Source organism: Miscanthus floridulus, chromosome 13, assembly GCF_019320115.1.
Source record: "Miscanthus floridulus cultivar M001 chromosome 13, ASM1932011v1, whole genome shotgun sequence".
NCBI lineage: Eukaryota > Viridiplantae > Streptophyta > Magnoliopsida > Poales > Poaceae > Miscanthus > Miscanthus floridulus.
Window position 1 is genome coordinate 68,641,696 of NC_089592.1, and position 70,588 is coordinate 68,712,283.

General features: G+C 50.3%; 2 protein-coding genes, 1 long non-coding RNA gene and 1 pseudogene across 8 annotated transcripts; 2 read left to right on the forward strand and 2 right to left on the reverse strand.

Annotated features, from left to right (window-relative positions):
- Positions 1 to 7,920: 7,920 nt before the first annotated feature.
- On the reverse strand, positions 7,921 to 12,530 carry LOC136501366 (uncharacterized). 5 transcript variants are annotated; one of them, XR_010770240.1, is made up of 6 exons: positions 12,033 to 12,530; positions 11,292 to 11,383; positions 9,403 to 9,555; positions 8,921 to 9,138; positions 8,648 to 8,731; positions 7,921 to 8,495 (listed from the first exon to the last, which is right to left on the reverse strand). It is a non-coding gene; the product is annotated as an uncharacterized lncRNA (long non-coding RNA). The 5 variants fall into 5 exon arrangements; XR_010770242.1 differs by adding an exon at positions 10,660 to 10,698 and having other exon boundaries at positions 8,648 to 9,138; XR_010770243.1 differs by adding an exon at positions 10,660 to 10,899 and having other exon boundaries at positions 8,648 to 9,138.
- A 1,462-nt stretch (positions 12,531 to 13,992) lies between these two features.
- On the reverse strand, positions 13,993 to 17,584 carry LOC136500683 (stem-specific protein TSJT1-like). The gene is made up of 5 exons (XM_066496096.1): positions 17,254 to 17,584; positions 14,994 to 15,234; positions 14,796 to 14,916; positions 14,462 to 14,571; positions 13,993 to 14,297 (listed from the first exon to the last, which is right to left on the reverse strand). The coding sequence occupies exons 1-5, from the start codon at positions 17,454 to 17,456 to the stop codon at positions 14,265 to 14,267; spliced, it is 708 nt and encodes a 235-aa protein (XP_066352193.1). The 5' UTR covers positions 17,457 to 17,584; the 3' UTR covers positions 13,993 to 14,264.
- An 8,812-nt stretch (positions 17,585 to 26,396) lies between these two features.
- Positions 26,397 to 30,613, forward strand: LOC136499966 (protein trichome birefringence-like 10; annotated as a pseudogene).
- Positions 30,614 to 30,751: 138 nt separating this feature from the next.
- On the forward strand, positions 30,752 to 34,346 carry LOC136501337 (peptidyl-prolyl cis-trans isomerase FKBP42-like). Of its 2 annotated transcripts, XM_066496845.1 has the most exons (8): positions 30,779 to 30,907; positions 31,073 to 31,155; positions 31,260 to 31,439; positions 32,229 to 32,318; positions 32,716 to 32,900; positions 33,049 to 33,171; positions 33,256 to 33,408; positions 33,785 to 34,346. In XM_066496845.1, exons 2-8 carry the CDS (start codon positions 31,101 to 31,103, stop codon positions 34,109 to 34,111), a joined length of 1,113 nt encoding a protein of 370 aa, XP_066352942.1. In that variant the 5' UTR covers positions 30,779 to 30,907; positions 31,073 to 31,100; the 3' UTR covers positions 34,112 to 34,346. The 2 variants fall into 2 exon arrangements, with proteins under 2 accessions (XP_066352943.1, XP_066352942.1); XM_066496846.1 differs by lacking the exon at positions 31,073 to 31,155 and having other exon boundaries at positions 30,752 to 30,907.
- The last annotated feature ends 36,242 nt before the right edge of the window (positions 34,347 to 70,588 follow it).

Here is a 70,588-nt window from a genome sequence, read left to right on the forward strand (position 1 = left end):
GTTAGGCCGAAAACTTTGCAGCCTATTCGTTTCGGCCGAAACGATCATGGATTATTACTGCTGGCTAGTTTAGTGTAGAAGAAAAATATTATTCTGACTTATAATCCACGATCGTTTACAACCGAGCAAACAGCTGCCATCATGAGCTCCGAAGGAAATGTGCAAGGCTGCTCCTTTTATAATGCTCTCTGAGTCTTGTCCAAGCAGAGATTGCTTTCTCCAAAGCCATTCAGAAGCCTAAAGTGGGGCAAGTGATGGCGAAAGCAAAACCATAGCTAGCTAGGTCGAAAGAAAACAAGCTCGATCGGGGCCATTGTTGCACTGAATGAATCATTTGCAGAGGCAGGGTTGTTGTTGATTGCTTCAAAGCCATGTTTAGGCCTCTAGGTAGTGTGGCTATCTGAATGGAAATATGGAATGGAGTTGCTGGGAGGATGGTGGTCGGCCCGTTTGGATCCATGGGAAGAATGAATGGATGGTGGGGCAACTGCTGCGACTATTCTGAGCCGAGGTTGTCAATTGTCTTGATGTGCATGCATGCATTCCTGATTAAGACCTTGTTTAGTTCCACTCAAAATCTAAAAAGTTGCTACAGTACCTGTCACATCGAATGTTTGCGGCTCGTGCATGGAGCATTAAATGTAGACGAAAAGAAAAACTAATTGCACAGTTTGGTGGGAAATTGCGAGACGAACGTTTTAAGCCTAATTAGTCAATGTTTGGACACTACTTGTCAAATAAAAACGAAGGTGCTACAGTAGTCCCAAAATCCAAATTTCGTGAACTAAACCAGGGCTAAGGAAACGATCGGTATAACGATGTGCATGCATGTATTCCTCTTTGGGACTCCTCGGCTTCAGAAAAAATAGCTCCACTCCACCAACTCTATATTTCTTCAGCTCTCTCCACCAAATCCACGAAAACATGGAGCCGGGAGTGCTCAGATTAGAAAGAAAAGGCTGTACTCCCTCTATCCCAGTTTATGTGCAATTGTAGGATTAAAAAAAAATCTCAAATTAAACGCACAATAGCAAAGTACTCCCGTGCTTATCCGTCCAACGTTCAATCTGGAGTCCACCTGTGCACGTGGGCCCATTTGCAAAAAAAAAAAAATCTGAAGCACTCAGCAGGTCAGCCATCCTCCGCAATCTGAAACGTTCTCAGTCCTTCCAGACTGTACCAATGCAATGATTACTCTATTTCCATCTGTTACGCGGGTAGTAATGTCTTTTGCTATGGTCTTGTTTTCTTCTCTTATAATCTATTTTTTTTAACTTGTTCTTTCAGTTAAAATAGTATTTTTCTCTTAATAAAAATTAGTTAGCATGTTTTTTTTTCAGGGGAACCGCTTTCGAGGCTTTGAAAAGAAAGAAAAGGCGAGGGAGACAAACGATAGCAGCGAGGCCGAAGAATATGGCGGTGGGTGGCCCTTTTTTGACCTCCGGACGGACGGACGCCCCTCGATCCCGGCGCCGGTTGGCCAGGCCGCCGGCGCCGGGGAGTGCTGTGCTGTGCTGCCAAAAGGATAGGATAGGAAAGGAAGAGCACGTCAATCAAGTGCAGATGCGGCCTTGCTTTGCTTGTGTGGGTGTTTGGGCCTTGACTTCTTGCCATGCCATTTCCTAGCTCCCACCGAAACAAGCGCGCAGGTATTCTTGTAGGAGATGCAGGAATATGTTTATTTATATTTATAAAAAAAACGAATGCTTTTCGGATCAGAGTACTGCACATAATTTGACATGAAACGCTTGCTTACAAAGGGACTCATCAGATGTCCAAATGGTGAGAGAGAGAGGGAGAACATCAAAGAGTAAATTCCCTCAGTGCCATTGAAAGCTATAACTATCCCCTATTTGCCATTCAAAAATATAGTTTTCCTTCATTATCATTGATATAGATTTCTCTTCCCTTATGTGCCATTACTGCTATTTTTGGGAGAGTCAACAGCTAACGCTGTTAAAACTCCGTTCGATAGCACCTGCTCTGATCCTTTCTTTTACCCCTAGCGCTGCTGTCTGTTAGGCATAGCACCCATTCCTTGGGTCTGTGTCTGACGCATCAGCCATCAGGGCATCAATTGACGTTGGACCCACACCGCATCAACCAGTCCAGTAGCTGGATAAAGAGTGGGGACCACGCAGGCATGCAGCCATGCAGACCTAGATGGAACTCAGGTCCGCTCCTCGCCGCTCTTCAACCTTGTTGCTGTCTGCTTCTCAGGGCCTGGCCAATATCAGGGACGCCCGCACCATCTGCGCCATGGACGAACTCGGGTCACGGGCTATGCAACAGCTTCTCGCCGTCTGCATGCAGCATGTCCTCGCCCATCTGCGAGTGGAGCCTCTACCCCAAGCACGGTGTGTGTGGCCTACTGGCCTTCAATGTCTGTAGAGTGCAGATCAGTTTCCCTCGTCGTCTGTGGTCTGCTTGTCGAGACAAAAGTAACTCCCGCTTTAGCGCCCGGCGGGCACGTGCTCCACACAAACCCGGCCAGCGGCTTGAACGTGGTGCACGCGCGGCCCTCCAGCGCCTCGTACGTACCTAGGCTGCAAGTAGCGGCATCTCGACAATGCCTGCCATGGCGCAGTCCACGCCAGCCTTCACGAACACGGCGCCCGTGCAGTCCATGACTAGCTTCCCCTCGCCTGAGATCGCCAGCCGCTCGGCGAGCGGGTAGTAGTGGACGAACACCTTTGCCAGCGACTCCCTCAGCACGTCGCAGGCGCTGATTCCGTCGCCGCCACCGTCGGTCGCCCTGAAGCAGTACACGGTCTGCACGATGACAGTGATGTTCTGGTCCAGGTTAGAGAGGTAGTAGAGGCCGCTGGGCGTCTCCTCCGACGGCGGCACCAACGACGGCTCCCTGCGTGCGTGCGTGCGTGCATCCATCCATGCAGGAAAACGTAGACGAGCAGGAGAACTGGATGAACGAACATTTCCATTGTTGGAGTCAGATCAGCAGCGAGCAGCAACGGATTGGATCTAGACGACGTAGACCTAGTTCGTGCCACAGTTCGCTCGCTGGCGTGGGCGTGGGCTTGCCTGCTTCGCGCTGGCCTACCAGCCGTGCGCACGAGCAGGCCTGCCGCGGCCATACGAGCCACCGCTGCGAGCACCCTGGCGAGCCGCTGCCGCGGCCACACGGGCGCGCGAGCAGGCAACGACGCCTAGGAGCCCTAGGCGCGCCTCGAGTGCTGCCACAAGCGCGGCGGCAACGACGCGTCCGATAGCCTGGGAGAGGATGCATCGCAGCTTGAAGATGAGGTAGAGGATGAGGACGAGGATGCCGAACCTGACGGCTACGGTGGCGTGCAGCCAGGATCACGACGGTGGAGACTGCCGGCGGGGGTGGCTGGGTGCTCGCGCGCTCGCTTGGCTGCGGCGGCGTCGTCTTGATGCGCTGCGGCTGGCCGTTGCGCCCGAGCCAGAGCGTCCCGGAGAAGTTGAGCGACTTGAAGCTAGGGAGGCAGTACGAGAAGGTGGCTGGTACATGTCCCTGGTCTGCGACAGGAACGACAGCGGGCCACGGCCGAGCCCCAGCAGCCCCTGCGGCGTCGTTGCTGGTGTCGACGGCCAGGAGCAGCTGCGGCGGCGGCGTGCCGAGGCGGGTGCGCACCACGTACGTGGGCGTCTGCAGCAGCTGCCGCCCCGAAGCGATTGGCGCGTACGCACGGGCGCAGCCACGCGCCTCCAGCGAGTCTAGGTACATCAGCCGCGACGCGTCACGCGACGCCTGGTCTGCCAGAACCCCGCCCACGACGGCGCCGCCGTCCCGGGCCCAGCGGCGAGCAGGGACCGAACGCGTGCGACACCTGCAGCGTGTTCCCGGCGTCCGGCGGCATCGCGGGGCACGACGAGCTCGAGCTCGAGCTCGAGCTTGAGTGCGACGCGGCCGCCCCGTCCGCGACCACCAGCAGCAAAGGGAAGTAGGCAAAATTACTTCATCGCATCTAGAGAGCAAATTTGTCTTTTCAGTGTCATGCGACAGCAATGGCACATAGGGAATGCAAAATTTAAACTAATGGCAACGAAGGAAACTTATATTTTTTTAATGGCATATAAGGGATTGATATAGATTTTGATGGCATTCAAGGGATTTTCTCAACATCAAATGATTCAGATGGCCTACGTAGCGACTGGATACGTCACATCAGTGCCGGCTGATGGATGGACCGGAAGAATCTCCCTGCACCACCAGTAGTACTCCGTACTCGTACTTAAAAAGTGGTAGCACGTTCAAGATGCTGACACATACAGTGATATTCATATTCTCTGGTGGCCGTGGTGGTACTACTTGCACAAATCAAGGCTTCGTATTTGCGCCCGCAAGTTATTAGGGCCCGTTTCGAAGCCACTGGATTATAGGAATCCGGCTTCCAGAATCTGGGTGGAATCCAAACGCACCGGATCCAGGAGCTGGATTATGCTAGATTATGGTGGTCAAATGATCGAAATACCTTTCAGATTTCGTTGAATTTACCTCTATTACCATCGCCTCCACCCACTCCTCTCCTTCCCTGCCGCCGGAACCTCTCTCTCATCATCGCTGGTCGTGACCGCTTCCACCTCGCTGAATCCGGCCCGCCGGCCATAGCAGTCCCCCTCCACCTTGCCCACTGGAGTTGCCCGTCGGCCGCAGTGCCCTGCCTCCACCGCGCCGGAGACAGCCCGCCGACCGTAGCGCCAACTCGTCAGAGCCGGCCCATCGGCTGCAGCACCACCTCGCTAGAGCCGGCCCGCCAGTCACGGCGCCCGCCTCTACCTCGTCGAAAGGAATGGCCGATGGGCACATGGGAAAAGGGAGAAAATGAGAGAGGAGAATCTGCTTCTCCAAACAGCCATGACAAATTCTACCCGAAACTTAATCCAAAATCTAGCTTTTGAGAATCTATAACCGGATCCAAACAGGCCTTTAGTGACACGTTTCTACTTTCTACAACCCGCGTCACTAATTCGGCATGTAACAAAACAAGGAATAGACAACAAGCATTTGTGACGTGGGTAGAGAGAAGCTACATCACTGGTATATATGGGCATATTAGTGACACGAGTAAAGAAAACATGTCATTGATGAGGGAACACATTGGTGACATGTATCAACAAGAACCGTCACTAAGGATTTATCACATGTCATTAGTGATGTGACTCAACGAGAGCCGTCACTAATACTTCAATGCACTTGCTTAGACGAAGATATCAGAGACGTGGTTAAAACAATCTACGTCACTAAGGCCACACTAGTAACGTGTTTTTATTTTTTGTCACTAAGTTGAGTGTGACTTATAAGTTGGATTCTTACATAGTGAGTACTCCAGAGTAAGCTAGTCGCAATTACCCTGTTCATAGTGTCACGAGACATTCTAAGCATGTTCATGTACCTGCTCTTACTAATGGACTAGTATGTTAGACATGCTCGTACTCCTAAGTATATGATAGCTTCCTGAATTATATTGATTACTAGGATCGTGCCCATGCGTTGCTACGGGCAAAACAAATTTCGTCTATAAGCATTAAACATTATCATGTGAAATATTTACTTCGAAATGCCCCCAATGTGAAACAAAAAATGACTTTGCAATGAGTAATAACATAAGTATAAGTACGCTTGATGCTCTTTATCTCAAGTTGCAAAAGAATAATCATGTGACCAATTCTCAAACAATATATGGCAGTTAACCACCTTTACATCTTGTCGGTGCGGATTTTGGCCGACAATCAATTATATGTAGTTTTGCCGCGCGTTAATCAGATATGGCCTAGCACACAATGACACAAGATCTATACTGGTTCAGGCAACGTGCCCTACCTCCAGTTAGGGGGTCGGTCGTCGACTTTATTCCTGAGCCCAGGTGCTCAAAGTTTGCAGTGGGGGTACAAATGAGAGGAGGAAGATGAGGGATGCTTGAGCCCTGGCTTTGGCCCAGTCGCCGTGGAGGAGGAAGGCAGGAGTCCAGGTGTATGCTAAGTGTTGGGAGTGTGAGCTAGAGAGTGCGAGAGAGTGTCTCGTGTGTGTCCAGAGGGAGCCTAAGAGAGCTTGCTTGCTCGCCTTAGAGAGAGATAGAGGTCCCGCCCCCTTTTATAGTTCAAGGGCACGACCTTACAGGTAGGGAGAAGATAAAAGAAAAGGTGTGCGGGTGCTACCTAGTCTTATCGAATCCTTTACCGGTGGATACGGTATGACCTCCGTCCTCGGTCCCTGTTCTCCTCGTCAGGTCATCATACCATAGCGTCATGCCATCAAGCTGTAGCATCAGGCCATCACGCCGTAGCGGGTAGGTTTACGGCGCCACTGTGCAGACGTGCCCGAGGCGTGGCGTGGTACGACTCTACGTACGGCCGGCTGACCCGGGGGTCACCTCGTTTTCCATCCCACCTGCTCCCTGGGCCAACACTGGGTGGGCGTCCCTAGTCGGGAGGTCAGCGCAGGCGGTATGGTGGGGACCTGGTCGGGAGCCCCCAGTCGGGAGAAGCTGGTCGGGACTACCCTATCCGAGGTCGGACTGTTGTCCCACTCCTGACAGGCCTCTTCTGGTCGGAGCGTCGGTCCATCCTCCTGTCGAAGGACTGGTCGGTGACTGGGCCGTGCCCTCGGCCTGGCTGTGCGCAGCTGGGCCGGCCCAGGTACTTGCTGTCGAGATGCTGTCGGGTGTCGTTCGTTTTTGTCTCGTTTGAGAAGCGGTCGGGCCGCATAGAGGGGTCTGGCCCCGTATCCGAGATGATAAGGACGGACCACGCGTGGGAGCTGTACCGGCGGCGCCTCGTGACCTGGTACTTTCCCCGCGATCCTCTGGCGTATGGCAGCTGAACCGTCATATCAAGGCGCGGCGCCTGGGCGCTGAATCGCCACCTCGATGTCAGGCACCTTTACCGCACGTCCACGGATGCGAGTCGTAACCGTCCCGGATTGAGGCCGCTCGCCCGGCTATAAATCCCATGGCTCGAGTTGTAGATCCGGTAGGCTTCAGGCTCCTCCTTTTCGCCATGGGCAGCGGTGGCCGCGTTCCATGATGCTAGAAGATCTCTCGTAAAAGGCGTTCCACATTCCCACCACAGTCTCCCGTAGCGTGTCCGGCAACCGTGTTGAGAGAAGAACTCTCGTAACATGGCTCCGGCACCTAACGCGGAGACTTGAACAACCTTCAACATTGGATTCAGCAGGACAATAATCATGTGGAACAAGTACGAATACAAGCCGTCCAAAGGCCACCCCCATCTATCCTATTTCTTTGCCTGTGATGCGCCAAAAAAAAAATGTTTCACAATGCCCGGTAGTCTTGTCCTCCAGGCATTCGCTTCGTGCGTCAGAAGATCGATGAAGAAGGTTGCGCCGCATCGTAATTAGCATCCTGTACGTAAGATGAGTGCTTACTTCAAGTTAAGCTCTCGTGTGATGGGATTTATCGTATATTGTAAAATCACAAAGGAACGTACAACAAAGTATATTTACTCACTTTTTCGATCTGCACGTTTCGAGGACTATCCCACCATGCCATGTACTGTAGAATAAGCCATCCATCTGAAAATCTGTGGTACGATGAATCGTCAGCTATATAAATATACAAACATATATTTTAAGAAATAAAGGATATTGACACCCTAAAATGCCGGTGTGTCAGAGCTGGTCTTACCCATCAGTGTCTTCCACAATCCCTTTCGCAGCGTTCAAATTCCCATTTGTGAACATCCTCCCATGAATCAGGTTTAAACTGTCTAAATGCGGACATAAATTTTAGGCGAAACCCTACAATCTGTATCGCATAATGTTTATATGGCACATCCGTGGCATATTTTGGAATGGGTTTAGTGTCAATCACAAAAGTTTCTTCCGCTTAATGTCGAGTACATAAAGCAGGTAGGTATTGACGTGCTTCCATGACAAGAGAAACTGCAAAGCACTCAGAATTAGGACCACAAAGGATATGTAATGATCAAATAACAGCATGAAAAGAACTTACATATCTGCCATTTTCATCCAGTACCCAGACTATCTTTTAATATAGATCAACAATGGGCTACAACACCAAATACAGCTTCTAGCTACTCTTTCGGTTTGCTTAATTATGTTGGCAAATCAAGACTGAAAACTCATTATAAAGTGGTCTACAAAACCATCATCACAGCCCATCAAATGTGTATCAATCCTCTTGGGTGCCTCAACCAATGCCTCTAAAGCATCTGCCTCTGCATAACCAAGCCCACCTCGAGATGTTGTGGTGCCAACATATGCAGCAGCCTCGGCAGCAGCATCAGCCCAGCAACTATCATCACAGCATACTCTAAGAAAGTTGATTGCCTTGCCAGTCCTAAGAATTCGTTGTGCCAGCACTGGAGAAATTAAAGCTGGAAGCATATTGGACCGACTAAGGTAGCCCTCCCACCACAAAGATTCTGCTTTCACTGGCTGCCCAACAATGAAGGACTCTGAAAATACATCCTCCAATTCCCCTTCTGTTCCTTTATTCTAGTTAACACACGCAAAACGGCTTAGTGTACACCTGCAAGTTGTAATCAAATGGTCAATTTTACTCAGTATTCTCTAAAGTTAAAGGAAAGCATAGAGGAAACTTTTATAATACAAAACTGGTGAACTTGCTCAAGCAGTACAAGTGTAGTGCAGAGTATTGAATTTTGAATGCAATAAGCATACCTCCAGGGCAATCCTGAATTGACATCAATGTCTTTCTTGTCTCCTCACTACTGTCATTTGATGTCTTACAGCTTCACATGGACACTGTTAGAAATCATTAGTGAATTTAGAAAATCAAACGACGGCAGAACACATATTCATAACAGTCAACTGATAGCAATGTTCCATATGACATCCTTTTCTGTTCTACACACTAGCACCAGCATTTTATTGTATATATAATAAAAAAGAAGAATAAAACTAATTTAGGCAATGCCCATACAGCTTACATACCGAGCATATGTCTATTTCTCCTAATCTCATGATTTGACATGTGTTTTCATGGATGCAGGAAATCTTAAGTAAATGTTATAGATGCGAAGACAATGTCTGCTGATCCACTTGCTGTGGTTGAGCTTCCTAACAGACTTCCTTATGGATTCCATGCCTTCTTTGTAACTGAGGTAACGATCATCTTTGGCGCTTGTGTTGAGTTGCAACAAATCTTCTTTCTGAGATCATCAGGTACAGAAGATCACCAAATTAAGAAATTTCAGGATAAATAAAGTTTACATGACTCAATTATCAGCTAGTTAAGAAAGCATTATATTTATAATTTCCTCTAACAGGGTAATAAAAACGTCATGGTACATGGTCACTGTCTTAAAAGTTCATATAAGAAAAATCCTCGAAAAAGAAAGTTCAGATAGAAAATAACTACAGTCATGAAAAAATAAGGATGCAGAAGTGGAGTGAAACGAATAACACAATAGTACCTTGGTTATGGTTTGGAATATGTTGAATGGCACCTTGTTCACTTTTTCTCCTCATACGCCTCTCACGGCGTGTCTTGTTATATTCACTCCTCTTCTCATCAGACATTGTTGCCTCCAGAAATCTCTTACGCTCTCTATCACGTTCCTTAGGATCTACATGATGTGGGGTATAAATAAGAAATTAAGAAATTTCTTCTGAAATTGGGGTATAAATAATCTATCCAGTTAATTGCACAATGACTATTCACTTTGACCTGTAACATACAAAACATGCAAATCCCAACGTACAATGTATGCAGTTATGCACTTGCTTCATCTCTTGCCATTTTCCAAAAGGTTCCTTCAGTATGTATTGCTCAAGTCTCAGACTTGCATATGAACTCTATAGGACAATAGGAATATTTATTGTTCACTGTTCAAAATACCCAAAACCTCAACCGAAATCAGTACATCTACTTAACTAACCCTTCGCTTCTAGTCAATGTATTTCCTTTTTATACTATAGATTTGAGAGGTTTCAAAGGTTTCATATCCATTTTCATGACAAGACGGTTAACTAAGCACATCGGAAATCTGGGCTTCTAATGTACTCAATGTAACAATGAACCAAACTCACCTTGCATCGGAATAAATTTAGCAAATATTAGAAAAGATATCTCAGAATAGATGCTTCTTACACATAATTTGCACTTTCATGCAGTTCACTCTATCAACCATACATATAACAGGTGAATACCGTGCAAGCAAGCTGCCGTAACACCTTTTACAATCCTACCACACTACAAAATAACTCGAAATATTTAAGGCAAAATAAACTAACAACCATTGTCAAAGGAACCATTTTTGCTATTTCATATTATTCCAGCAATTTCAATAAACTTATTTTGCAGCCTTTAGTAAAGTTTTGAATCACATTAAATCTCTTGCAGAACTCGGTGCTATAAAATTAGAAATATCAAAGACTGATCAGGACTATAAGGACCCTCAACATTTCGTAACAATAGAGGAATTGCATCCTGACACTAAGAAGGCATCACGTGAGGCAGTTTAAAGAAACACACAACGTTTCTGGTGGGAAATATGAAAGGATTGTTTCTGTTCCTTTCATGCAATCTGTTACCAAAGCTGCCCTACATATTTAAAATCATAATAAATTAAAACAATGTAAATCAAGAACATAGGTTCATCAGACTACCAAATTTAACCACCTACATTTAGAAACTTCAAGAGCAAAGCGGAAATTTACCAGGAATTTACCAGGAAAAGGTCAAAAAGTGTCTAGCTGCTTCTTGCAAACTTTGTGAAAAGAAACCACCAGGACCAGCATGCAAGAAAGATCACAACACCATCTTAGCAAACTTATGCTAGAACTTGAAGTGAGGTAATTGATAAAAATTAAAGATAACTGCTCTGAATATCTAATGTTGAAAATACAGAAGATGCAAATTTTGGAGAAAAGGGGATTTTCCACTGGTCTATTCTATGTTTGATGCATACCTTCAGAGACAAAAAAAAATTGTTAACCATAGAAACAAAGGGGATTTGTTAGGTGCACAAATTGAACACAAAGTTTCATGAAAATCACAATGAACTCTATAAAAAAGCAAGAAAAAACTTATAATTTTATCAAATACTACTCTACATTGTTACACTGAACACTCTTACGGCTCATGGCAGCAATCAACTTAAAAGTTACAAAGCTAACCCAAAGTGAATGAAATGGCCAAGAAGTGAAACCCTGCAATCACATCAAAAGAATGCACATATACAAGCAAGTATACAAATACAAATTTAACTATTGTATGGGCAGGGGTATCAATGAAGGATGGAATCACAATATACAACAGAAAAAAGCTAGTAAGTCACGAATGAATCATCATTTATGTTACCTTGAAAAATCTGGAATTGATCCCACTAACTCCAATAAATGACACCTATAGGGGCAGATCGATCTAATGGAGATGCTTGTTACTGAAGCAAACTGAAATTAGAAGAAGAGGTTCAGAATGAGTATGACATCGAATGCAGTCCTTTTTTCAGTACCCCATTATAGTCCCAATTGATATCATCTATTTGCGGAGGGGTGCAAAGATCTTAAGGTTAAAGGCACAGTGACAATGTATTTCCAAAAGGAGCCAACAAGCACGATCAATGGCAATAAGCAGAAAGCAGGCTACCATTGTCATGAAAGCAGAAAGCAAGAACAATGTATGCACAGTGTAACTTGAATGAATGAGATACGAGACACATTTTTAGATAAATGCTTCCCAATTGTACCACTGATAATGATATATCTTTTATTGATATATAAATGGCAACTTCTTGCAACAGTAGTTCCATAAGACATAAAGGGTACAAACAACACAGCCTGTTAAATGCCAACAATGCTTCCTAAACAAATCATTGCGCATTATTCCGGAGATCATAGCATTCCAGGAAACCACACTGGGATCCCTCAAATCACCGATAACGTCCAGGCATTAATGGGGCACCCACATTTCGCATATGCATCGACCAGTGCAGTTGCAACAAAAAGAATGGATCCCAGCCGGCCCACATGGATGCGCTCGGCAAGCAGTGCCCCAAGCAACACACCGACCAAGGTGAACAAGTTTGGGTGCATCCCCTACCTCATCATGTCAACAAACAGCCCAACTGACTGGTGGAACGACCCACTCCATGCATACCGGTAGATCGCCGCCGAGCAGGCGACCACGTACCTAACAGGCATTTCGTCGAGCACCTACCCCGCGCCCCATCTGAACTCTAAACGAACCCGAAACCTCAAACGCAGAATCTGAACTCTAAGTAATCTGTTCCGTACCTTCAGGTGATGGTGCCGAATGAGGAGAAGGCGTCCATGAGGGAGCGCTCGCCCAGCGAGCGAGGAGAGCGGGTGGCCGTTGTGGAGGAGGGATAGCTCGGAGGGCGGCGGATCCGGGCGAGCGACGAGAGCGGGCGGCGGCGGCGCACGGGGAGCGTGGGGAGGAGAGGAGTAGGGCGCACGGGGAGCGTCGGGAGGCCAGTCGTGGGATCGGACGGAGAGCGCGGAAGGAGGCGGCACAGGTTGCGCGAGGCGGAGTGACGAGCGTGCGAGGAGAGCGCGCGCGCGATCGGACGGAGGAAAACTCTCGGAGCGAGGGCCACTGAGCGAAAGAAGAATCACGAAAAAAAAAGTCTCTTTTTACTTTTTTTTAGGGGATTGCTATTATACAGGCGCCTGTTTTTTCGCAAACAATCAGGCGACGTGGGTACCATCGGTCATGCTTCTCGTGTTGCTTACGTCAGCTCAGCAGCAAAAAGCGGCAGACAGCGCACGAACTCAACGCCTGAAATCTCAGGCGACTGAATTCTAGCAAATGTGTTTTTTTTAAGTAGTAGAGATTAGACCGCGGTTAGAGTAGCTCAGGGCATTCCCAATGCAGAAACCACTATAGTTTCTATGGATATTAATTGTACTGTCACCTAAGCGTTTTGCTGATGTGGCAAGGTAGTTATTGAAGAGAGAGAACAAAAATCATAGAAACTGGGTCTAAGTTAGAAACCATGTCTACACGAGAACCAAGACATGAAGGAATGTGATTGGTAGAGAATGAAGAGAGAGTGTATGTGATTGGATAAAAAGTTGTTCTGTAGAAACTATTCATTGGAACCATAGTTTCTATATATAGTGTCTATGAAAATTAATAGGTATAGAAACTATACGTAGTTTCTAGCATTGGGACTGCCCTCCGTATGTGTATTAGTAAAAGGGCATGCTACTTTTAAACTGTGTGTGCATCGATGGGATTGCCTCGATGTGGAAGAAAAGCCAAGAGATGAGCGGATGGGATTACGGTGGAGTGAAAACGAAACGCGTTTACCTTTACCGCGACTCGCGAGGCAGGCGGACGGGACGGCCGGCCTTGCTGTTGGTGCTCGTGGGAAAGCAAGGAATTCTTGGCTGGCTGCTGCGGGAATTTGAGGAAGGGAGGACAAGGGTCACATGGCATCTGCTCTCATCGGAATGGGATGCACGCAGTGCTGCCTCGGGTGCCGCGGTGCGCCCATACCCTAACCCTATCAGGCTACCAGGCAGCCTGCTGCATGCCTGCACTGCACTGCACAAGAATACAAGCAGTCAACCAAGCACACAACTCTCTTCCGTACATGTGCGCTTGGTGTCAATTGTCCACGTCTCCCACGCATATTTTTCAAAAAAAAAAAAAACGTCTACAGCACCAAGCTGCAGGAACAAGAACAGCACAAAGTTGATCTTTCAAAAAGGATATAGGATGGATTCAGAGTTTCAGACGTGGAGTACAAGGCCGTCGCTGCGACTCAGGATTCTGTAATCTCAAAATCACAAGCTGCTCCCCCCACAACCACCACTAGCCCAGCCCAGCGTGGAGTACAAGGCGGCCCGGTCCGCTTAACTGGGCTGTTCATGGGCCAAGTGACCACGGATATGTTATTAGGCCGGCTCTGTTTCCGTCCCCAAAATCCTAGAGACAGAACACGGCTGTTGGGTGACAACATGTTGGTCCAATAGTCCTAGTCTTTTTTCCTGCAGAAGATGGATTAATGCGTAGCTAACGATGACAATGAAGATGGACAAGTAAAAGCTTCATTATTTGCTGCAGATACACAACTTCACCCATGCAACACTGATCGATTAGCAGCACCTGGTCTCAACTCTCAGGTTCCATGCAAGTTGAACAACTAGAGATACAGCACATACACACACAACCAACAACACTGATGAACATGAAGTTCTTGCCACGTTGGCAGCACTTCTCTTCTTTACGGGAGCCATTATGTTACACCAACCATGTACAGAGTTTTGCAATGCCCCGCATCCACACCAACATCTCCACCAAAAATTACAGTGCTGTGAGGACTGCAGAGCCTTCCACCTGCAGAGAGGTTCATGTGGGTTAATAGAGCATCATCCGGAGAAAATTGTTACCAGAGTTTCAGATAAAAAAAACTGAAAGGAAAACAACTGACTGATGCAGCTCTGACGAACTACATGAAACTGAATTCTTCTTCCAGGCATAACAAACCATTTTATTTTTACCTTGAAAGTTGCACCACAGATTTCCTCTTCGTTTGCAGGAACAGCAGTCACCTTGTTCTTGGGGTTCTCATAGCACTTCAAGCCTCCAAGAGCGTTAGAGTAGAAGCAACCTGCAGACAGCATGATGGGATTAGTGAAAATGACTAATTACGAAGACTCTTTGAATGTTGTACAGAGAGCTTATAATCTTCAGAATGTATTCAGCAGTGGTTGAAACATTTTCAGAGATTCTTTTTTCTTTTAAGAAAGAAACAAAATAATTAATTGACTGGGTGGTTGGCAGCACATTAGCAGTGAGGACATGATCTGACATCGCTTGATGGGCTCGCATTACCTTGTGGGAAAGGTGCAAGTGACTTGCCACATGATCCTTTGAGCATGTCAATGTCGTCAGAGAAGGCGACGCAGCCATCTGCAGTGATCCCCCAGAAGAGCGGCACCTTGCCCTCGGGATCCTGAGAGCAGAGAACCAAGTCACCATTGACGGATAGAAATTAGAAACAGCAGCTAGGACTATGAGTAGGCAACATACGGATGCGACGAGAACGGAGTTGGTGGACTTGTCGAAGAGAACGAAGGCATAGCTGCCGGTGAGCTGGGACAGCATGAAGCTGGCCGGGTATGGTGCCCGGTCCCGGAGCGTCTTGTAGGCCTCGATGACGAGGACCACCTCGTTGGCGCCCTTGGACAGCCCGTACTGCTGGCTCAGCCGCCCCAGGTTGTCCAGCACCCCCTCGAACAGGCAGAAGATGTCGTCCTTTGCCGCGAACGACCTGACCAATACAAGTTTACTTGTTAGCAACCACTGGAAGAGTGGAAGGTGAATGCATCTAACTATCTAAGCATCTTCATTGTACTACACTGCTGCTATGGCCAAAACAATGAAAATTAGGACCAAAGAGAGTCAGAAAAGTTTAACTATATTCTTTGAATGGCTGAAGGACATGATCCTTCAGACCTTCAGAGTTCAGATTAATTAGGTGCACCTAACATCGAGAATTTGGAACACTTAAGCTTGTTCTCAACAAAAGGAAAAACATGGATAATGCTTATAAGAAAAATAGCTTAGTAATGATTGAAAGCAAAGGCCAAACAGAATAAAGGAGTGGAATTCCTTGGATGCTACTTCTTCAGTGAGTGCGCCTAGTACTGAAAGGATAAGAGCACAGGGCAATCAGGCCCCACAAATCATAGCCCTGACAGACCATCTGGGGGTGCATCTTTACTTTCTTCAGATCTGTGGGCAGCAAAGCCGGATTACCATTAGACTGCCAAGTGCCTCTGCCTCTATTATGAACTGAACCATGTGAACATTTAGCTCTGCACAACTAAAATAAAGGGAACAAATCATACTTGCTCCATACTGTCACAGCTCATGAGTCCTATTTTTTTTTAAAAAAAAGTTTAACCACTAGATTACAAAGGCTTGTCGCTTTCATTAAACGATAATTGGGTCATTGATCTTTCAGTAGCCGCCTATCGGAGAATATGAGGCTCCATCGTTTGCTGAAAGGTCAGCTGATGACACCTTTGTCTGTGGAAGGTGGCATGACGTTGACGTCCAAATTGTGCACACCCTATGTGTGGGAAGTGAAGGTTTTTTTTTTTTTGGAAAACAAGGTCTCCTTTTTTATAAATAAATATAAATGATATTTACACGTCCACGTCAAAACATATACATCCAGATGCAACTTCTTGTCGTTTCTTCTTTCTTATGTGATCATCACCAACCGTTTGACGTTGGTACCCTTAGAAATGGACTCATGCTCAATGCTACTATTGCCCATGTTTATTTGCTACTCCCTCTGTTCCAATGCACAGGTCGTTTTAGTTTTTCTGGGTGCATAGTTTTATATATGTTTATGTCTACATACAAAGTAAATATTATGAATTTAGAAAAGCTAAAATGATCTATAATTTGAAACGGAGGAAGTAGCCTACATGGTTTTTTTAATTCGTGACAGAAAGAAATGCCTCCGCGTACGTTAGTCTACTTGTTTTTTAAATTTTTTTTTGAAAGAAACATAAATTAAGGGGAAAAACGAACTAGGAGGAACAAACAAGAAATAGGCATGTAAATTTACATTACTGATGACAACTCATTGGACGTACATCTACACTGCAGACCAACTTAGCTATTGTCAGTTTCTGAACAAACTATATATATAAAACACGGATAACAGCCTGAAAATCCCACTGGCTTAATGGGCAGCCGCAAATCTCTGTGCCCTGTCATTTCCTGGCTAATTTTTTTGTGGCTGACGATTATGGATTCAGAAGACGATGAACCAAGGAGGGTTGGTAGGTTGGTCCTACATCTACACAAATGGATCAGGAAACAGTATTAATTATTGCCCACTTTCTTTCAGAAAAGCAGCATGTCTCCGACATGAAGAAAAAAAACTTTCGAATTATTGACACACAAGATGGGTCCTAGATAATACAGATTCGAATTATTGAGCTGCCTAATTAGTTTGCCAAGCTCGCTCTGCGTGTGATATCATGTCACCAGCACTAGTGCCGTTCAGACTTGAGTAACTGAAAAACAGAACAGAGCAACTGACCCTGTTTGTTCTAGGAAGAACTACAAGCTGATCTACGCAAATCACCTTGAATGAATAAGTGAATCCATCCTAGGATCTTGCGAAACACAGGAGGAAAAGGATACTACTTTTCAGTCTGTCAGCTGATGGAGCTTCCTAGAAGGAAAAAAAACAGAGAAGAGAATCCCCCATCCATGTCCATGTCCATGTCCATGACACTAGGCTACCACTACCAGAGCATGTATGTACCTTGGGCGGAGGAGGGCCTGGTTGGTGTGGGAGTAGGCGAGGTGCCCGAGGTCGGCCAGCTGCATGGACACGGCCGGCTCCGAGCTCCCCAGGAAGCGGCTGACGAGCTCCGACGCCCTGGTCTTGGGCGACGGCGTCCGGCTGCCGGCCGCTACCAGCTCCGCCGGCACCTCCACAACCTCGCCGCTGAACACCGCCAACATCTTCACCTAATCAACCTAGCTACCAAAAAGAACCTACGGATCCTACTAATACTACTCTCCCTTGCTAATTGATCAAGGTAGCATAAGCTTCCTGCTTCCACACTCCTTGAACGGAGAAAGGATGGAGCGATGGAGGGGGAAGGCGAGGTGGCTTATATAGCCGCGGATCCAAAGTAGGCAGGCAGGCCGAAATTTTTATTTTTTTAAGCCCTTTTTTAAAAGTTTTTCATAAATATACCCCGGGAAAGATTTCGGAATTTAGACCTTAGCTCGACGCCATCGATGCTGGCGCCGAGCTAACACGTCTCGGCGTCAGCGTCTCTGATGCTAAGCTCTTAGGCTCGACGCTGACTTGACGCTTATTTGGCAGGCATCTCGGCGCCGTCGACTCTGGCGCTGAACTTGACGTCAGGATGTATGGCGCCGAGCGTGGGGTGAGCGCTGACAGTGGCAGGACGCTGCGGAGCGCTCGAGGCAGGCACTACGGTGACCACTAAGGGAGCTAGCAGTAGCAGGGACAGAGACATGACGCGAGCCCTGGACAACCTCTCAGTCTGTTGCGGCTCGCGCTGTCAAGTTCGTACGGCCCTGGCCATTGGAGTATCAACTATCAAGTTTGTATGACCCTGGCCTGCACTTCGCCCAATCTTCATCCTAGCTCATCGATCATGCATGCATATCCCCTCCCGTCAGTCACACACCGAAGTGTCCGTATATACGACCATGATGCATGCATCGTGTCAACAGGCAGTTGTCAGTGACAGTGAGCGGTGCACTCAGTGCTGCTACGGACGCATAGAGCCAGTCTAGACGTGTCCGGCGGACGGGCCATGCCTTGGGGTGACAGCGACGCACATCGGCGGGCACAGGCCGCACCACAGCGTTCGCACGGAAGCTCCCTCGTCACTTCCATCATTAGATCGTCGTCCAGAACTAGTAGAACTAAGAGTTTGTTTATCTAACACTCGGGTGTTTTAGCATCTGGGAACACACGAATTTTTTCCCTATGGATACTGTTTATCTTCCTCCTCTCTCCTCTTTTTCCTTGGCATAAATCATAAAATCATAAGTCACAGATCACAAATCACAAGTAATAATTTTTTTCTACGAAAGGACAAAGAGAAAATTTGATGACGGCGCCGGAGTTGGGGAAGAAGAAGCTCGCCGGAGTTGGAGAAGATGCCGGGCGCGGCAGCGACGGTGCGGGGACGGGCAGGCGCAGGCACGGCAGCGTAGGCACGGTAAAAAACCCGTGTGCCACCAGGTGATAAAACACCCGGTTGGTGTATAGCATTTCTGTAGAACTAAACGTGTCTCATCGATTCACCGCGCATGAATGGCCAGCGGTGCAGGCGACGGGGGCAGGTGTGCGTGCGTGTGATGGATCAGCGTGCGCGATCCGGCCCAGATGGACGTCAACGTCGCCCGTGGCTCATGTCCCACGTCCCACAAGAGCAGAGCGCGTGCAGGGCGGTAGCCGGCAGGGCATGGCCGTGTCGACTCGTCGTGTCACCTGGCTCGCAGCAAGCGACGAATACGGCAGGTCTATAGAGGAAGAGAAACGTTCATTGCATAAGTACAGAGGAAGAGAAACGGAAGTGGGGTGAGTACGTAGGGCAACCGGCCGGCTGCCGGCAAAACAGGAGCAACAAGGAGTGGTGCGCAGCCGAACAGGACTACTATAGCCAACATAGGAGGTCACAATCATCCACGACACAACGGCTTGCAGGGCGGACCGTACATGTGAGCAGTTTCGGGGCGCATGCATGCATGGACGCAGAAGGAGTACAGCTACAGCGCGAGCTGCAACAGACTGAGAGGCGCAACAGACTGAGAGACTGTCCGGGGCTCGCGCCATGTCTCTGTCCCTGCTACTGCTATCTCCCTGAGCGGTCGCCGTCGTGCCTGCCTTGAGCGCTCCGCAGCGTCCTGCCACTGCCAGCGCTCACGCCATGCTCGGCGCCATACGTCCTGGCACCAAGCTCGGCGCCAGAGTCGACGACGCCCAACTCGGCACCAGAGTCGACGGCGCTGAGATGCCTGTCAAATCAACGCCACGTCAGCGTCGAGCCCAAGAGCAGGGACGCTGACGCCGAGACGTGTTAGCTCAGCGTCAATATCAATGACACCGAGCTAAGGGTCCAGATTCTGAAATCTTTGTTCCAGGTACGTATTTATGAAAAAACTTTTAAAAAAAAAAGCTAAGAAATAAAAAATTCGGGAAGGCAGGTAGCCGAGCAGGGCCGCTGCCTCGGTTCGGATAATGACCGTGACGTGGAGACCCCACCTGGCATCCAGTGTTTGCTAGCTACTGGTGTTACCAACTCTCTGTTATGCGGCTCCTTTTCTGCACCTTGCTTCGAACATCTCGTGAGCGTCGACGTGGCAGCGCCCGTCTTTACAGGGTGCTCGTAGTATTAATCGTGTCTTACCATCTAACCCCATCATCAGGAGGCATCAGGATTTTCAGAGCTTCCTGTACATACTTTTTTTTTTCTGAAAAAAAGGGGGGACTTTTATCGATGCGTGCCAGTATGGGAGATTGGACAGCGAGACATGCGAGATGGATCAAGGAAGAAGAAGACGCATGGCAAGGAAGAAGAGTCTGGAACGCGAATCTAGACGCTGATGTGTGCTCGCGCGGCGATCGATCATCTGTTGGCTTGGCTCGGCTCTCCACGCGGGGACGAAACGCCACCACGAACGGCCGCCGGCGGCATCTCGGCCACTTCCCTCTCCCGCAGATATTGCCGGGGGCACACATGATACTGCGGCAGGAAAAAATGGTAATGGGTGAGTGCGTGTGTGTACTCATGGAATCTTTTTCCCAACTGGAGGCCATCAACGCTTTTACTGACGATCGTGTTACGTACTTATCATTGAGGTTTTATGACATTTCTAACTTTATGTTATGTATGAATGAAAATATGTTGAGAAATGACCTATATCCCAATCCGACCGAGCAGAGTTGAGAGACTCCAACCGGCAAAGTTGAGTGTAAGTTGTGCATTGGCGTGGTATGGCACAGTTTGATGTTCTAATCCAACCGGCCGGTGTTGTTTTCTTTTTTGTTTGTTTAGTCTGAGCTTAATCTTCTTTTTTAATATATTCGGTAGCTCTTCGTTTAAAAAAAATATATGTTGCTAACCCCTTGCTATCTTGTATGGAAAATACCCACACCACACACAAACCCGGCCACAGGTTTTGTGGACAGAATATATGAAGCACTCAGAAGATCTGACTGACGTAGCGCTCCAGGCTCCTCCAGTCCACTAGACACTCCTTTTTTTCACTCTTGTAATGCTGTGCCACAAATTAATACTAGTTTCCCACTAAAACGACAGCTGCACGTAACTATGTGCATGTAAAGATTAGCAAAAGAATTCTTAGTGAACCACAGCTGGGAATCAGGATTCAGGACCAATTAAGTTGCTTTTGGTACGATTAGGGGTGGTAAAAGCCTTCTAATTTAGCCTAACAAATTTAAGGATCGGGCTCAATACGGGCCAGGCCATAATATTATATGATTTTGAACTAAAAATATATAGAGCTGAGTTAGATTGTGAGCAGGCATGAGAGCCATGATCCATTACCACCCGTACGATATAGAAGAAACCAATTAAGAAACAAATAGCAAGCAGGTCACTGTTGGCTACGGGCCCATACCAACAGAGGAATCAGTTACCGTTAGTCAGCTAAATTACTGTCAGGATTACCTGACCAGATTCCGTAAATACGTGTGGCTCATATGTTTATTTGCTCAAACAAGTCTATTTCAGTGCCACGAATATGATAAGTAGTTAATTAATCTGGTTTGTTGATGGGCATGATATGGGAGCTTACTCCGTGTAGCGGATAAGAGCCAGTTTGGCAGGACTCCAGCTCCGACTTCTCCTGCGGCTCTAGTTGAAGCCCTACCAAACAGTTTTGTAAAAAATTACTCCACCCCTAAAGCACTAGAGGGGTGGGAGCCGTTTTATATGGAGAAGCCGGAGAAAAAAAAAAAAGCTCCTCCGCTCCTTTTAGGAAGAGCCCTATCAAACTGGTCCTAAGAACCAGAAAACTGCCTGAAATAATGGCACAACTGCTAACAGGATTTTTATATTCGCTGACCGACGGCAAACACATAAACACAAGTAGTGGCAGTAAATTTTGCCAAAAAATTAAATATCATTAATTCAAGATGTGGTCGTGGTTCATCAATCTAGCCTGGCCACGGTAGAAAGAAAGTGATTTCAAAGTGAATCTGCACAAGATATCTCACAAACCTATAAAGGTCTGCACACAGAAATTTCCACTCGAGGTACAATAATACTACATTGGTGTTGGAGAGGTTTTTACTCTTGAACAAAATATGAAAAGATGGATTCAGTGGCTTCATTTATCTCCATTCATTAAGATTATCTATCACCATCGGCCTTACCAAAAAAAAAAAAATCACTATCGGGCTATCATGTTCATAGCTCGAAAGCACAATAAAAATACTCCATTATTTTGACCTAATAAAGCACTCAATTCGATTGGTTAGCGAGTGACATTATATTAAGAATGAATATATGAACTTACGTATGCCGTGATACATGCCGATTAGTCACATGTAAACAAAAACAAAACCCCGCATGCTGGATGGAGTGGCATGTTACAGCAGCCTCCTTGCTAATTGGTGAGAAGAAAAGAAATCTTGAAGAATATTCTTAAGGTGACCAAGGAGCAAGGAATCGCTGACAGGTGGCTCAGCATCTGTGGCAAGAAGTTGACACAATGACATGGCAGGTAAAAAGGAAGTTGACACAAATTTGCCATCATATGTTTAAAGGAAGATTGTAAAAAATGTATTGTTGTAACTAATATTTATGATATTAGGCATACCATCTTCATACATGTAAAGTATAACTTGTACGCATTATCTTTGATCAAAGCTGATTAGGTTTTACTGCACAAATCACATTTCTCTACTGTAATTTTTCCTTTTGTTTGCGGTCATTATTCTCACCTCAAGTAGCTTTACATAGTCCACGATAAGGCTCAGTTCTGCAAGTGTGTTTGAAATCATTATATTTTTCTTGCAAAATTCGATCTTTCAAGTCTTTTACCGTCTCATGAATCTATGCACAAGTTGGTTACTCGGACCCGTACGTACTGAACAAGTGAAGAAATATTCTTGTTATTCAGAAACCAATGGGCGCCCACAGCACTGGATGTTGGATAAGACAAGGACCCACAGATTTGCGAATTTTCTTGCATGAACTCGTGTACTGCAGAGAGAATCTAGCCCATGTGATTCACCCCCCTGCAAAGGAACCCAACTGATGAAGCACTGCACTGTCACCTTTAATTATAGTGGTTGTGGTTCATAATAACTAAAGTTTAGTCCTTGTCAAATCGAACTTTTGGAGACTAATTAGAAGAACTAGTTAATTATAAAACTAAGCCTAATCAAATCATGGACTAATTAGGCTTAATAGATTCATCTCGCAAATTAGCCTCCATCAGTGTAATTGGTTTTTTAATTAGTCTATGTTTAATATTCTTAATTAGTATCTAAATATTCGATGCGGCAGGGACTAAACTTAGAGTCCGGTAACCAAAGGCGCCAAGTGGTCGGAACTTTGCATCTCCGACGCTGCAACCACAATTATAGATGCTTGTCGAACAGACCATGGTCATGTAATATTGATTATTTGAAATGCAGCCAATTATAAGATATTTTTAAAAAACGCAGCAGCCGGTGAGCCGCGGCCTTGCCCAAGAACGCAGCAGCCGGCGGCGATGGCGTAGCTAGGAAGCGACCACGGCGCCGGTCATCTCATACCAGTATGGGATGCTCTACGACGGGACTGTGACGACCTTGTTCCCAGCCGCGCCGCCGCCGTCCCAGGGCGTCCTCATCCAGCAGATCCAGTTCCTGCCGTCGCCGTCGCCGCCACCACTTCCGGCTTGGATCGCCGGTTTGTCGAAACCCATCTACACGGCGTCCAGTACCTAGCCGCACCTACCGCTGCTCCCGACCACCGGGGCTGTCATGGCGCATGGCGGCGCCCCGGCTTCGGCCGTCCTCTACGGTGGGGTGGACGGCGGCAGCCTGATGCCGACGCTCTCTACCATGTCGCCCTCGCTGGACAGCACGGGCGCGGCGCCCTCGGCCTCCTCACAGGACCCGCCGCCAGTTGCGCTTAGCTGCGCGGAGGACCTCGATCTCGTCCGCTGCGTCGGGATCTCGGGCATGCGGTTTCCCCCACGGGCGGCGGGCATGCTATTTTCCCTGCGGGCGGCAGTTGGGGAGGCGCATCCCTCCACCTCGTTCTCCATCGGAAGCCCTTCGTTCTTCTCTGTGCGGTGCAGACCAGCAGCCGTCTGCGCTGGGAGAAGGTGTGGGGTCACCAGCGAGAGCGCACCGCGTAGCGCCGTCGCATGGTCGCTATTGCGACCACTCCTAGGTGGCCATACACATGCACCCCTTTCGTCTAGATGGTGTCCATGGGATCCAGGAGGCTGTACACATGCAGGTTTGGCGTGCGGATGGTGTCCACCTTATGTTCAGGAGTCAAAAAATAAAGAGTTCCAGTCGATTTCAGGTTGAGAATAATAAAATAAGCCAAGATGTAAAAGGCTTGTTTTTTTAGGTGTTAGGAGTCGAGTCAGCGTTATAAGTTCGTTAGGTTGCAGCTCGAGGATGAGCTGCATGTCCAGGTGGGGTGTAGTGTTAGAGTATGGTAGGGGCCTATTGGGCCTGGGCTGAATGTATAGCCCATTAGTGTTAGGGTTAATTAGAGATAAGGGTCGCTTGCTTAGGAGTCAAGTAAACCTCTCTATACAAGGAGAGGGGATGTATCAATCTAATCAAGCAAGAATTAAGAAGGAAATTCCTTCCCTCTTGCTCGGCCGTGGGCAAGGCCCTCGGCCGGCCGAAGGGATTTCCTTCTTAATTCTTGCTTGATTAGATTGATACATCTCCTCTCTTTATATAGAGAGGTTTACTTAGACTCCCAAGCAAGCGACCATTATCTCTAATTAACCCTAACACTAATGGGCTATACATCCAGCCCAGACCCAATAGACCCCTACCATACTCTAACAAAACTTCTTGGATTATGGACTTAGTAGTATTATGTGCTTCACTTGGTGACAATTCTTTTTAGATGTGAATGATCTTTATTAAGATCACAGTGGTATCACCTTCAGTTAGTTCTTATATCAGTAATTTCGTAGAGAAATAGCTATCTGATCCATACGTTCAAGATTTTTTTTTTCATTATTGTTCCTTTTCTGTTTAATTTCTTTATAATATTTTTTTTGTTGAAATGTGATCATGAAGATCAAGAATTCACCTTTCAATTTCAGACTTAATGTACTTCACACTTTTACCAGTGATGTGGCAGCACTTCTAATTCTTTAATATTAGTACCTAGTTATCCACACCCATGAGGTCATGGCATATATTCATATATATGATTTGCTGTTAGCTATTGGAGAAAATGGTGCGATCCTGAATCTGTTAAATCATACTTTATAACACCTTTTTTTAGAAAAAAAAGCATCACATTTTCTGATAACCATAGTTGAATCTTATGCCTACTTGAAGCTGACTTGCTGTTATGTGTTAAATCAGGGGTGCCTACTTCCAAGAAGGTGATGAGGTGGAAATGGATAGGACTGTTACTGATGCATACCGAAGATCAATACAGACATTGTCCGATTGGCTTCACAGAGAAGTTAACACAAGCAAGACCCATGTCATCTATCGTACATATGCTCCTGTGCATTTCAGGTCTGTATAATTGCTCAGTTAGCAGTGAGTCCGTGATCAACCTGCCTCATCTGTTTCCTTTCTCAAGAATGATCAGATAGTGTTTGAGATTCTTTTATGATATGTTCAAAGTAAATCATATTACTGTGAAAAGTGCTTGAAGCCTTTAGCAGCACTCATATTTTCCTATTCATTATTCTGAAAGCTATATCAAAATACATTATTAAGATGTGTTTTCCAGTGAATATGTCAAACTGTTTCTTTAATCAAGTAGACATTTGGGATTTCCAATCGGTGAACGGTTCCGGCACCAGCTTTTGGAGGAGCCCTACCAAACGCACAAGTCAAAACCGGCTTCGTGTGCGAAGCCCATCCGAAGCCGCATGCCAATTTGTACTGGACGGCCGGAGCTGAAAATACCCAGCTCCCTGCAGCTCCGCCCCATCCACGCAAGCACTAATACCAAATTGCCCATGAAATCCACCGAAATCACACCCCCAAAATGCCACCCCAACTCACTACCCTACCACCTACCTCGCCTGTAGAGCAGCGCCATGGCCAACGGCGTCGCGCGGGGCGCGACGGTGGAGCGCCGAGATGAGCTCAGCGACGGCATCACGCGGGGCCGCTGCCACCAACCAGCTACTCCCGTGCACCGATTTCCACCGCAGACGAGCTCCCCATCTTCTAGACGACCGATTCCACCACGTCCCTATCTCATCCACTAGCTCCTGCGCCGCTGAGCTGAGGTTCAGGAGCTCGACCATGGCCGGCCAGGAACAGAGAGCAGAACGCTCTCTTCTTATCCACTCCTCACTCTCTCTCACCCGTGTCTCTCTTGGGCCTAAAAGGCCGTAATTCTCTTGTGAAGCCCACTAAATAATATGGACCAGTGTGCTCCGTAGTCCAATGACTCAGCTAGACAAATTATTTGTTAATCTAGAGTTCCTATTCTTATTTTTCATTAAACAGGGCAAACATAAAACTCATACATATACAACTGTACAAGTAAGGGAGGGTTATATTGGACATTTGAACTCTCCCATCTATTTATAAAAGATATAAGCAGCTGTTTTGTTAAATATTTTTTTTAAACAGCTTTAACTCCGCTAGAGAAGCTGCTCCACCCGAGAAACTACAGCTGGAGCTATTTCGATGACAGCCACAACCACCACAGGCCTACCAAATCAGCCATGAAAGCCAACCGTAACGAATGAACTAGGCATAAACAGATTCGCCTTCCCCACGCCAGTCGCCATCTCCTAAATCTGCCTGCCCAACTCCACCTCCTGCACGCGGGCGCACGTCAATCACGCAGCGCACGCGGCACGCACCGCTCCTCTGACTAGCCACTACTAGACCCCCAGGCTGCAGGTGCCCGCGCGGCGGGGCGAAGGGGGGCGACACACACCGAGGCCCGAAGCACCAGGGCGCGGAACCAAGAAAACCTTTGCCCCTGCTGTCGGATTCCGTTACTGGTTCCGCTTCCGGAGGCGGCGGTGGCGGCGGCCGCGCTGCTGGTGCTGCTCTGCGCCGCCTCGCTCCGCTGCTCGTCGGGCGCGCTGGCGGCGGCGCCCCGGAGGCTCTGGGCCGGCGGGGTCTCCATCGCGGCCGAGGCAGAGGCTGCGGAGGCTCAAACGCGAAGGAAGGTGGCGGCGGCGGCGGCGGCGGGTAATGATGAGGAGTGCGACCTGTTCGACGGGGAGTGGGTGCGGGCCGACGGCGGATAGCCGCTCTACGACTCCAGGGACTGCCCCTTCCTCGACGTCGGCTTCCGCTGCTCCGAGAACGGCCGCCCCCTACACCAAGTGGCGGTGGCAGCCGACGCGCTGCGATCTCCCCAGGTGGGTTGGTCTGGATTCGTTACTTGCTTCTTCCTTTCCTCCATTGGCGGTTGCCCCGCCTGCCTGCTGGATTCGGGGGTGTAGTTGAGAATCCACTAGAGCGTCTCCAGAACTCGCGGTAGATTTCTTAAGCTTGTCGAAGTGAAGAAACTTGGGCATCTCAGTTGAAATTTCATGCTGCATTGTTAGTGGGAATTGTTAGTTGAATCAGTCTAAAAATTTGACTTGGGCATCTCAGTTGAATTTTCATGCTGCATTGTTTTTCGAACCAGTCTAAATTTGACAGTGCTAGTTCAAACTTTCAACTTCCAACAAGGGTCCTTTAGTACTCAGGAGGACACTCCGTACGTGTCATTAGTTAGGTTTGGATCGGTGGATGCGCAATTTGCCATTAGATTATTGCAACACGAGGCTGTCGACACCACTTCAGCATGGGACTGTGTAGTGCGATTGGAAACTCGATGCCCTTTGCCTGCCACTCGGTCAGAAGGCAATGTTTATACACATAGTTAGTCCTCAAGAAGGTAGATTAATTAATCAAATAGTATTCATTCTTTAATTATTCAGTTGTCAAGACATTGCCATCTTGCAACCTGTGATGGGAAGATGGCCTCGTCCAGTTATTTCTTGACCGGATAGTATTATGCACCTCTATCTAATCTTTGATTGTAACGCTCAGCTGTTTCTGTTGACATAAAGGTTTGTTCTTATGTCCCTTATCTCTGAATTGAACCCAACATCGAATGCCACCTGTACATTACGTGTATTTCATTTCACAAGCTAGAGACTGATGGTGTTGGTTGCATGTGCTATTGACAATGTTGGTTCCACGGTGCTGGCATCATCATTGGTAGCATTGTTAATTCATTAGCCACAGTTAACACGTCCGTAGTTTGAATTGCTGATTATGAAAATTTTTTTAGACAAAGCTGCTTGTGACATTTAGTGGAATCTTACGTGTTTTATGTTCAGGGTGTGTTGAAACTGAAAGATGATACGTAATGGTTGCATATTATGATAGAGGAAATTAAAGAGGAATTACAGTGGTAACCTTTGGTGGCAATTTAAAACCTTCGAAGAAGTCTAAGAATAACTGGGATTATCAATTTCTTTCCACTTAAGTTAACCTATAATCATCACACTTTGTAGTTTGTAAGTTCATGGCTTTGTTCTAAATCATGTCTGTCTGGTGCTTGTGGTTTAGGACTGAAGAACAATCTGGAAGATCTACATTACCACTCTAGCATAATCGATGCCATTTTTTCTCACATGGTCATATTCTTTCTTTGATTTGTTAGATTTGGTGCCAAAAGCATGCTGGAGAAGCTAAGGAACAGAAGAGTAGTATTTGTTGGTGATTCGATTGGAAGGAACCAATGGGAGTCCCTACTTTGTATGCTCTCTACTGCTGTTCATAACAAGAGTTCAATCTATGAAGTTAATGGGAGTCCCATCACAAAGCACATGGGTTTCTTGATTTTCAACTTTAGAGACTACAGCTGCACTGTGGAATACTACAGATCCCCTTTTATAGTCCTTCAAGGTCATGCTCCAGCTGGAGCCCCTGAGATTGTTAAGTACACGATTCGAGTGGATGCCATGGATTGGATGTCTGATCGGGGTAAGTGGAAGGATGCTGATGTATTGATCTTCAACACTGGGCACTGGTGGAACGATGAGAAAACAATAAGGGGGCAAGGATAAACTTCTTGGATTATGGACTTAGTAGTATTATGTGCTTCACATGGCGACAATTCTTTTTAGATGTGAATGATCTTTATTAAGATCACAGTGGTATCACCTTCAGTTAGTTCTTATATCAGTAATTTCGTAGAGAAATAGCTATCTGATCCATACATTCAAGATTTTTTTTTCATTATTGTTCCTTTTCTGTTTAATTTCTTTATAATATTTTTTTTGTTGTTGAAATGTGATCATGAAGATCAAGAATTCACCTTTCAATTTCAGACTTAATGTACTTCACATTTTTACCAGTGATGTGGCAGCACTTCTAATTCTTTAATATTAGTACCTAGTTATCCACACCCATGAGGTCATGGCATACATTCATATATATGATTTGCTGTTAGCTATTGGAGAAAATGGTGCGATCCTGAATCTGTTAAATCATACTTTATAACACCTTTTTTTAGAAAAAAAAAGCATCACATTTTCTGATAACCATAGTTGAATCTTATGCCTACTTGAAGGTGACTTGCTGTTATGTGTTAAATCAGGGGTGCCTACTTCCAAGAAGGTGATGAGGTGGAAATGGATATGACTGTTACTGATGCATACCGAAGATCAATACAGACATTGTCCGATTGGCTTCACAGAGAAGTTAACACAAGCAAGACCCATGTCATCTATCGTACATATGCTCCTGTGCATTTCAGGTCTGTATAATTGCTCAGTTAGCAGTGAGTCCGTGATCAACCTGCCTCATCTGTTTCCTTTCTCAAGAATGATCAGATAGTGTTTGAGATTCTTTTATGATATGTTCAAAGTAAATCATATTACTGTGAAAAGTGCTTGAAGCCTTTAGCAGCACTCATATTTTCCTATTCATTATTCTGAAAGCTATATCAAAATACATTATTAAGATGTGTTTTCCAGTGAATATGTCAAACTGTTTCTTTAATCAGGAGTCATCTATATATTATGCAGAGGTGGTGACTGGAAGACTGGAGGGAGCTGTCACTTGGAAACTCTTCCAGATTTGACTCCCCCCGGATCGCTGGAAGAATGGGATGATCTGCTTAAACCTGTGAATGATGTTCTAGGGAACAATCTGAGACCCAAGCTTTCTGGAATTGGATATGCTGAATGTGACACAGATGACAGCTCAGCGGAAAGACAGGCCACCTCTCGGTGTACCTAAGCCCTTCAGGACCCGTCCCTCTCTACAAACAGGATTGCAGCCACTGGTGCCTGGAATGAGCTTCTATACGCCCTCGTCATGAAAAGGCATACGAAGACAGATCAGAATCTTTCCCTTTCTGGTACTATAACTCCGATCACTGGCTGATAATGATGATCTGCTAAGTGCTCCCTGTCTGAAAGTCTGAAGAGGGAGGTGGTAACTGGTAAGGTAAATGCAGCAGCTGGTCATTGGCAAAGCAAAGCTTCAAAGTCATCCTGAGCGATGGCACTGTTGATTGGTCACACACCAATCAGGTAGGATGCTTAGAATGGCGAGACACATTTCTGGATAGTGGGTGTCAGTTTGCAGGAAGCTGCAGCACCCTGCCGTGTTTGTACATGTCGAGGTTGGTGAATAGCTGAGCAGAGGTAGAAGACTGTTCAGCTTTTTAAGGAAAACCGTATGTTTCATGCGGAGGCTATTAGTGTTAGGGGCGCTACATTGAAATGATGTAAATATATAGCGGCGGCAGCGAAATTGGCAATGGTTTTTGACCAAAGCTCATTGCATGTGATTCAAGAATTTGTAAACTGCAATATTTCCTCCACTGCTCGATCTGCATGGCTCCTTTTATATTTCGTGCCTGGTGATGGTCTGTATTTTATACGGCGAAGTTTGATGTGCAAGTTGAAGCTCCTGTCCAGAGGCCTCTGTCCCAGGGTGAAGACCAGGAAAGATGATGGTTGTTAGTTGTTGCAGTAGTTGTTGTTAGCTGGGACTGGACTTGGTGGGCCGGTACGGTGGGCTCTTGGCCCAAGAAACTGTGAGACCTACCACCCCCCTCCTCTCTCGCCCTTCGCTGCGCGTACAGGTATCATCGGTCCCCACCCGCGCAGCCTAGAAGTTTCCGCCGGCCGGCCGTTTCCCGGCCAGCCACCCGCAGCGATGGCCGCCGTCGAAGAAGATTCGGCGCCTGGAGCAGCCGCCGCTGCCGCTGGTGAGTCCCCTCCTCGCTCGCGGGAACTCTCTCTCCGCCCCCACGCCACGCGTGCCCAGTGCTCCGTGGAGGTGGAGCTCCCTGTCCTCTCGTCGGTATTCTCACTTGAGCCTCTTTGTTTCGGATATCTGTCTGCGCTTTCTGTTGGGACTTGGGACTTTGAAGATTAGAGCAAGCTGGCCGCTACTTTACAATGAGGCGGTTTCGAATCCTGCTATTCACAGCTGCTGCAGACAGTTTCCTGAATTGTAATGTGGCTAGATAGTGAAATTGGACTCTGTATCGAGATGGCGAGCAATTTCTGAATCCTCATCTCTGTTTTCCTCTTGGTTCTTCTTTTTCTGATTCTCAGGCTCCAGTGATAATGAGATAACAGTGGAAGAGGCCTCTTTTGTGCATACTGAACCTCCCCAGGATGGCAGTGCTCCACCCGTGGTTTCCTCTGATATGGAGGTTCTTCATGATAAAGTTAAGAAACAAGTCATCAAAGAAGGCCATGGCAAGAGACCCTTAAAGTTTGCGACGTGCTTTGGTGAGTAATGTCATAAATGGTCCGTTCCAGTGCTTGGGATGTTGGTTTCTACTTTCTACATAAGAATAATATACTGCACGAGCCATATATTCTACTCTATAATCGTATCCCGTTTGTGTTTGTTTGCGCTGTTTCCCCCATCTAACGGTTTGGGGCAACACATATAACTTACATGTTCATCAAACTTCGTTCTCTTTCCCAGTCCCAGGATTATGATCATGAGATGCTAATGGCCTTGGTTGCTTTCAATGCGAATAGCATTTTTATAACTGAAATGGGAATACGTAGACAAGTTCTCCATGTATCTACTATCTAGACATAGGCTGCTTTCTCAACACAAACACACTAGAATACTTTGCCATGTAAGCTAGTGGAGGGCTGGAGGCTGAGTTCTAGATATTTGATACTAATTGTGCCTTCCTGTTACTCTTTTGCATTCACTGAGTACTAATATCTTTTGCTGGTACCTATTCAGTTTGTTGCTCTAATGCTGATGTTCTATTTATCAAAAGTGTTCCACATCTCGTTTCTATCGAGTAACAACACCTATTGTTTTTGTACTCTAATGATTATGTCAATTTTCAAAGTTCAGATTTGATCCCCCCCCCCCCCCCCCCCCCCCCCTTTTTTTTTTTCTCTTTGAAAGTTGCCTAATTCTGTAACCGCACGTCAATCCTTTTGCTATTGGAAGGGAGCATGCACATGTACTATGATTTAGCAACGTGACAAAGTGCTTCAAAGGAGAACAGCAGTGAATTAACTTTTTCTTTTCTAAATCTTGTGTCGCAGTGCACTATAGAGCATGGGTTCAAGGATCATCTCATAAATTTGAGGATACGTGGCAGGAACAGCATCCAATTGAACTAGTACTTGGAAAAGGTGCCACAAAAATCACTTTCACTTATTTTATACTCAGCTTTGCTCGGCTGCACGCAATTTCATCCATCAACTCCATAAATTTAAACAGCTTCGTTTGCATGCTGTTATGGTTTTCTAGTACAATGATGATGACTCTTAATGAGGATCTGAATAGCCAGTTATCCAGCCAGTAACTTGTTATGCCTGCTATTAATTGGTTAATGTGTCGCTAGATGAAAGAGTGAAATATGCATTACTCATTTCTGATTTGTACCTTTTTATGTTGCATTGCTCAGCAAGCCTACATGTATGGGTAAATAACCTGAGAATTATATGGGCATCATCAACAGTACATCAGTGTTTATCAATGATAATCGCCTATGGAGTAACTTTCTAAAGCTTTTTACTCCATCAACAGAGAAAAAGGAAATGTCTGGTTTAGGCATTGGTGTTGGCAACATGAGAAGCGGGGAGTGTGCATTGTTGCATGTTGGTTGGGAGCTAGGCTATGGCAAAGAAGGAAGCTTTTCGTTCCCAAATGTCCCTCCAATGGCAGATCTTGTTTATGAAGTTGAACTTATTGGATTTGATGATATCAAGGAGGTAGAGAAACAAAGCTCTCCCACCTCCACCCCGCATAATGCTTTAATCATTATTATTTTGAAGAGTAGGCTGATATTATTCGTATTGATTAGCATTACTTGCTTTCCTCAAGTTGGGAACTTTCAAATCATGACTAACTGTGAATCAGGGGAAAGCTCGAAGTGACATGACAGTTGAGGAGAGGATTGCAGCTGCAGACCGGAGAAAGATTGAAGGCAATGAATATTTCAAAAAAAAGAAGCTTGAGGAGGCCATGCAGCAATATGAAATGGTTAGTGGCATACTTCACTTTTGGCATGCTTATAGTTCTTTGCAGTATTCTGATTTCAGTCCTCTACTTTGTTCCTTTTTACAGGCAATTGCGTACATGGGTGACGATTTCATGTTTCAATTGTTTGGGAAGTACAGAGACATGGCCTTGGCTGTGAAAAATCCATGTCACCTCAACATGGCTGCGTGCCTTATCAAACTAAATAGATTCAATGAAGCTATTGTGCAGTGTAGCATCGTATGTTATTCTACTACGCCCATGAGAAAACTCATTCTTCAATGCATGATTTACATTCATGAGTGCATTTTTCTAGTTTGCGTAGACTTTCACATAAACTATACATGATTTTATGTTCCGGCGGTAAAAACACGTCTGTTTAAGCAACTAAGCTCATGTGGCCTACATGAATTCAGGTATCAACATGCAAGGTTCTGCGTTAGAGTTATCAAACAGCTGATTTTGCACCTTTTTCAGCTTTTTTTTTAAAAGTGCTGATTTTATGATGATTGATCAATAATCAATTGGACAATCCCATGTTCCTACTGCAAAATTACCCTTTGTCTGTAAAATTACTGATTTGATGGCCAATCCTTTCCGTTATCTTATTCTTCAGGTCTTGTCAGAGGACGAAAGTAACGTGAAAGCACTATTCAGGCGAGGAAAAGCTAAATCTGAACTTGGCCAGACAGAATCGGCCAGGGAGGATTTCCTGAAAGCGAAGAAATACTCCCCAGAAGACAAGGAGATCCTTTGGGAGCTCCGGTTGCTCGCAGAACAAGACAAGGTTCTGTACCAAAAGCAGAAAGAGCTATACAAAGGTCTCTTTGGGCCAAGGCCTGAAGTGAAACCAAAGAAGGCAAACTACCTCCCTATTTTCTGGCAGTGGCTGGTGTCCTTAATTCATTATCTGATTCGGATGCTCAAACGTAAGAATGAGTAGGGTAGTTTACCTGGAAATTGTTTAGAGTTGGTGCTTTGGATTCCATGGCCATACGACCGACCTTGTACTATAAAACTGGAATTTCTGTTGAACTTTTGATCATTTGATGATGTATTTGAGCAGTTGGGATCAAATATAGTTATTATAAACTCTTTACAATGTTGTGTATTGGCCAAGCTTGGAGCCAAAGTTCGTGCATTCTTTCAGCTGAAGTTTCAAAAAGCTTTTTATGCCAGTGAATAATACAGTTTTCACATTTTAGATTATGCTAGTAATAATACTGTTTCACTTGAGCTCTAGATTTCATTCTCCTGATGAATGCTGTTGCAACTGAAACTGCAGTTGCTCGAAGAGCACAAAAATCTCAGTTCATTGCTATGGTATTACAACCATTCTAAATTCCAACCAAAAGCCAATAGACATACTGGGACCTTCCACGGCTCTTTTGTATGGACATGGAACTGCAACCCATGCAAATATGGATGTCAGGGACATCCCATAAGCACATATACAATATCTTCAAATTACAGGAAGGCCTGACCTATGGAGGGTGGTGGAATACGTAAATACAAATAATATGCGCAACACATGGAGAATACTCCTACATTTTCCGAGGTAATTCCCCATAGACTCCCCACCAGCAACCGGTGCAGGCACAGCTACAGAAAACAAAAACCTACCAAACAAACCTTCAAAAACTTGTCAAAGTTGGCAAATCCAAGACAAAACAAACAATTATTCTTGTTAGAGCCTGTTTCTAATCTCTTAATCCATAGAACGATAGTATTGGATTTACCTAATCTGTGGAATTGCAAACAGTAGACACTTATAATTGATTTTACACTTGGGAGTCAAGAGTGCAGGATTTCTTAACAAATTATGCAACAAAAAGCATCCAAACTTTGTGGCACCCATTAACTTGTAAATTGACCCTTGTTATAAAGATAACTGGGACTGAAAACAAGATAATTTTACTTGGTGATAAACATGATGCTGAAGAGCACTGTCAAGATAACATTTCTCTAAACAAAGGAGACCACAAAACATGGCAAGTAAATTAGAGCATGAGACAGTGCATTAGACAGACATAATTACTCCAACAAATTTGCGTGTCACATAAAGATGTCTTGACACAGTTGGAATTCCATTCATTTGAAATAATGCTCATTTATTGACATCCACAAGAAAATGGTACTTTGTGACCTACACCACAGTCATTGATGGTCTATGCAAAGCTGGAGCAGTTAGCAGGATGATTCTTAAAGGTGTTAAGCCAGACATTAATATATATACTTGTCTGATCAATGGATATTGCACTTCATGACAACGGAAAGAGGTGGTTCGAATACTTAAAGAAATGTCCACACGAGGTCAGCGACCAAATGTTGTTACTTATAATTTGCTGCTGGACTATCTTTGCAAGAATAGAAACACCACAGGAGCTAGAAAGATTTTTGATTCTATAATTGAAAAAAACATACAACCTAATGTAACTGCCTATAGCATTCTGCTTAATGGGTATGCTTCGAAAGAAGATCTTGCTGATATGCATGATCTCTTAGATCTGATGGTAGCAAATGGTCGCGCGCCTCATAGCGGAGGTGTAGTACGCCGAGCCGGTCGGCGACAAAGTCTAGGCTTCCGAAGAGGAAGGCCTGAGATGGCTCGAAGACTGGGGGAGCCCGCATCCCAGCGGGTGAGAGTGCGGGAAACTCCAGCGAGCCGAAGCGAATCGTATCGCCCGAGCCCGCCACGGCGGGGGCAGCGGAAAAATGGGCCATCCGATTACCAAAAAGTGTTGAACGTACAACGTCTTCCCCACGAACGACACCAACTGTCGGTGCAGAAAGTGACCAACTAGTGAATATTTGTAATTTTGTTGTACGTTGTGATCGGAGGTGGCCTAGCACTCAATGACACAGGATTTATACTGGTTCGGGCAACGTGCCCTACGTCCAGACGGGGTCGGTCGGTGACTTTATTCCTGAGCCCAGGTGCTCGAAGTCTGCAGTGGGGGTTACAAACGAGAGGGAGAAAGATGGGGTGTACAAGAGGTCCGGTCGGCTCCGGTCGGAAGGGCCAAGAGTGACAGGAACTTCGCTATGAGCTAAGTGTTCAAGCGGATGCTTGAGTTCTGAACCTGGTGGTTCTGTGGTTGTGAGCTATCGATCTAAGGAACTCTGGCCTACTAGAATCCGGTCTCTTTGTTGGACGAAGCGCACCCCCTTTTATAGATGAAGGGGATGGCTTTACAAGTGAGAGGGTGAGAGTACGTATGCTGCCGAGCCTTGTTGCCCACGCCTACCGAGTCTTGTTGCCCACACCGGCGGGTACAAGATAGTGATAGGCGCCTAAAACACTGTTGATGTTACTGTAGAATGTCAGATGCATATGGGAGGTCGTGCTGCCTTCTTCAGGGACGGTGGACGTCGGTACTTGCAAATACTGTTTGATGCCTAGAGGCATGTGACGAGTCTCGCTATGTTCACCCGGTACGGTAAATCCTGGCGCCCATACCGCTATCGATGCCCAGAGGCACATGGAGGGCCTTACCGTATGGGAGTTTTAGCGGCCCCTACAATACTGTAGAGGGAGATGTCGGCGCCTACAATACTGTTTGTGTGAGGTGGCTACAGAGTACTGTTCCGTGCAGGGTATGGTCCCTGGTACAGTGGTTTTGACTTGTGAGCCTTGCCTTGCCTTTCTCCGTACGTCTTCTGGTTCCTCCCGAGCGGGCGTCCCCGGTCGGATGGCTCTAGTCGGCTCTAAGTGCGCCGGTCAGAGAAGAGCGGTGAGCAGGGTTCCTACGAGCCCCGGTCGGAGGGACGCGGGGTCGGAGTCAGAAGTAGCGCTTTGGGCCAGGCCTTTCGATTGGAGAGGGCGTTCGGAGGCGGCCGGAGGCCAAAGCGAGTGCTCCGATCGAAGTGGTGGGCCCAAGAGGTCGACGAGCGGGCGCCGCTCCTTTCGGTTCAGACCTTCAGGTCGGCGACTGGGCCGTCCTTCCGGCCTATTATATTTAGACTCTTGGGCCGAGCCTTGGCGCGGAAGCCGATCCCCGAGGGACCCTGGGTTTATGAACCCGACAGAAGCCCCTGAGCCCCTGGGCGATTCGGGTCGAATAGTTCGGAGGATTTTTGTCCTACCGATGGGTGCGCGCGAGCGCACCCGCGGGTGTAGCCCCTGAGCCCCCGGGCGGTTCAGGCAGAAACATCTAGGGGGTGTTGTTCTGGTGGGCGTGTGTGCGTGTTTTTAGTCTGAGATGGAATTTTGTCGCCCGAGGTGTCGTTGTGCAGCCAAGGCAGTTTTTAGTTTGTTTTGAGAGATTGGGTGAGAGGGAGCTTGTGGATCCCGGTGTCGGTGCATGCCGTGGGATCGAGCGAGGGAGTCAGTCAATGGTTTTGGATGAGATAGAGCTCACTGATCCCGGCATCAATGCGCGCCGTGGGATCGGGTGAGGTAATTAGTTTCGGACGAGACAGAGCTCACTGATCCTAGCGTCGATGCGCACCGTGGGATCAGGTGAGGTAGTTAGTTTCGAACGAGACAGAGCTCACTGATCCTGGTGTCAATGCGCGCCGTGGGATCGGGTGAGGCAGTTAGTTTCGGACGAGACAGAGCTCACTGGTTCTGGCGTCGATGCGCGCCGTGGGATCGAGTGAGGGAGTTCGTGTTTGGACAAGACAAAGCTCGCTGATGCTGGCATCAATGCACGCTGTGGGATAGAGCGAGGCAGTTAGTTTTGGATGAGACAGAGCTCACTGGTCCTGGCGTCGATGCACGCTGTGGGATCGAGTGAGGGAGTCCGTGTTTGGATGAGACAGAGCTCGCTAATGCTGGCGTCGATGCGCGCCATGGGATCGAGTGAGTCGAAGTCGTGTTTGGACGAGACAGAGCTCGTTGATGCTGGCGTCGATGCGTGTCGTGGGATCGAGCGAGTCAGAGTCGTGTTTTGGATGAGACAGAGGTCGCTGATGCTGGCGTCGATGCACGCCGTGGGATCAAGCAAGTCGGAGTCGTGTTTGGATGAGATAGAGCTCGCTGATGCTGGCGTCGATGCACGCCGTGGGATCGAGCGAGTCGGAGCCGTGTTTGGACAAGACAGAGCTCGCTGATGCTGGCGTCGATGTGCGCCATGGGATCGAGCGAGTTGGAGTCGTGTTTTGGATGAGACAGAGCTCACTGATCCTAGCATTGATGCGCACCGTGGGATCGAGTGAGGGAGTTAGTTCAGTCGTGAGAGAGCTCACTGACCCTAGCGTCGATGCTCATCGTGGGATCGGGTGAGGGAGTTAGTTTGGACAAACCCTGGCATCGGTGTGTGCTATGGTTTCTAAATAGTTAGTTTAGGGGTCGGACAAGACCGAGACCATGGGTCCTGGCGTCGGTGCGCGCCGTGGGACCAAGCGGGTCGGAGTCATGGATCCTGGCCTCGGCGGCTGAGGTAGTTAGTTTAGTTAGTTTTCACGCGAGTTCAGAGTTGTGGTCCCCGGATTTTTGGAGCGCAGTCGGAAGTGAATCCGTTACGTGAGTTCGGAGTCACGGTCCCAAGATGTAGCCGGATGTCATAGATCCTGTCGATGCGAGTTTGGGGTCGTCGTCCCAAGGTTTTTGGAGCGTAGTCGGAAGTGAAGCCGTTATGCGAGTTCGAAGTCGTGGTCCAAAGCCATAGCTGGATGTCATAGATCCTGTCGACACGAGTTTGGGGTCACAGTCCCTAGATTTTTTGGAGCGCAGATGAAGCGTAGTTAGTTAGTTAAAGATCGAACGAGGCAGTGCTCACGGATCCTGGCATCGGTGCACGTCGTGGGACCAGGTGAGTTGTAGTCGTGGATCTGGCGAGTTCGAGGTCACTTCCTTAGCATTTGTCTTGAGCCCCCGAGCCCTGTCGGGCCTTCATGGGGGTCGATGTGAGTTGTGTGCATTACTCCATCTGGTTCCTCACAAACCGGAGGGGTTGAGTTTCGTTGCTTGTCCTGATCGCTCGGGCTCAAAGACTAGCTCGGTAAGTTCGCTAACGGGTGTGATCGAGCGGAATTTGGATCCGTCGTTCGTGACGGGGTTGGCATAGCCCTCTTGTGACATTCCACTACTCCTTTACCTACAACCTAGCAGATGCCTAGGTCATTCCGGAGACCGACCTAGGTGGCCTAACGGCCTCCCCTCGATGGAGATTCTGTGGGCCCAGCGAGAGGTTCAGGATCGAACGAGAAGGTTGAGATAACCCGGTCTGCCGAACCGGGCGAGGGCCACACGGTGCTCATCTACGGTTTTCTCCCATGGCTCTGTTAGTTGCTCATGTTGAATGAGGTAACCGCTACTTCGTGACGCAACACGGAGCGTTCTGATGCATTTCGCTACACGTGCGATGCTTAGTTCCTGAGCCCCTGGGCGGTTCAGGGCCCGAATCATCCAGGAGGCACGGGCGTATGGAATGAATGCGCATATGGATGTATGAAATGATTGTAAGGAAATAGAGGGGGTTGGTAGTGCTCACTTTGATGGCTTAACTGACGGGGTTCGGAGAGCTTCAGTCAGAAATGTCTGACCGGGACCTGCGCTCGTCAATCGTGGGTGAGCCCTTGTGTGAACAATTTTTGTATTAATGAACACATGCTCACCTTGATGACCTGAGTGATGGGGTTCGGAGAGCTTTAGTTGGAAATGTCCGATCGGGACCTTGATGACCTCAGTGATGAGGTTCGGAGAGCTTCAGTCGAAAATGTCCGACTAGGACCCGCGCTCGTCGTTCATGACGGAGTCGGCCTGGCCTACATGGGGCGTCCCTTCGCTTCCTACCCGTTGCGCTTGACGAAGCCGAGGGAGCAGAACTGAGCGGATCCCTTACGGTCGCAGTAGTATTTGCAGTAGTAGAAAATGTAAAAGTTAAGTTTATGGGGGAGCCCCGTGTAAATATTACTGTGTGTTTAATGACTACCGTCGGTTTTGTTTTCTATGATGGAATTGCTCCGTTTGGGGGAGCCTGTTCCCTTTCGTTCCTTAGTTTTCCCTTAGCATAATTTTGTTTTTATTCTTTCTTTCTCGTACCTGCCTGTTTGTTCCGTAGGCCGTGACCTTGGGAGCCTGGGGCATGGCCCGGGAGGCTCGGCTGCTCGTAACCGTAGGGAAAGGCGGGGTGCGATCGGTTGGAATGTTTTTAAAAGCAAAGCTACGTAAAGCAAAACTAAGGAACAAACTATCCCGTTGGTTGGGTAGGAAGGAATTCCACCATAGGTAAACAAAACAGGGAGGTAGTCACTAAGCATAATGATACTTGTGTACCCTAGTGGAGCCCCCGAGCGCCCTGGGCCAAAAAGTTTTTGGGTCGGGGCGCTTTTGTAGGAGCATAAGTAAATAATGGTTAGATTGAAGCTTTAGGAAAAACGACATAGCTGTTCTAGTAGTTCGGAGAGATGGGCGTCATTGTCGTTCTTTGGTCGGTAGGCGTCCGATCGGATCACTTCAACCTTCAGTCATTTGGATCCTCGCCCGCTGCGCCCCCTTCTTTGGTCGCTGCTTCCTCGCCTGTCGCTTGGTGTCTATTCTGAGTGATTCGATCGACTCAGGGGGTCGGATGGTTTCTCGATGGAGATTTCATTTTTGGTCTCCCTAGGTCTATCCTAGGGAAGTGGGGAGCCGCCCGTGTGCGGTGGCACTTCGGTTCCTATGCCTGTCGTGTGGTAGTGGTTGATCATGTGGTAGTGGTGGGCCATGGCTAGGCCACGTCCCTTCTGATTAGGAGCCATTCCGTCGGGCAGAGCACGTCTCATCGGTTAGGGCACGTCTTATCTGCATTAAATGGAAAAGAGAGAGGTTCTCGCTCCGTCGTTCTGGCTTCCCCGATCGATGCATCCTTCCCTAACCGCTGTTCTCTTTTCCTTAAGTAGGAGAAGGGAGAGGGTTTTCATTCTGTTCTTTTGCCTGTTCTTCATCTGCCGCCGCGGTAATGTCGGACTGGAGGTCGTCCACCATGAGGACGTCAGTAGATGCCACCGGGCCGGTTTAATAGCTTTGCAGAATATAAGTAGTTAGTAAATGTAAAAAGTTTAAGTTCATGGGGGGAGCCCCTATGTAAAACGTTCGTGTGTATTTTAATGACTGCAATTGGTTTTTGTTTTTGTGATGGAGTTGCTCTGTTCGGGGGAGCTTGTTCCCTTTCATTCCTTAGTTTTCCCTTAGCATAATTTTGTTTTTTATTTCTTTCTTTCTCGTACCTGCCCATTTGTCCCGTAGGCTGCAGCTTTGTGATCCCGGGGCATGGCCCGCGAGGCTCGGCCGCTCGCAACCGTAGGAAAAGGCAGGGTGCGATCAGTCGAAATGTTTTAAAGCAAAGCTACGTAAGGTAAATCAAAGGAATGAACTGCCCTTTTGTTCGGGTAGGGAGGAGTTTCTCCATATGAAAGTAAAGGAGTACTCAAAGTAAAAACAAAATAGAGGGATAGTAGAGCCGCTTAGTGGAGCCCCCGAGCGCCCCGAGCCGAAAAGTGTTCAGGTCAGGGTGCTTTTATAGGAGCGTTCGCTAAGTAAACAAAGGTAAGACTGAAACTTAGGAAAAGAAAAAATGGCATAGCCGTTCCAAGGTGCTCGGAGAGAGTGTCATCGTTGTTGTCCTTCAGTTGGTAGGCGTCCGGTCGGATCACTTCATCCTTTAGTTGTTTGGATCCTTGCCTACTGTGCCCCCTTCTTCAGTTGCTGCCTCTCTGACTTTTTCTTTCCTTGGCATGCCAGTCTACCTTAGCAGGTGCTTGAGGAGCTGGCAGTCCTTGTAGAGATGTTTGATAGGATAGTCGTGGTTGGTGCATGGGCTCTCCATGAGCTCATGAAAGTGGCCCAGAGGGTCTTGCTGGGGCTGAGTGCCCATGTGATCCGCCGTGGCGACCAACGCAGAGTTGGCCGGTCGGCGACGATCCTTTCTATTCTTTTTTCCCCTTTACATGGAGGGGCCCTCGTCTTGATCTTGGCGCTTGGCCTTATCTTTGTCGTGGCCTCTGTTGAAGCGTTGTGCGAACAGTGCTTGCTGGAGGTGTTGGACAAAGGTCCGAGGTCCCAGGCTGTCAGGGCTAGGACTCCGGTCGACGCTGCACATGTCTCGGTTTGGCCCGAGCCACGCGTAGACAGTCGCTCGACATGGAGCGGTCGTCAAGTTGAGGTGAGGTGCCATTGCGGCTTCCCGTGCCGCACTCGGCGGTTGTGGCAGCGATTGGGCGAGGTGACCCATCTGCTGAGTCCTTCCTCCCCTGATGGGGAGCGAGGTCGCAAGTCGGCGTCACGATACAGAGCACTCCGCTTGTTGAATGGCGGCGGTCTCCACCAGTGCCTAGAGGTTCCGGTGGATCGCCTGTTCACGAGGGTCGTTCGGTTTGGACAGGCCACGCAGGAGCATTGTCGTGGCAGCAATGTTCTGACTAGCTTGAGCGAACTATAGGGGATCGGTCCCCCTGCCCATGGCGTTGTGCTGGACCTGACGGGCGTGACCCTGAGCGCCGTTCGCCGGTCTATGCGCACGGGACATAGTGTGGTGCGCCGAGCGTGCTAGCATAGTCGGTGGCTGAGGCGGCCACTGTAGTCGTAGATCCTCCCCGTGCTCACGTGTGAGCTCGGGGGTCTCCGCATGAGGGCCCGGAGGGGCATGAGCCCGTGAAGACTCCGTTACCCCTAGTGGCTATTCCGGAGCGTCCGCCATAGTGCACACTCGGGACGGACGGTGGCTAGGTGCCACGTCACCGATGCTAGAGCTGTCACTCCCGATGTCATCATCCATGATGTCGAGGAAACAGGTAGGGGCATAGCTCGTCATCCCCATGAATTTAGACATGAGAGGGAGTGGCGCCATAATCTCTTGGAGCCCTCGGGCGCACGCGTCCATAGGAGACATGAGGCCATAGGGGAACCGGTCGTACGGTGGCGGTGATGGGGACAACGGCAACCCTTCGGGTATTTGGTGGAGGATAGAACGTAGTAAGTGAATAACAGCATGTACATTACTCACAGTGGGATTTGAGCAGAGAGTTTTCTCAGAATGAAGCGCAGATGCCGCGTTGTCGAAGTCACGTGTCCCGGAGTCGATGGAGGACATCCCTCCGATGAGTGCTGGGTCGCGCGCCTCATAGCAGAGGTGTAGTACACCGAGCCGGTCGGCGACGAAGTCCAGGCTTCCGAAGAGGAAGGCCTAGGATGGCTTGAAGACTAGGGGAGCCCGCATCCCAGTGGGTGAGAGTGCGGGAAACTCCAGCGAGCCAAAGCGAATCGTATCACCTGAGCCCGCCACAGTGGGGGCGGCGGAAAAATGGGCCATCCGATTACCAAAAAGTGTTGAACGTACAATGTCTTCCCCACGAACGGCGCCAACTGTCGGTGCAGAAAGTGACCAACTAGTGAATATTTGTAGTTTTGCTGTACGTTGTGATTGGAGGTGGCCTAGCACTCAATGACACAAGATTTATACTGGTTCAGGCAACGTGCCCTACGTCCAGTCGGGGTCAGTCGGTGACTTTATTCCTGAGCCCAGGTGCTCAAAGTCTGTAGTGGGGTTACAAACAAGAGGGATAAAGATGGGGTGTACAAGAGGTCCGGTCGGCTCCGGTCGAAAGGGCCAAGAGTGACAGGAACTTTGCTATGACCTAAGTGTTCAAGCGGATGCTTGAGGTCTAAACCTGGTGGTTCTGTGGTTGTGGGCTATCGATCTAAGGAACTCTGGCCCACTAGAATCGGTCTCTTTGTTGGAGGAAGTGCACCCCCTTTTATAGATGAAGGGGATGGCTTTACAAGTGAGAGGGTGAGGGTATGTATGTTGCCGAGCCTTGTTGCCCACACCGGCGGGTACAAGATAGTGGTAGGCGCCTACAACACTGTTGATGTTACTATAGAATGTCAGATGCATGTGGGAGGTCGTGCTACCTTCTTCAGGGACAGTGGACGTCGGTACTTGCAAATACTGTTTGATGCCTAGAGGCATGTGAAGAGTCTCGCTATGTTCACCCGGTACGGTAAATCCTAGCGCCCATACCGATATCGATGCCCAGAGGCACGTGGAGGGCCTTACCATATAGGAGTTTTAGCGACCCCTATAATACTGTAGAGGGAGATGTCGGCACCTATAATACTGTTTGTGTGAGGTGGCTGCAGAGTATAGTTCCATGCAGGGTATGGTCCCTGGTACAGTGGTTTTGTTTTGTGAGCCTTGCCTTACCTTTCTCCGCACGTCTTCTGGATCCTACCAAGCAGGTGTCCCTGGTCGGATGGCTCCAGTCGGCTCTGAGTGCGCCGGTCAGAGAAGAGCGGTGAGTAGGGTTCCTATGAGCCCCGGTCGGAGGGACACAGGGTTGGAGTCGGAAGTAGCGCTTTAGGCTAGGCCTTCCGATCAGAGAGGGTGTCCGGAGGTGGCTGGAGGCCGAAGCGAGTGCTCCAATCGGAGTGGTGGGCCCAAGGGGTCGACGAGCGGGCGCCGCTCCTTTCGGTCCAGACCTTCAGGTCGGTGACTGGGCCATCCTTTCGGCCTATTGTATTTAGACTCTTGGGCCAAGCCTTGGTGCGGAAGCCGGTCTCTGAGGGACCCCGGGTTTATGAACCCGACAGCTCTAGTCGGCTCTGAGTGTGCTAGTCAGAGAAGAGCAGTGAGCAGGGTTCCTACGAGCCCCGATTAGAGGGACATGGGGTTAGAGTAAGAAGTAGCACTTTAGGCCAGGCCTTCTGATCAGAGAGGGCGTCCAGAGGCCGAAGCGAGTGCTCCGATCAGAGTGGTGGGCCCATGGGGTCGACGAGTGGGTGCCGCTCCTTTTGGTACAGACCTTCAGGTCGGTGACTAGGCCATCCTTCTGACCTATTGTATTTAGACTCTTGGGCCGAGCCTTGGCGCGGAAGCTGGTCCCTGAGGGACCCTAGGTTTATGAACCCGACAGCATGAGTTCAAGAAATAAAGCTCATTTGCATCGGAGTAAAACACGGAAGCAAAACAAATGAGCATAACCAAGTGACAAGACATATAAATAATTCAAAGTAGAGAGCACACATGTCACATATCACATAAATATCACATCACATAGATATCACTATCACATAAATATAGTTCGATGCATGAAAGTAAACATAAATGCATAATAGTGTATCACACATAAAAAGCCAAATATAATAGATAAGCTCCCCCTAAATGTATCGCTCCCCAAAGTCTATCATACTCGATCCCTCTCCCCTTTGGCGTCAAGCACCAAAACCTAAGGGTCGGTCGGTGGGGCTACAATGGACAAGTTGGGCGCTGAGATGTGGTGAGCGATCTAGAACTATGTGCCATCATCATCTAATCCAGAGCTTTGAGCTATCTGACCCTCTGTCACTAGGAGTGACGCTGAAGCAGTCTGGGTTTGCTCTAGAACTGGTGCGACCTATGACTCTGCAGGTATGACTGTAGCAGGTGGCTCTGATGATGCAACTAATGATGGGAGCGTCTCTATAGTCCTAGTAATAAGAGCAACTGTGGAAGGACCAGGGACATGTAGCTCTAGCAGTGTAGGCTGCCCTGTCAACTCACTAAACATAGCACCAAGGCTCCTAGAAACTAGGGTGAGCACTGAGGAACTCTGAGGTGGAGTGAAGCCCATATGAAGAGGTGTGAACTACAGGGCTGGCACTAGCGAGGACACCTTCTCTATAGGTGAAGGAAACTGTGTCACTGGTTGTCCCTGACTATGGAGCCCACTGGGCTATAAAGTTGGAGTCATAGAAGTGGTGGCAGACTAGCCAATCTAGGGTGAAGGCTGTGGCGGTGGAGCCCCAATAGCAGTAACTACATGCTGCATGAATTCAAGTAACTGCTGCTACTACATGGCCTACTGCTGCTGCTGGATAGCCTGCTATTGTCGCTAGAACTCATCCTGTCTAGCCTGAAACTGTGCAAAAGTAGCTGCGGTCTCCTGGGCCTATCGAGCCTAATCCTGCCTCATCCGCTCAAGTATAGCAAGTAGAGTAGGGTCTGTCTGTGGTGCCGGTGGAGCTGAGCTAGAGCTACCAGCCTCATGGTCATGTCGTTGAGGAGGCATCTGAGGGATATCCTGGTAGTCATCATCTGAACTATCACTAGGGTCGCTCTCAACCATACCCTCCTGCTGAGCATCTAGCTGCTCCTCCTCTATCACTGCAATGCCCCTGATAGTCTCATCTCGCTGGGCTATAGACTCTGGCACCTCTGGATGATGGCACGACTGGCTAGGTGTCCTCGCTGCACTGTGACGGAGCATCTGAGTCATGTTATAAGCTAGAAACTCTATAGTGGCACCAGAATACTCTGCCAGCATCTCAGGAGGCCTCACTGTGACTGCCCTGTGAATTAGAAAAGTAATCCAATGAGCATACGGTAGCTGCCTATGATCTCTGAATCCCTCTACAAGGGTATCCTCCATCTCAGAAAGTATGACATCCCATACATCAAAGACTGTCTGCTGCATTAGGGCATTCAATAGCCATAACTGAATGCGAGTCAATCCCTCATGATATCCCATCCTCAGAAGCAGGGTCCTCCTCATGATAGCATCAAGCTATCTGGCTATAGGAGTAAGATCTCTAGGTGTCCTGCTCGACCCCTCACCAAATGGCTCTATGAAGCAAGGTCGGATGAGATCTGTGGGAGGCACAAGACTACCATGAGGGCATCTAGGAGGCTCTATATGTCCATAGCAAACCTTGTGAATGCAGATGGGTGACTCCTGTAACCTAAGAATCTCTCTGACCCTGAAGCTCATCAGCTTGTAATCCTGACCTCTAAATGCAAAGTGAAAAAATCTGTGGCTTGGGTCAATATAAAGTGAAGCATAGAACTAACAGACCCATGATGGAACATATCTGCATGTCCATCCAAGTAGATGTATCAGCCCTGGCAAGTAAGATAGATGGGGACAGATCTGCTCTCCTACAGCTACTACAATAGCCTCAATAGAACAAACTCGCTGAGATCTAAAGGCCATCCCACTGTTAAGGTATGCATTGTAGAAGTCCTGCTATAATGGTGTATAGAACCCCTATAAAGCATGCTCATCCCTCCTCGGTGGGAACCAGTCCTCGAATGGCACGAATCTGAGCTACTGCACCTGCTTGGCGTGGTGGCCCTCAAATCCAGATGAGTCACTAGAGGCGGACCCTGTGGTCTGGGAGGTGAACAAGAACCCCTTCGCTGTGTCTCTGCTCTCGGTGTCACTTGGGTATGAGTACGACTAGAGCGGCATAACTATGGCTGAGGTGCCTACCTTGTCTCCTTAGTTTGCTCTACCTGCCGTGTCTGCTCTATCTACTACTGTGGCTCCCCCTGAGGCTAAGTCTCCTCTATAGCAACACGACGTCCCTCAAGCATGACAGTCCTAGCTAGACTACCATGATGACACTCAACCTGCTCAATAGCTGCCCTCTATGCTGGTGAAAGCTGATCTACAATCTGGACTCCACTCCTAGCACATCCTCTCTCTACATGCTCTGCGGCAGCTGCCACTGCTGCTGCTCTCGTTGTATCAGCATCTGCATACTTCCACTTCTTTGACGTGATCTTCTTCGTCGCCTTGTGTCGGGTTCACAAACTCGGGGTTGCTCATGGACTGGCTTCCCAACAAAGGCTTGGCCCAAGCAGACAACGCGCAATTCATGGGCCAGCCCAAGTATCAGAATGACCCAAGCGGGCGATCCAATCACCGACCAGAAGGCCTGGCCAGGGAGGAACGGCACCCGCCTTCTGACTCCAACCTACCTCTCTGACCGGAGTGCTCGCTTTGGTCTCTAGCCCACCTTTGGATGGCCTCTCCAACCGGAAGGCCTGGCCAAAGCACCATTTCTGACTCCGACCCCATGTCTCTGACCGGGGTACGCAAATACCTTGCTCACTACTCTTCTTTGACTGGCACAATCAGAGCCGGCTAGGACCAACCGACCGGGAACGCCTGCTCAGAAAGGACCAGGGAACAAATGGAGAAAGCAAGGCTAGGCGCATAAGTCAAACTATGATACCAGGGATCATACCCTATACACCTACAGGAATAGTACTCTACAACCGCCCTAACACAAACAGTGTTGTAGGCGCCAACTTTTCCCTACAGTATTGTGGGCACCATTAACTCCCATACGGTAAGGCCCCCCACATGCCTCTGGGCATCGACAGTGTTGTGGGCGCCGAAATTTACTGTACCAAGTGGACATGATGAAACTCCTCACATGCCTCTGGGCATCAATAGTATATGCAGGTACCGACATCTGCCATACCCAAACAAAGACGACGGAACCTCCCATGTGCATCTGACATCCAACAGTGTTGTGGGCGCCTACCATCCTCCTATACCTGTCGACATGGGCAATAAGGTTTAGAAGCATACATACTCTCTTCCTCTCACTTGTAAGGCCATCCCCTTCATCTATAAAAGGGGATGCGCTCTCTCCCAAGAAACTCAGTTGATCTAGGTCGATTCAAGTGATTCCAGATTCATTAGATCGATCAAGTTCACTAGCTCACAACCACAGAACCGCCAGGTTTGAACCTCAAGCACAAGCTTGAACACTTAGCTCATAGCAGAGCTCCTATCGCTCTCGGCTCTTCCGACCAGAGCTGGTCGGACCTCTTATACACCCCATCTTTCTCCTTTTTGTTTGTAACCCCACTGCAAACTTCGAGCACCTGGGCTTAGGAATAAAGTCACCGACCGACTCAAACTGGACGTAGGGCATGTTGCCAGAACCATTATAAACCCTATGTCATTGAGTGCTAGGCCACCTCCGATCACAACACACGGCAAAACTACAAATATTCACTTGTTGGTCACTTTCTGCACCGACAGTTGGCGCCGTTTGTGGGGAAGACGCTGTATGTTCAATACTTTTTGGTCATCGAATGTCCCACTTTTCCGCCACCTTCACCATGGTGGGCTCAGGCGATACAATTTGCTTTGGCTCACTGGAGTTTCCCGTACTCCCACCTATTGGGATGTGAGCTCCACCCATCTTCGAGCCATCCTAGGCCTTCCTCCTCAGAAGCCTAGACTTCATCGCCGACCGGCTTGGTGTACTATGCCTCCGCGAGGAGGCACTTGTTTCGGCGCCCGTCGGAGGGGCGCCCTCCATCGGCTCTGGGATGCATGACAACTTCAACAACGTGGCATCTATGCTTCATCCCGAGCAAACTCTCTGTTCAAACCCCGCTGTGAGTAATATACATGCTGTTATTTACTTACTATTCTCTATCTTCCACCAATTATCTAGAGGGAGCCCGTTGTCTCCGTCATGATGGTTGTACGACCGGTTCCTCTATGGCCTCACATCTCCTACGGACGCGTATGCCCGGGGGCTCCGAAGGATGCCAGCACCGCCCCCTCTCACGTCTAGATTTGTGGGGATGGCGAGCTATGCTCCCACCTATTTCCTCGACCTCATGGATGACGATGTTGAGAGTGACGGCTCCAGCATCGGCGATGTGGCACCTAGCCACCGACCGTCCTGGGAGTACGCTATGGAGGACGCTCCGGGACAGCCAACAGTGAAAATAGAGTCCTTGCAGACACACGCCCCTCTAGATCCTCGTGCAGAGACCCCTGAGCTCACATGGGAGCACGATGAGGCACTATGACAACAATTGCTGCACCAGCCACCGACTGCGCCAGCGCGCTCGGCGCACTACACTGTGCCTCGTGCGCATAAACCGGCAAGCGGCGCCTGGGGTCACGCCTGTTGGGTCTAGCACAACACCATGGATAGGGGGAATGATCCCCCATAGTTCGCTCAGGCCAATCAGAACATTGCCGCTGCGACAATGCTTCTGTGTGGCCTGTCCAAGCCAAACGACCCTCATGAACAGGCGTTCCACCAGAACCTCCGGGCACTAGTGGAGACCGCCGCCGTTCAACAAGCGGAGAGCTCCGTATCGTGATGCCGACTCGTAGCCTCACTCCCCACCAGGGGAATGGGGACGCAGCAGATGGGTCGCTCCACCCGATCACCGCTACAACCGCCGAGCATGGCATAGGAGGTCGCATTGGCACCTTGTCTTGACTTGACGACCGCTCCGCACCGACTGCCTATATACGCGTGGCTTAGGGCGAACCAAGACACATGCAGCAGCGACCGGAGTCCTAGCCCTGATAGCCTGGGACCATGGACCTTTGTCCAACACCTCCAGCAAGCGCTGCTCCCTCCATGCTCCAATGGAGTCCGAGGCAAAGGCAAGGCCAAACGCCAGGATCAGGATGAGAGCCCCTCCACGCAGAGGAGAAAAAAGAACAGAAAAGATCATCGCCGATCGGCCAACTCCATGTTGGTTGCCATGGCTGATCACATGGGCACGCTACCCCAACAGGACCCTCCAGGCCACTTCCACGAGCTCATGGAGAGCCCATGCACCAACCACGACTACCCCGTCAAACACCTCTACAAGAACTGCCAGCTCCTCAAGCGCCTTCTGTGGCAGGCCGGTGGGCCAAAGGAAGAAAAAGGCGAAGAAGTAGTGATCGAGAAAGGGGGCATAGCGGGCAAGGATCCGGATGGCTAAAGGTTGAAGCGATCTGACCGGACACCTACCGACTGAAGGACAACAACGATGACATTCTCACCGAACGCTTGGAACAGCTATGTCGTTTTTCTTCCCCTAAAATTCAGTCTTACCATTATTTACTTAGTGTTTGCTCTGATAAGAGCACCCCAACCCGACCACTTTTCAGCCTGGGTTGCTCGAGGGGCTCCACGAGGATGCACTACTACCTCTCTATTTTGTTTACTATCATATGGTGAAATTCCTTCCTACCCGATCAAAAGGGTATTTTATTCCTTTAATTTGTCTTACGTAGCTTTGCTTTAAAACATTCTGACCGATCGCACCCCGCCTTCACCTATGGTTACGAGCAGCTGAGCCTCGTGGACCATGCCCCGGGCTCCCAAGGTTGCAGCCTACGGGACAAACAGGCAAGTATGAGAAAGAAAGAATAAGAAACAAAATTATGCTAAGGAAAAAACTAAGGAACGAAAGGGACAAGCTTCCCCGAACAGAGTGACTCCATCACAAAAACAAAACCGATTGTAGTCATTAAGTACACAAGAACGTTTACATGGGGGCTCCCCCATAAACTTAAACTTTTACATTTACTGAACTACTTATATTTTACAAGCTATTGGGCCGGCTCGGCGGCATCTGCTATCGGTGCGACCAGTGAAGGCGTGGGCGGCTCCTCACCGGTTGGACGACATTTGGCCCGGTCGAAGCCGGGGAAATGTCCACCTCCAACCCAGGCTCCATGCCATCCACGGACTGGGCAACGTCCTCCCAACGCATGCTTCTGGCCATGTCTTCACGACAGACATCCATCACCCACTGAGCAGAGACTTGCTCTGCCACCAACCTTGCGTGCGGCAGCAAGCTCTCCCCGAGCGTTTGGATGTCCTCCGTGCTCAAGCCGTCAGCATACCCGCTATAGATAGTGGTGAAGTCTAGGTTTGGGTGGTACGTCACCACTAAGGTCAACACCCCCGATGCTCCATAGAACAACCCACTTATGATAAGGTCCCAAACCACATCTAGGACCTCCACCAGCTGGATGGCGGGCGCGCTAGTGCTTGGCGCTGACCTGAAGACCTCCGAGATGACAAGCTGGGCAATGTTGCGGATCTAGTCAAGTTCCCCCTTGAGAGCATGTTGCTCTTCATGGGACTTGGCCAGCTCCTCTACATTCCGGCTAAAAGTCGCCTTGATCGTCTCTAGGTCCCGCTCCAGTGACTTCACCCTTCTGCCCAGCTCTGAAAGAAGGGCGACAAGCTTAGAAACAGGCTAAAGGAAGAAACCAACATGACAAAAAATAGAAAAGGTACGTACCGATGCAGAAGTTCTCAAGGGTGGAGAATTCGTCTGCCTACCGGGCCACCTGCTCATGTAGCCGGGCACTCGCCTCCTCCATCCTCATCACCCAGCCCCGAAGCGCGAGCACTTCTCGATCTGCCTCTGACCAGGCCTTCCGCTCTAACTCTAGGGCCTTCCGCGCCAACTCTAGGGCATTCCGCTCCGACACCAAGGTGCTCCGCTTCGACTCAAGGTTCTCCAGGGATTTCTGAAGCACCACCTCGGCGTCCACCAGGGATGTCCTCAATCTTCGCCTGGTGGACCTTCACTGCCTCAAGCCCCTGCTCGGCGGTGGTCACCCGCTCTACTACACATTGCCCCTCCACCCGTGTCGTGGTCACCTCGGCCGTCCGGTCCTAGGACTCATGGTGAGCGGACTCTAGCTGACACTCAAGCTCAGCCACCCGGGCATGCTCCATCCGGAGGAAGCAGGACTTGCAGGATGACATCTCCTTCAAACCCTATGAAAAAATGAGCATGCTGAGGCAACCGATAAAAGATTCAGAGGCCAAGGACAAATATGGGAAACTCACCTCCATGGCAAGCTGTAGGTCAACCTCGACTAACTGCTGGGCAGACTTAACCCTCTCTTGGGCGTCCCCGAGCTTCACGGATAGGTTGGCGAGTTCAGACACCATGGCGAGTCCTTTCCCCCCAAGGATGTCCTAGAGCTAACACTCCTAGGAATCCTGAACGACGAACCGCACCTTTGTCGGGTCCTCAGGGCAGGGCCACTCTAGGTCACCCTCTGGTAGCCTGCCGGAGGGCCCAGCCTCCGACTGAACCACCGCCAGCTCCTGTGATGACACCGATAGCTCCACATGTCATTAGCCTCGTCGTTGAATGGGATATCCACCACCTCGGTTGCATGGGCCACCATCGGGCATTTTGACTTTGTCCTGGCCATGTCTCCCCCCGGCGCCTTCGGCTCTGACCACAAGGGTGAGCCATGCAGCCCTCCACCCAGTGAGGCAGGGAGCTCGGTCTTCCTCTCCTCTTTCGCCGTAGCTGGTGGAGGAGGGGCTATGAGAGTTACCTCTAACACGACCTCCGTCGTCAGCACCGGGATCGCCACCAATGCCGATGTCGCTGCTGCCACCGTACCAGTAACCGACCCAGGGGGCACCACCCCCGGAAGGAAAGGACTCACCACCGCCACCCTGTTCCCCCCGTCGCTCGCCGCGACACGCTACAGGGTGGGCCTCCAAGTCTCCTGCATGGGAGTTGGGGTGATGCACAACCCCATCATCGCCCAACCACTAACAAAAAGTGTAGGTAAGTCACACTCCAAAAAGACTCAACAACAAAAGATCGAAAAGAAACAAAGAAAAACGTACCGGGTGGTGAGCGGCACGACTTTGAAGGCAAGACCCGACATCAATAGGCCTGCAGGGCAAGGACCGCTCCCAGGCTGCGACCCATGCCCCCTCACTTCAGCCGGGGGTGAAGTCATCCCAACCAGCTCCTACCCGACCTGTGGGTCGCCGCGACCCTCGGCTCAGGACTTCATGACTGGAGCAGCGAGCGGGGCATCCTCTGGCAACAAGTTGTGTGATGCACAGGTGCCAGTCTGCTCCTCGGACCACCCGGCTTGCTCGACCATGTCTACAGCAGGCAGGGCATCCTTCGGCTATGAGTCACGCGCTAGCATCGGTCTCAGTGACGCATGGGTGCCAGTCCGCTCCTCGGACTGCCCGGCTTGCTCAGCCGCGTCCGCGGCAGGCGATGAAGGGACCGGTGATGCCACCAAGGGGCGCGGTGACCGCGTCTGCTTTGCCTCCTGTTTGCCGATGGCGTCTGCGCTCGCCGCACGCTTCCTCAGCATTGGAACCACCGTGCATCTCTCCGCCTCCTGCTCATCACCAGCGGACATCGCCGTAGGGTCGTGACCAAGTCACAACGACCTCTCGACTTTCCTCCTCCTCGAAGAAAACCATGTCATCCACATCTATGGGATCCTTTGACGCAAGCTCTGACTCAACATCGCTCCTATGTTCCCCGGCCTTCACGCGCCGGGTGATCTCCTACTCCTTCTCTTGCTTCCGCCGAACCTCCCTAGTTCTCTTCTTCTTTCGGGCATCCGTCGCCTCCTTCTAGGTGACCTGCCAGGCCACGCCCTCCGGTCCCTTGGGAAGGTGTGGCTGGGACTTGTAAACTCCAAGCCCCTATGAAATAGGTGGCTCAAAATAAAAAAAATAGGAAAAGTAGAGGAAGAAGCACAGACTAAATAGAAGGGAGCATACCAGTCTAGACACGATCATAGAGTTGAAAGGTGTGGGCTTCCCATCGACCCTCTCTTTGGCTCCAGCTGCAGCACCCGGCCAAGGCGACTCAGACCTCGTCGTCCGATAGCTCCTCCGGCGATGCACGGTCCGGGTCCAACGGGCCGCTGTACTTCCACATCGGCTGCATCCTCTCCACCAACAGCGCAACCTGATGGTGGTAAAGGGTGTGGAACACCCGTACCCCATCAAGGCCGTGCCACACGATCTTTTGAAGCTCCTCCATGATGATCTCCACCTTCTTCTTCTCCTTATGGGCACAACCCCACAACCAACTATCTTGCTTCTCCAGCCTCCCACTGGTGAACGCCAGGAACAGTGCCTCCACTGGATTCCTGATATAAAACCACTCTCCGTGCCACCCCCAGTTGGAGTCACAGGGGATGTACATGGGATTCGAGCCTCCCATGCTCGGTTTCCTCTGCAGGGCAAAACCCCCCACTGGTGCAACCTCAGCCGGATTCCCCACCGTCAAAGCTCTCCCAGAGAACAGCCGCCGGAAGAAGTCCGCGTGCAGCTCCATCTTGAGGAAAGCCTCGTAGATGGTGACAAAGCCGGTGATGTGCAGCACCCCCATTGGATTAAGGTGTTGTAGCTCCAGACCCCACTCATTGAGGAGCCCACGTAAGAACTAGTGCACGGGGTATCCTAACCTGCGCTCATGGAAGGTGAGAAAGGAAACCACCTCGTTAGACTGAGGTTGCGGGAACTCCTCCCTCCTGGGAGCCCTCCAGTGTGCCACCTCCTTCAGAGGCAGAAACCCCTTCACGATGAAGGCCTTCAACACCAACTCCCTCACAGTGGACGACCTCTAGTCTGACATTTCGCTCTTGGATCACAAAAGGATTGATGAGTTTTTCTCTTCTCCCTCGCTCTCTCCCTTTTCTTTCCTAGAAACCACCACGGCTCTCTAGAACGCTCACGGCAAGAAGGAAAAGGAAAGGAGGCGGCAGATGAGGAAGAGGCAAAAGAACAGGGTGAAAACCTTTTCCCTTCTCCTATTTAAGGAAAAGGGTACAACAGTTAGGGGAGGGAGCGCCGATCGAGAAAGATGAAACGGCAGAGCAAAAAACCCTCTCTCTTTCCCATTTAATGCAGATAAGACACGCCCTGACTGATGAGACGTGCCTTGCCTGACGGAGCGACTCCTGATCAGACATGATGTGGACTAGGTATGGCCCACCACTACCACACGCCAGCCACTACTACACGCTGGGCACAAGAACCAAAGCACCACCATACACAGGTGGCTCTCCGCATCCCCAGGCGGGACTTGGAAAAGCCCAAAATAGGATATCCACCGGGAGAGACCATCGGGCTTCCTAAGTCGATCGAATGGCTCAAAAAAACACACCGAGAGACAGGTAGGGAGAAAAGGAACACCCCATGTAGGCCATGCTGACTCCATCACAAATGATGAGCATGGGTCCCGGTCGAACGTTTCTGACTGGAGCTCTTCAAACCCCGTCACTCGAGTCATCAAGGTAACACTACCGACCCCCGCTATTTCTTTATAAATCATTTCATACATCCATACGCGCATTCATTCCATACGCCCATGCCCCCCAAATGATTCAGGCCCTGAACCGCCCAGGGGCTTGGGAACTAAGCATCGCACATGCAGCGAAATGCATCGCAATGCTCCATGTTGTGTCATGAAGCTGCAGTTGCATCATTCGACATGAGCAACAACAGAGCCATCAGGATGAGCCCCGTGCAGCCCTCGCCCAGTCTAGCAGACAGGGTCATCTCAACCTTCTTGTTCGATCCTAAACCTTTGCCAAGCCCATAGAATCTCCATCGAGGAGAGTCCATTAGGCCACCTGGGTCAGTCTCTAGAATGACCTAGACATTTGTCGGGTTGTAGGTAAAGGAGCAGTGGAATGTCACAAGAGGGCTATGCCGACCCTATCATGAACGATGGACCTAGATTCCACTCGATCATACACATTAGCGAACTCACTGAGCGTGTCACTCGAGCCCAAGCGATTGGGACAAGCGATAAAACTCAGCCCCACCGGTTGTGAGGAACCGAGGACAGGGTAACACACACAACTCAAACTGACCCCAACTAAAGCACAATAGGGCTTGGGGGCTCAAGACACAAAACTACCTGGGTCTGTGACCCTAAACTCGCCCCATCCGGCTACGCTTCGACTGCACTCCAAAACTACCAGGGTCTACGACCCCAAACTCGCCCCATCCAGCTACGCTTTGACCGCACTCCAAAACTACTTGGGTCTACGACCCCAAACTCGCCCCATCCAGCTACGCTTTGACTACACGCCAAAAATGCCTAGGTCTACGACCCCAAACTCGCCCCATCAGGATCCATGAGCTCCGGCTTGCTCGATCCCAAACTAACTAAACTAACTACCTTAGTTGCACGGGCCTGCATCGAGGCCAGGATCCACGACTCTGACTCGCCCGATCCCACAACGCGCACCGATGCCAGGATCCATGAGCTCTGTCTCATCCGATCCCTAAAAGACTAACTACCTCGTTCGATCCCACAGTGCGCATCGACGCTAGGATCTGCGAGCTTTGTCTCACCCGATCCCTAAAAATAACTAACTGCCTTGGCTGCACAATGACGCCTTGGTTGACAACTCCGTCTCAACTAAAAAACACGCACACACGCCCGCTAACAAACACCCCCAAACAATTCTGCCTGAACCGCCCGGGAGCTTGGGGGCTACATCTACGGGTGCGCTCGCGTGCACCCACCGACAAAATGAAAACCTCCCCCGCTAGCAACACAAAAAACCCCCTAGACGATTCTGCCTGAATCACTCGGGGGCTCGAAGGCTACACCCACGGGTGCGCTCACGCGCACCCATGGGGGCTCGAGGGCTCTTGTCGGGTTCATAAACCTAGGGTCCCTCGCAGACCGGCTTCCCAACAAAGGATCGGCCTAGGTAGACAATGCGCAACTCATGGGCCGGCCCGAGTATCAGAACGACAGGCCAAGCGAGCGATCCAATCACTGACCGGAAGGCCTAGCCGGGGAGGAACGACACCCGCCTTCTGACTCTGACCCACCTCTCTGACTAGAGCGCTCACTTTGGTCTCTAGCCCGCCTTCGGATGGCCTCTCCGACCAGAAGGCATGGCCAAAGCACCATTTCTGACTCCGACCCCGCGTCTCCAATTGGGGTACGCGAATACCTTGCTCACTGCTCTTCTCTGATTGGCGCAATTAGAGCCGGATGGGACCAACCGACCAGGGACGCCTGCTCGGAAAGGACCAGGGAACGAACGGAGAAAGCAAGGCAAGGCGCACAAGTCAAACCATGATACTAGGGACCGTACCCTGTACACCTGTAGGAATAGTACTCTACAACCGCCCTAACACAAACGGTGTTGTAGGCGACAACATTTTCCCTACAGTATTATAGGCGCCATTAACTCCCATATGGTAACTCTCATACAGTATTCTAGGCATCGACAGTGTTGTGGGCGCTGGAATTTACCATACCAAGTGAACATGGTGAAACTCCTCACATGCCTCTGGGCATCAACAGTATATGTAGGTATCGACATCTTCCATACCCGAACAAAGACGACGGAACCTCCCATGTGCATCTGACATCCAATAGTTGTCGGTGTTTCGTACAAGCACCGGCAAGTAAATTTATAGTAATGCGCGTTAAGCTCGGATGGTGCGCTAAAGGACACAGGATTTATACTAGTTCGGGCGGAACGTCCCTACGTCCAGTTTGTTGCTGCTTGTGTTATTAGCACCGTGAACGGTCTGTAGTAAGGGATACAAACTGCTGAGAGAGGGACTGGTCCCAAGTCTCTGATCGAAGGATTGAAAGGTGGTCGAGAGCTTCGTAGTTGCTTGTGTGTATGAGTGCGTTCTATTGTTCGGTCCTATTTTTTCCGTCCCTTTGATGGAGGATGCACATCCCCTTTTATAGATGAAGGGGCTAGCTTTACAAGGGTGAGGGCTCCAGGATGCATACTCTACTTAGCCTTGGGGCTCATGTCTACCTGGTTAGGTCCCCCATTCTGATAAGTGCGAAGGAAGATAAGTGCTTACGATGTTGTCGATATCTCTGTAGGATGTCAGATTAGTCACAGCATGCTGCCCCCAGGGTATGGGCTGTAGTATAGTGGTTTTGACTTAGGAGCCTCCCCCCAGCCTTGGTCCATACGCCTTCTGGTTCCCATGATTCTTGTTGGGAGAATTCGGGGTCGGGGTCCGGTGTAGCGCCGTGGCCAAGGCCCTCTGACTGGGAGGACCTGAGGGGTCGGGAAGAGGGCCCCGCTCCCTCGGGTCCACAGCGCGGTGACGGAGTATCCGTCGTTCATGGAGATAGCAAATCCGTTCTTGGAGCGTAGCGGTTGTCGTATATCTTCGTTGGGTTCCATGTCCCAGAGCTGAAGGCGGCGCCTACAACTCTACCGAGTGAGATGCACGCACCTGTAATACCTTTTGGGCTCAGCGGCGCCCAGAAGGGTCTAAAGCATCAGTCCTGTTGCTCCCTGGCAGTCCTTTTCCTACCAGGGCGCAGGGTATGGTCGTTGGAGCCATGGTTGACCCGAACGTCTTGTCTCGTCCTGTACCCATCATTATGAGGGATAGATATTGATCAGGGCGAGGCTCGTTCTGGGCCGTCGGGTGAGGCGGAGATCAATCCCTATCTCTTGGGCGAGACTAACCCTATCCCTCTGGGATCGGGCGAGGCGGAATCCATCCCTTAGCCTTTGGGCGAGACCGAGCCCGCCCTATAGGCGTCGGGCGAGACAGAGTTTAGCCTTGAGCCTTTGGGCGAGGCAGGGTTATCCCACGAAGGCGTCGGGTGAGGCTGACCCTGCCCCTCCGGGATCGGGCAAGACGGAACTCATCCCTTAGCCCTCGGGCGAGACCGAGCCCGCCCTCAAGGCATCGGGTGAGACGGAGTTTATCCCTCGGCCCTTGGGCGAGACCGAGCCCGTCCCAAAGGTGTCGGGTGAGGCGGAACCGAACTCCTGTTACTCGAACAAGGGATGACATGACGCCTTTATGCGTCCAGAAGTTTTTCACGTTTGGTGGTTATCGGTTCCACCTCCTGGGGTACCCTGGTATTAGGTCCCCGATAGTAGCCCCCGAGACTCTAGGTGATTCGTGTAGAACCGCCTGGAGGATGTTTTTGATTTCGTCGAAGGTAATTTGCCGGAGGGTGCACGCGAGCGCACCCAATGGGTGTAGCCCCCGAGCCTCCGGGTGACTCGAGTAGAGTTGCCCGGGGGGTTGTATCGGCCCCTTCGCGGGTAAGGCTGAAGGACTTAGTTTTTTATCAACTGGATGTTCTTCCGAGTGGGTCATAGCGTCCCGTTCGCTGGGAACTGATTCGAGGCTGTCCTAACTGGTGCTTTTGCCCTTGATGACGGATCGTTCGTGGATTCCTTCTTGGTTGGGCTGGTGGCGAGTTTCTGGGCCCTAGGTGGGCCAGAGAGAAAAAGAACAGGCCTTTGTGGCTTGCGTTTCCCGGGTGGGTAGAGAGTCCGAATTCGCTTGGGGAAGGCGAACCGTCCGCCAAGATTTTTGGGGTGAGAGGATAGGGACTATGGGCGCGTGTCCCGCGACGTGACGCGGTGGCGCGCGTGGCAGGCTCGGAGATCAAGGCGGACGGTTGCCCTTCTCGCGTCCGTCGCCCCCTATAAAACCGCGGGGTTCGCCCCCAGGGTCCCGTATTTCGCTCCCCTTCCTTTGCGTTCTGAAACCTCCGCCGCCAATCTTTCTAGCCTCTCGCACCCGCATCGCTACCGTCGACCGGCCTACGTTCGTGTTCTAGCCGCCGTTAAGCTCGCGCCTACCCTTCCCCCCTACTGCTTCAATGGAGTTGTGGGGTAGATCAAGCATCACCTCCCGGCGTCTGGAGGGCCTCGTCCGCCGTGGCCTTCTCCGCCCACTGTCCACCGTCCAGGAGTGGTTGCTTCCTAGCGACGAGGGTGAGCCAGTGCCGCCTGAAGGGTATGTCATCTCTTTTGCCCTCTTCCATGAGCGGGGATTTGGGGTACCCGCGCATAGATTCCTTTGGGGGCTATTAGATTACTATGAGGTAGAGCTGCAGCATCTAACTCCCAATGGGATACAGCATATGGCAGCGTTTGTTGCCCTGTGCGAGGGTTTCCTGGGGATCGATCCCCATTTTGATCTGTGGCGGTATTTCTTTAGCGTTAGTCTGTCGAAGAGGAAGATTGGGGGGAAAGAAGTGAACGCGCCGATGGGGTGTGCCAGCATTCATCTGTGCCATACCCGGTCGAAGGGTTACCCATACATGCGTCTGGCTACATCCAACAAGGGATGGCATTTGCAGTGGTTTTATGTTAGGGATGATGTGAGTGCCACCCTACCAAAGTACACCGGACGTCTTATTGTGGATGCTCCGGTGTCGTGGGGCTAGGGCATCCAGTCTAAGGATAAGAAGCACATCTCCGACCTTCTCTCCGCCCTCCATGCCCTAAAGGGTCGGGGTGTAAAGGGGTCGGGGATTATCGGTGCCTACCACACGAGGAGGGTGGCGCCACTGATGGCGCGTGTGCTTCCCCTGCATCGGATGATGCCCGGGATATCATTCGAGGGGACGGTGCTCGTTGATGAGGCGCTCCCTTATTCGGAAGTGGCGCAATGTGTCAAGGAGGCGACGGAGCCGACGAAGGATTCTGCCGACATGGTCCTCGACATCGTGTATCTGGTGTCCGAGCATCCTCCAATGCGGCCGGAGCCTGGGTTCTTCGAATTCGTAAGCCCTCTTCTCCCGCACTCTTTTCTTTCTCCTGAATCTCCCCTTTTTTAATACTTGCTTTTGTGATGTTGGGGCTAGCCGAGGGGGCTAGTCTTCAAGGATAGTCCGGCTCCACTACCGAAGGATAGGGCTGCGGCGGCGGCGAATCGACTCGCGGCCGAGCGGGACAAGAAAGCAAAGGAGGAGATGAAGAAGGCGAAACGACTGAAGCAGGAGGCACGGGATCGGGGAGAGGACATGAGCAGTGAGGATGACGACAATGATGAGAATGACGACGACAACAACAAGGTAGCCGTCGACGTGGATTGGGGCATCCTAGAGGATGAGGAGACGCTGACAAGTGGCCACCCACCTGTGCAGGGGCCCTTTGCTTTTCACGCAGAGGGAAGTGAATCGATGAGGTCAGTGGAGGCCAGTGAGTCCGCCGTTTCGCACAGCGTGCCGGCCAAGGATCGGTGGACGGGGGACGCTGGGCTTGCTGCCGCTGACCTTGAGGCGATCGTGGAAGAGGGTAGCACCGGAGCCGCGCTCGGCTCTGATGCCGCGCCCTGCGAGGTGATGGAGGGGAGCAGCTCCGGTGCTGCGCCCCGCGAGACAATGGAGGGGGACGGCTTTGGTGCCGCGCCTAACGAGATGATCCCCCTGCCCCGGAGTAGGGGGTAGGCACGAAACGGTCCCGTCCAGACGAGTCAGGGCAGGGATCTGGGGATCCATCCCCAAAACGCTTTCGCCGGCCGAGGACATCAACGTAAGCTTTTGACTCCTCTGTTTTCATCCTTTTTCCATTTTTATTTTGACTTAACGGTTATTACCTTTGTGTAGGTTCTTGCGGACGGGTCACCCCCTGGGGCTGGCGCCCAAGAAGAGTCTCGCCCTTCAAGTGGGACAGACGGCGTCACCTGGAGCCACCCCTGTTTTGGGCAGGGGTGGTGCCGATGTTGGGGCCGCGTTGGCCGAACCAATGGCGTCCATGGTGGCTCCCACACCCGCGGAGGTTATTGAGCGAGCGGTCTCTTTCGTGGCGGGCGTGGAACAGCCGGCCGAGGACCGCATACCGCCGGTGAAGGTGATCGTGACTGCGCCGAGCCTGGATCAGCTGGGACGGTCGTGGTGGCACCCGAGGGCGTGGTGCAATCCACGCCGCCAGGCGCCCATGTGGATCCGCCCGTGGCGCCCGAAGCGGTCCAGACGGAGGAGGGTCTAGCCAGAGGGTCCTCGAGTGCAGCGGTGGTGCCGCACAGGGTCAGGAGGGAGCCGCCACCGGCCCCTTTGTTGGGAGGAAGCTGCTCCCCTATGCGGGGGGAGCCGCCACTCCAGTGGATGGCTGTTCAGGACCCGACGTCAGCTCTTTTCTCGCTCGATGATCATTCCGAGAGCATGGAGCGGGAGGGTCTTGACATCGGGATCTCGACCATGCTGAACGCCCTGGACCAGGCCAGAGGAGCCCTTCGTGAGATCATTATCCCTACCACTCAGGTATTTTCTGGACCTTCTTCTTTCTTCGTGTGTTCTTGTGTTCTCGCATTTCTGATATCAGTCCTCTTCCTCCTCAGATTCTTGTTGCTCATAGCCGGAAAAAATCCCAATTCCTCCGTGAGCAGAAGGCGGAGCGGGATCGCCTCTCCGAGGAGGCCCGGCTACGGGCAAACATGGCCGCCCAGCTTGCTATCGTCCAGGAGCGGGAGGCCCAGGCGCGTCAGGATGCGGAGGAGGCGCACGAGATGTTCGAGGACCTGTCGGCGAGGTCTAAGCTAGATGGAGAGGAGATTGCTAGACTCAAAAAAGAGCGAGACGAGCTGCTGCAAAGGAATGTCGCGGCCAATGAGAAGGCCGGCAAAGTCCTGAAGGAGCTAGAGATGGAGCGGGACCTCTGGCGGAAGGCCAAGAGTAGGGCCACAGCCCTCTAGCAGAAGGTGGACGAGGACATCGAGGTGGTCCGCTCTCTCCGGGCGGAGCTTGATGACGCGGTGAAAGGAAAGATGAGTGCTGAGAACGTCGCCACCAAGCTGGAGAAAGAGGCTGCCTATACGCGTAGGGCCCTTCAGGCTGAGAGCGATGAGCACGATCTTCTACAAGCCGCGGTCGGGGTGGTCCTTAACGCCCTGAATGTGACGGAGTCGGTGGAGACCAGCCTGCTCGCGGCTCGTGTCGGAGGTATCATGGCTCGGGTGGGCCAACTTGAGGAGAGTGCCTTTCATGCCAGGATTACCCAGGCCTTCACTGTCGCCCACGCCCATTATGAGAAGGAAATAAACCTGAGGGTGATGAGCGAAGGCTTTCCGTCCACCTACGAGGATGAAGAGCTGGAGGAAATGGAGAAGATGGTCGCTCCCCTTGCGAAGAACCTGGCAGACAGTCTGAAAGAAATGGTTCTCCCTTCGCGGGAGTAATTAATCGAACAATTTTGAGAACAGCTAATATGTAATATGTGGACAAGTGTCGGTACTTTTCGAGTTTGGACGCCTTTCGTGCTTTTGCGTCTTAATTTTGTTTTGTTTGATTTTTTGCGATTTCATTTTTTACGGTCTTACCAATATGTTCCCCTGAATTATGCCGCTGATTATAATGCGAGGAGATTGTTTCGAAAGAAGGAAAGGAGGTGGCCGTACCTTAACAGCCCCCGAGTAAGGTCCGAGCCCCGCACCTGCTGGGGTCGGGTGTTACTGGAGATCGGAATTGTGGTTCTGGTGATAATGGATGCCATCGCAATAATCCCCGCCCCGCCCTGTCTTCCAACAGAAATCCCAACTGGGGACTCTATGGGCTCGGCAAGGTGGGGCCTTTGAACCTGTGTCCCTACATTGTTTGGCCTGAGCCCCCGAGCCCTATTAGGGTCTGATAGGGTTTGGCCGTTAATTGCGTGTTACCCCATCCTCGGTTTTCACAATCGGAGGGGCTGAGTGAACGACACTTGCCTCGATGGCTTGAGTACCGTGCTCAACGAGCTCGCTAACGGGTACGTTCGTGAGGAATCCGGGTCCATCATTTGCTAATGGGGTCGGTAGAGCCCTCTGGTGGCACTCCACAACTTCTTAACCCGCCTCCCGGCAGATGCCTGAGTCGTTCGATAAGCTCAGGGGGCCCGATGGCCTCTCCTCGATGGAGATTCTGTGGGTTTGGCTCGAGGTTAGAATCGAACGAGAGAAGGTCGAGACGTCCCGGTTCGCTTCTGAGCGGGGTCGGGCAGGGCCGCTGGGGCTCATCTCGGTTATCTCTCCCTGGCTCTGTTCGGCGTGAGGCGGCCTCGAGCCCTTTGCGGGCCGACCTTCGAACCTCAGCCTGTGGTTGCCTATATCGAATGAGGCAATAGCCGTTTCGTGGTGCGACACAAATCATTGGGATGCAATTTTTTGCATATGAAATGTTTTGAATGTAAGATTTAATTGAAAATAAAGGCGGGGTCGGTAACGTTACCTTGGTGGTATGAGTGGCGGAAAGCTCCTACCGGATGGGTCCAGGCCCTGACGTTTGTGACGAGGTTGGAATAACCTGCGTAAGAATTGCTGTTCTTTGTTTTCGTGTCTCGGTGACGATCCGAGCCGTTCGATTAACTTGGGCATCCTGACAGTTCTTCCCTTGGGGGAGACTCTGTAGGCGGACCCCTCCGATCCTTCTTTGAGAAGGCAGATGTCGAAACTAGAGACGCAAGGGGCATTGAGTATGATTTTTCTGGTGAACAGAAACACCGTAGCTATCGGGGCGTAGGGTTTGCTAGTTCGTCCAGTTTTACTCAAAGCTTTCTACCTGTATGTCGCGCCCTTAGTTTCAAGCGTACGGAGGGGTCGGGTGAAGAGGATGTCTAGACTGGTAGTCATCCTCGGCAGCCCGCTGTTCGCGTCCCTGCTATTTGATGGGGTCAGAATCTTGCGAACGAATTTTAACGCATAAAGTGAGAAAACTGAGAGGCTTATCTTTCTTTGGTCGTTCGTTCGTCGTGTCTTCTGGGCTGAACGGCCGACCCAGGAGATCTGAAAGGTCCCATCATTGGGTCATCCATGGTCCGTGGTCCATGGTCCGTGGTTCTGCCTCCGAGCCGCTATCTCTCCTTCTTCTTCCTTTCCGCCGAACGCATCCGTGCGTCGTGGCAGTTCCTGAGTGAGGAAGAGTAATGCCAGAGAGAGATAGAGAACTTACAACCTTGCTCATGAGTCTGGTGCGTGATGTCGAGCCGGAGGTTATCCAACGTAGATGAGATGGTGCGCGCGGCCCTTGGTGAGGAGTCGCTGCTGCTGAAGGAAAAAAGGCGTCGGTGGGCGTCGTACGTCGTTGACTGCACCGTCGTTCGCTGCGCTCCTCCCTTGGTGGGAGGCATTTCCTGCCCATACGCCGTTGTCAGGGTTATGGCTGGGGATGATGGCGTAGTCCCCAGACGCCATGGCGGTGGCGTTGCTGCCGGGGTTGCGGCTGACGACGATGGCGTAGTCCCTGGATGCTCCGGCGGAGGCGTCGTAGATGGTGGCGCCTTCAAGGATCCAGTGAAGATGTCGCCGATGGAGAGCATGGCACGGCGACCGCAGTAGACGAGCTGGCCCGTGTACATGCCCCGGACGTCACCGATGGAGAGTGTGGCGCGGCGACCGCAGTAGCACTTGTGGTAGAGCTGAGCCAAGACTGTAATGAAATAACGTTGTGGGGAAGCCCCCGAGTAAACAGTCCTCAGAGTATATTGTTCCTTTTTGTAATGACATCGCTTTGTAAGTGGTGAATTTGTGCAAAAAATGAACAAAATTACATCCTTTGCTTATGGCAAGTCATTTTAACGCTTTCCAACTCTTCTCATGGTCTAAGTCATAGGAAACTAGGAACGTGGGCGAACTAATTCTGATTGAACTGGTGAGCAAAGAGGTTGCAGCCACTGGGGCGTGGGTGTCTCGCAGTCCTACCAGTTGTGTTCAGAATTGGTTCCCAAGATCTTAGCCCTCGAGACTCGTTTACGAGGCGAATGGAAAACTTAGAGAATGTTTGCAAGTATAACATAGGGATTTTTTACAAGCGTAATACTTGTATTACACATGACATATGTTACGATCACATGCCAGCCCCCGAGTGAGGTCTGACCCTTCGCGATTTGCAGGGGCCAGAAGTCACTAAGGATCGGGGTTCTGTTAAGACAAAAACTGATAAAGAAAAGTGTAAGCTTATTTTAAGGATAGAAACGATGTAGCTGCTCAATGTTCCAGGCGTTGGTGAAGACCTCGCCTTTGATGGTTTTCAACCGGTAGGCACCTGGGTGAAGTATTTCCGCGACGATGTAGGGCCCTTCCCAGGGCGGGGAGAGTTTGTGACGATCCTTGTTGCTCTGCACAAGGCGGAGGACGAGGTCTCCGACGTTGAAGGCTCGACCCCGCCCCTGTCGGCTGTGGTACCGCCGTAACGCTTGCTGGTACTTGGCTGAACGGAGGAGGGCGATGTCATGGGCCTCGTCCAACTGGTCCATGGCATCTTGGTGACATGCCTCGGCTCCCTTTTCGTCATATGCTCTGATTCTTGGTGCTCCATAGTCGAGGTCCGTCGGGAGAATAGCCTCGGAGCCGTAGATCATGAAGAAGGGTGTGTAGCCGGTGGCCCGGCTAGGAGTCGTCCTTAGGCTCCAGAGCACAGCCGGGAGCTCAGCGAGCCAACGCGCGCCGAACTTGTTCAACCGGTTGAAAATTCTGGGTTTGAGGCCTTGAAGAAGCATGCCGTTTGCGCGCTCGACCTGTCCGTTCGTCCGAGGGTGCGCGACGGCTGCCCAATCGATTCGGATGTGTTGTTCATCACAGAAACGAATGAATTTCCTACCGGTGAACTGTGTGCCGTTGTCTGTAATGATGGAGTTCGGTACTCCAAAGCGATGGATGATGTCGAGAAAGAACAACATAGCTTGCTCGGATTTGATTGTGGATATTGGCCGAGCTTCAATCCATTTTGTGAACTTGTCTATGGTGACAAGTAGGTGGGTAAAGCCTCCGGGCGCTTTTTTAAGTGGCCCAACCAGGTCAAGCCCCCAGACCGCGAAGGGCCACGTGATGGGGATCATCTGGAGAGCCTGGGCTGGGAGGTGTGTTTGCCGAGCGTAGTATTGGCACCCTTCGCAGGTGCGTACAATTTGCTCGGCATCGGCTACTGCGGTGGGCCAATAGAAACCCTGTCGGAATGCCTTCCCAACCAAGGTTCTTGGTGCGGCATGGTGTCCGCATGCCCCACCGTGGATGTCGCTCAGTAGGAGTTTTCCCTGTTCGTCTGGGATACAAAGTTGCAGAATTCTGATGTGACTTCGTTTGTAGAGTTCGCCCTCTACAAGAACGAAGGATTTGGCGCGTCGCGCGAGCCGCCGGGCTTCCGTCTTGTCGGTCGGTAGTACGTCGTGGAGGAGATAGTCGAGGTAAAGCGTTCTCCAGTCATTGGGAGGATCGGATTCCATTGCTGGATCTTCTTCAAGCTCCATGACCTCGGGGTTGGGAGGAACAGTTGGCGGATCGGCCTTGGGGATCGGACTAGAAGGGCCATCGTCGGCTTGTTCTGACCCCACATAGCGTACCGAGGGTTTGTGTTGATCACTGGCAAAGACGCCTGTTGGAACCGGCTCTCGGCTGGATGCCGCTTTTGCGAGTGTGTCGGCCGCTTCGTTGAGGCGCCTGGGGATATGATTGAGTTCGAGGCCGTCGAATTTGTCCTCCAGACGTCGGATCTCTCGATAGTATGCCTCCATCTTGACATCGTGGCAGCCTGACTCTTTCATGACCTGGTTGACGACCAGCTGAGAGTCGCCCCTGACGTCGAGGCGTCGGATGCCCAGTTCGATGGCGATTCGTAGGCCGTTGATGAGCGCTTCGTATTCTGCAGTATTGTTTGATGAGGGAAAATGAAGCCGAACCATGTACCTCATGTGCACCCCGAGGGGGGATACAAAGACTAGTCCTGCTCTGGCGCCCTTCTTCATCAGCGATCTGTCAAAGTACATTATCCAATACTCTTAGTCGATGGCTGCTGGTGGCATCTGGACCTCGGTCCACTCCGCGATGAAGTCAGCCAGTGCCTGAGATTTGATTGCCGTTCGGGGGACATAAGAAATGCCCTGGTCCATCAGCTCGAGTGCCCACTTTGCGGTTCTTCCCGTAGCGTCATGGCTACGAACGACCTCACCGAGGGGGAACGATGTCACTACTGTCACGGGGTGTGACTCGAAGTAGTGGCGTAGCTTCCTTTTGGTGATGAGGACGATGTAGAGGAGTTTCTTTATCTAGGAGTAGCGGGTTTTGGAGTCGGATAACACCTCGCTGATGAAATATACAGGGTGCTGCACCTTGAAGGCGTGCCCCTCTTCCTCTCGCTCTACTATTAAGGCGGAGCTAACCACTTGGGTGGTGGCCGATATATATAGTAGGAGAGATTCTCCATCACATGGAGGAACTAGGACTGGTGGCTTAGTTAAAAATTGTTTAACCATGTCAAGTGCCTCCTGAGCCTCGGCCGTCCACTCGAAGCGGTCAGTTTTCTTCAGGAGTCGATAAAGGGGGAGTCCTCATTCGCCGAGGTGTGAAATGAATTGGCTAAGGGCGGCAAGGCACCCGGTGATCCGCTGAACCCCCTTTATGTTTTGGATCGGGCCCATCCTCGTGATGGCTGATATCTTCTCTGGGTTGGCTTCGATGCCACGCTCGGAGACGATGAAGCCGAGCAGCATGCCCCTCGGGACCCCGAAAACACATTTTTCGGGATTGAGCTTGATGCCGTTCGCCCGGAGTTTCGCAAAGGTGCGTTCAAGGTCGGCGACAAGGTGGTCAGCCCGCTTGGATTTGACTATGATGTCGTCGACATAGGCCTCAACGGTTCGCCCGATGAGGTCTCTGAAGCAACTAAGCATACAGCGCTGGTACGTTGCCCCAGCGTTCTTTAGACCAAATGGCATTGAAACATAGCAAAATGATCCGAAGGGCGTGATAAAAGATGTCACGAGCTGGTCGGACTCTTTCATCGCGATTTGATGGTAGCCTGAGTATGCGTCCAGGAAACAGAGGGTTTCGCACCCCGAGGTGGAATCGACTATTTGGTCTATTCGTGGTAAAGGAAATGGATCCTTTGGACACGCTTTGTTGAGGCCAGTATAATCAACACACATTCTCCATTTCTCGCTTTTTTTCCAGACAAGAACAGGATTTGCTAACCATTCTGGGTGGTATACTTCCTTTATGAATCCTGCGGCCAGTAGTTTGGCTATCTCCTCGTCGATGGCCCTGCGTTTCTCCTCGTCGAAGCGGCGCAGGCGTTGTTTCACCGGCTTGGAGCCCGGGAGGATTTGGAGAGTATGCTCGGCGACCTCCCTCGGGATGCCTGGCATATCCGAGGGTTTCCACGCAAAGATGTCCCTGTTGGCGTGGAGGGAGTCGACGAGCGCGCTTTCCTATGCGGAGGAGAGCGCGGTCCCGATTCAGACTTTTTTGCCCTCGGAGCTACTGGGATCCAAGAGGACGTCCCTAGAGCCCTCTGCCGATTCAAACGATCTAGACGACTTCTTTGCGTCAGGTGTCCCTTCAATGACCTCCTCCCTGAGGGTGGCGAGCTCTTCGGATGCGATGACCGCGGATGCGTGTCCGCAGCATTCGACCTCGCACTCGTAAGCGCGCTGGAAGGAGGTGCCAATGGTGATGACCCCATGGGGGCCCAGCATCTTCAGTTTCAGGTACGTGTAATTGGGTACGGCCATGAACTTCGCGTAACATGGTCGCCCCAGAATGGCGTGGAAAGTCCCCGGGAACCCTACTACATCGAAGGTGAGGGTCTCAGTCCGGTAATTGGATTGATCCCCAAAAGTGACGGGCAGGTCAATCTGCCCTAGCGGCACGGCTTGCCTTCCTGGCATGACGCCATGGAAAGGTGCTCGGATGGGGCGAAGGCGCGTTCGGTCGACGCCCATCTCGTCAAGCGTCTTGGCGTACATGATGTTGAGGCCGCTGCCCCCATCCATCAGTACCTTGGTGAGCCGCTTTGGACCGACGATCGGGTCGACGACAAGCGGATACCTTCCCGGGTGTGGGATGGTATCTGGATGGTCGGTCCGATCGAAGGTTATGGCGGATTCCAACCACCGGAGATAAGCTGGCATAGCCGGTCCAGCGGTATAGACCTCTCAACGAGCGACCTTCTGGCAGCGCCTGGAGTCGTAGGCCACTGATCCTCCGAAGATCATGAGGGCACCGGTTGGAGTTGGGAAGGTGTCGTCCTTCTCCTCCGTGTCATTAGTGGTGGGAACAGGCTCCTTCCCCTGCTCCTCCTTGTTCAGACCCCCGGCCAAGTATTTGCGCATAAGGCCGCATTCCTTGTATAGGTGCTTGGCCGGGAAGGCGTGGTTTGGGCATGGCCCCTCGAGCATTTTCTCAAAGTGGTTCGGAGTGCCCTCTACGGGCTTTCGGCCACCTTTGCGGTCGGCAGCGACCGTGAGTGAGTTGTCGCGCCGTTGCTTCTTATTTTTCCCTTTGGCGGGACGGTTGGAGGCGCCTTCGCTGGCGTCCTCATCCCGCCTTGTCTTTCCGTCGGAGCGATCAAAGATGGCTCCGACTGCCTCTTCTCCAGAGGTGTGACTAGTGGCGATGTCCAGGAGTTCCTTGGTAGTTCGCGGGCCCCTGCGTCCTAGCTTGTGG

Coding starts and splice junctions, on each gene's coding strand:
- LOC136500683 (XM_066496096.1), bottom strand. CDS start 17,456: ATGTTGGCGGTGTTCAGCGGCGAGGTTGTGGAGGTGCCGGCGGAGCTG. Junction 15,235..17,253: donor CAGGCCCTCCTCCGCCCAAG/GTACATACATGC, acceptor TGTATTGGTCAG/GTCGTTCGCGGCAAAGGACG. Junction 14,298..14,461: donor TCTGTGGTGCAACTTTCAAG/GTAAAAATAAAA, acceptor ACCTCTCTGCAG/GTGGAAGGCTCTGCAGTCCT.
- LOC136501337 (XM_066496845.1), top strand. CDS start 31,101: ATGAGGCGGTTTCGAATCCTGCTATTCACAGCTGCTGCAGACAGTTTC. Junction 31,156..31,259: donor TGCAGACAGTTTCCTGAATT/GTAATGTGGCTA, acceptor TCTGATTCTCAG/GCTCCAGTGATAATGAGATA. Junction 31,440..32,228: donor AAAGTTTGCGACGTGCTTTG/GTGAGTAATGTC, acceptor CTTGTGTCGCAG/TGCACTATAGAGCATGGGTT.